The sequence below is a fragment of the Vigna umbellata genome, chromosome 2 (genome assembly GCF_029865625.1).
Source record: "Vigna umbellata cultivar VRB3 chromosome 2, Vumbellata_1.0, whole genome shotgun sequence".
Taxonomy (NCBI): Eukaryota; Viridiplantae; Streptophyta; class Magnoliopsida; order Fabales; family Fabaceae; genus Vigna; species Vigna umbellata.
The window spans coordinates 39,076,914-39,149,002 of record NC_142166.1 but is presented as its reverse complement, the minus strand read 5'-3'; the positions used below and the strand labels follow the sequence as shown (position 1 = coordinate 39,149,002).

Below are 72,089 nucleotides of genomic sequence, written 5' to 3'. Positions count from 1 at the left end.
AGGTAAAAAGTTGGAGGATTTCGCCTCGGTTCATAGGAAACCGATATAGTACATTTTTCGTTTTTTTATTTATTTTTTTTCGCAAAACTTTATGCCTCGATTTCTTCCGAACCGAGGCAGTATACTGTTGTTCTCAAAATAAGTGTATCATATTATCATCATTTTTCACTATCATCATATCCGATAGTATTCGTGCATCACAGCTTGAAACCCATGACAAAATTTCAAAGTAAAAAAGAAATTAAAGCATCATATGCAGGAGACCATAATCGACTTTCTTCCATGAACACTTTCTTCCATTCTTCTTTTCTTCTTTCTTTTCCATTAACAAGACATGAGGAACTTTAGTCAAATAAGTCTCTGCTCATCTTGCCCTTCGTTTATCACATTTTCTATCACAATTACTTTTCCTCTTTTGCCTTTAACAAAAATAGCTTCTTTGCAATTTTCTAATATCTTCTTACAATTTTTGTCACTCCAATCATGCAGAATCCACTTCAAAAAGATTTATAAATTTGTTAATAACATGAATCGAATAGTAAATTCATATTCTATTTTATAAAAAAAAAGTTCCAGTAAAGAAAGAAGTTTAGGAAACATTCGTTTATAGATGCCTACCTTGAGTAGAACTACATCAGCCTTGGGAATAGATTCGAACATGTCACCACCAACATATCTCAAACTGTTGGTTCCCGACAACTTCACAACCTTAGAGCAAACATTGAATCTTTAAGCGAATTTTGTTCAACTTTAAACCTGGAATTAAAGCAGAGAAACATCACAATCGAGACTTCAAGCATGTTGAGACAAAAAGGAAACTTGTTCTTGGACTCCATAAATACAAGGTATAAAGATATAGATTAAGCTCTCCAGATATTCCACAACCATAATCGGCAAAAAGAGAAAAACTAAAAAGTAAAGACACCAACTTTCCCACAATTTCGCAGCATCCAAAGCAGAAGAAGCTTCAATATAATCCATCTAACAAAGAGCAATGATAGTGACTATCATAAAGAGACCAAATTGAAAAACCCCTTTTAGCAACATCAGAACCGAAACCCCCACACTGTAGAGAAATCATAACCACCATACTGTAGAGAAATCATAACCATCACAATGCAGAGAAACCCACAAAATACCTGAAAAGGGGTCAGAAAACCCTAGAGACGTGGCAAAGGGCGGTGGGGCGGAGGGCAATTTGGGGACAACAATTCGGTCCTTCAGCACCTAAAACCAAATGGGTAGGCAAAGGGCGGAGGGCGGTGGTGACGCAACAGCAAGGGCAGTGGAGGCGCGGCGAGAAATGAGTGAATGAGTAGTGGTGGAGGCACAGCAAGGGCGGGGAGCAGTGGTAGAGAACGCGAGCAGTGGTGGAGAATGTACGCAAGCAGCGACCACGACGATGAAGGCGCGACGAACGTGGCGGTGGAGACGCGATGAAGGAGGCGCGAGCAGTGGTGGAGGCTGAGCAGTGGTGGTGGAGAGAAAAGTGCAAAGAAGAAGAAAACTGGTCGCAAAATGTTAAAAATCCTAGAAAGAAGTACTACTTCGGTTCTTTGTGAACCCGATGCCTAAAGGTTTAGTATTTAAAATATTTGTCAGGAAGATGGGTATATGTCTCGGTTCCCCAGGCAAACCGAGGCAGTAGCACCCTGACAAAAAAGGTTTGATATAAAAGATCAAAATTAAGTCAAATCTGGAGGGTTATACGTTTCGGGTGGTTATTTAACCGAGGTAATAAAGCTGTTATGCCTCGGTTCCACTTGAACCGAGGCCTATAAGTTTGCTAAAATTGCAAAAATGCCACCGCGTTTTCATATGTTTCGGTTTTCTACAAACCGAAGCGTATTAGCCGCATTAGTATCCCAATGGATGGGCAAGCTTCTATTATAATATGAATATATTAACCTTTAATTAAAATTGTAAGGAATGATCATAATAGTTAATTATAAAATGTTAATAAATTCTTAAAATTGTTGAAATTTGATAGCCCTTGATATTGTAATTGTGAATTTGCAACAGATCATGACAATATATATATATATATGGCTTAATACCTTTTTTGGTCCCTCTTTAGGGGGACAATGTTCAAGTCCTTCCTACCTTTTTTTAAAAGTTCAATATGGTCCCAAGTTGTGAAAAAAGTGTACAATTAAATTCTTTTTGGTCACGGCGTTAAATATTTAACGATCCAGCTGACAACGTAGAGTGATGTGTGCAACGTGGCTGTTTAGGTTCACAACGTGGCTGCATAAGGGGTAAACATGTAATTTTCATTAAAGTTGACGTGGCAGTGGTAAAAAAAATTGTGAGTTAGGATTTGGGTTACAGAAATCGCGATTTGAGATTAAACATTTTGGAAGAGCTATCTTCCAAATTGGGTGATCTTGAAGCTGAAATCTGCACAGCAAATTGAAGTCCTCAAATCACTGGCTCGAAAGCCACGTCTCTGATTTCCGACACCCACAAGCGAACTCAGGCGCTGCCTTCTTGTTTGGCAGCTGCATCCCTGAGAAAGCTCTGCATCCACCTCAATTCGTTCTTCAAATTTTCCACCTGCCCTCTTACCCCTGCTAGCTGTGAAACCGCCACCGCTGCTTGCTCCACCAATAGCTCCGTCAACTTTACTTTATTGAAATTCAATCTACCATATTATTATGCAGTATGCATTTTTCAAAAATAAATATCAGAAGAATATATAGTTTTACAGGAATAAAATTGATTTTTTAGATAAATCTTGTCAAATCTATGCCGGATAGAGAAGATGGAATTAACCTCCTGCAAATCCACTCCTTTTTTTTTTCTTTTTAAATGTCTTCAAGTGAACACAAATAAAATAAAAAATCTATTTATGCAAACAATCGTAAATAGTAAATTCTTTCAAAGTGAACACATAGTTGTTTAAGATATATGTATTAGGTATCACACTAATTGCATAAGAACTCATCATTTAAAGTAAAAATAAATATCATAATACAAAAGATCAATCTCTAGACTTATATATATATATATATATATATATATATATATATATATATATATATATATATATATATATATATATATATTTCACCTAACATATTTCTCACAGAATCATCTTAGATTTTTATTTATTTATTATTTTTGTCATTAAATGCATACAAATTGCAATTGTAATACAAATCTCAATGACCACCTCGGAATCAACAGTTTCAGTTATTGGGAGAATGGAAGAGTTGTGGTCAGCTCTAGGAACCAAAAGCAGCAGCCAAAGTGGAGTGATCCTTAAGATGTTCCTGATCAAAATAGCCAACCAAATATTATCAAACCTGGTTCTTGTGATCCTCAGAATGTGGAGAACAAAGCCACCACCCCATGCTGCAGAGAGAAGTCCAACATTATCAATTGACATCAAGAGAGCAAAAAAGGTTCCTTCAATGCCTGAGGGACACAGCTTTGAGCTAAGCACAAGCATAGGCATCCACTTTAGCCTGTTAGTCATTTGGGCTATGCTTTCAAAAATCACGACAAACACATAATCTGCTATGCCAAACTTCAGGTTCCATCTCAATACCAGAACCAGATCAAGCATCCCTGACAGACCATATATCAACTGAGTCCAGAACAACAAGTTCCTGAATGCATATTCCTTCAGAGCATATTGATATAGGATTGCACCTAAAAGTGACCCCATTGAACTAATTGAAAATATAAAACCAACACTCTCCTGTGTAACATAAATATTAATTCATCACATTTAGTTTCTTCAAAAACTTCACTGACAAAAACAGCTTCTATCAGATTTGTTTTTTATCCAACCACAACATTGATGAATGAGGAAGGAAAGGAACAATGTATTTGCGAAAGAGAAGGAGAATGATGTTGGGATTAAGGTGGAGTATGTTCGTAACGGTGACGTTCACTGTTTTTGTGTTGTGGTTTGGAACATTGCACGTCCAAGCCTCTAATTTTGTTTTGGCCTTCGTTCAAAACGCCATCTTCTCCGACAGAATCACCGTTTTCTCCAAATCCTATTGCCCGTGCGTTCCTTCTAATATCTCCCTTTTCCTTTTATCCCATATCACTCCCCTTTTCCTTCATTCCGTTTGATGCAATATTGTCTCAATAATTAGGGTTTGCTACTCTGTTTTTTGTTTGTACCTATTGCTTGCGCGCCAAACGCATACTTGCTGAATTAAATGAGAAACCGTGTCGGAAATCAGAGACGTGGCTTTCGAGCGAGTGATTTGCGGAATTTAATTTGATGTGCAGATTTCAGCTTCAAGATCACCCAATTTGAAAGACAGCTCGTCCAAAATGTTTAACCCCAAATCGCGATTTCTGCAACCCAAACCCTAACTCACAATTTTTTTACACTGCCAAGTCAATTTTAATGAAAATCACATGTTTACCCCTTATGCAACCACGTTGTGAACCAAAACAGCCACATTGCACACATCACTCCACGATGTAAGCTGGATCGTTAAATATTTATGACAAAAAAGGATTTAATTGTACACTTTTTTCACAACTTGGGACCACATTTAACTTTTTAAGAAGGTTTAATAGCCAATTTAGTCCCCACTTTGGTTGAAAAATCTCAATTTAGTCCCTCGTTATAAAAATGTTTTAAATTAGTCCTAACTTTTAAAATAGTGGGTCAGATGGGTCCCTTTCGTTAAATATAAGTTAACGAAATTAATGGATGATGATGTGACACAGCTTAAAGCTGATGTGTTAGATTGGTCCCTCGTTAGCTTTAAGTTGTGTCACATCATCATCCATTAATTTTGTTAACTTATATTTAACAGAAAGGACCAATCTGACCCACTATTTTAAAAGTTAGGACTAATTCAAAACACTTTTATAAGGAGGGACTAAATTGAGATTTTTCAACCAAAGTGAGGACTAAATTGGCTATTAAACCTTTTAAGAAAGATAGGACGGACTTGAACATTGTCCCCCTAAAGAGGGACCAAAAGAGGTATTAAGCCTATATATATATATATATATATATATATATATTTTATTTTTTTTATGCCTTCAAAGCTGGCCGTATGAAAATAAATAAATAAATGAAGTGTGTTTTCTATCCTCTTTTATTATTAACACCAAATCGTTTTCATGTTCCGAATTGATTTGTTCCTTTCTTGACCATTCTCTCTATTTATTTCTTTGCTATTTAATTAGGTAATTGAATAATGATGATCTCTCTTATTTATTTTGATAAACTTGTGCTGGCTGGCAATGAAGGAAGCTTCAGATTAAAATTTTACACCAAACATATTCAAAGCTCTATCTGTGTAATACATGCGACGACTTTAACACAAGTCTTTCCTTCCACCTCTCTGCACGCCACGCTCACGTGGAGACAAATTAATTATTATCACACATCCTTACAACTTGTCATAAATGATATATCGGACTACTATTTTCCCTTCTATAATAAATACTTTGATATCTTCATACAATATATTAACCATTAGTATGTACTGATTAAAAAAAGTAAATTAAAAATAAAAACTATATCTACAAGCACCTAAAAAGAATGGCAATGCCCGATCATACTAAGCAAAAGCAAGTCAACGCTTGTTTTCTATAATTAAACCAAGATTTAAAAATGAAGAATTCAAAATGCAGTTTAGACCAAGTCATACTTTTCAGAATACACACACGTTGATTATAAAAATCAAGATCACAGATTGACAAATTAACCGCCACCAAATTTTATTAACAGACATCGGAAAATGAAATTAATTAAGGCACTGGCTGGAGATAATTAATCCTGTGGATTCAGCAATCTCACATAAGTGCTTGATATAATTTCACAACGGGAAAAAGTTTCTTATGGCACCAGAAATTAAACTACATATATGGCAGATAATAGAACATAGTAATGTAGCTATCAGACATGGCTCTCTTCCATTTGAACATCTTTGGCCTTCAAAGGCTCATACTCTCCGTGGTACACTTCAAGGTGATCAGACAAAGCGGATTTATCGATATTCTGATGGTGGTAGGACTTGCAAACGAAATAGAGCACCGTTTGGATCACGAGTTGGAACAGATACAACTGAGAGAACAGCACCAGACACACTATCCCATAAAGTGTTCTGTCCACCGACCCTAACCTCCACCCATGCACCACCGTTTTCTTGAACAGAAATTGTATCAACCCAAAGGAAACCAACAGCTTCAAGAATATGAGTACCGATAAACCCGTCTTCCCCCTTATCAACGCGTTGCTCTTCAACATGGCTCCAATCCCACACGAGTCTTCCAACACAGTAACAACAGTGGCAAGATTCCAAACCACGGTTAAGTAGACAAACCCTGCGAAATAGAAGACCGCCAACACCACAAAAAGCCCAACTCCGCCGCTCCTTCCCCCAGTTGTAAGTGCCCATATGACGATGACAAGCACTGCCATGACGTTGTAGGCGAAAAAGGCTGCGAAGGTGCACAGAAAGGTTACCATGAGTCTCTTCCAAACCTTGGGAACGACGGTCATGACCTTGGAGAAAGTGACCTCTCTTGCGGTGTAGATTGAGGCGATGGTGTATACCACTGCAGAGGTGGAGAGGAGGGAGAAGATGAGGAGGAAAGTGAAGTAGATGAGCTTGAAGAGCATGAAGGTGGTCCATTCCGAAGAGAGCATGTTGGAGAGGGTGTGGTATTGGGGTGTGTCTTGTGGGGTTTCCATCATTTGTTGTGTATTTTTGACGATCTTGCCGAAGAGGATGTTGGAGACTTCGATGTGGATGAGGAAGATGAAGGAGAGAGGGAGGATTAGAGTTAGGGTGATCTTGCTGAAGATCTTTCTCCATGCAAATATGATTTTGTAGGATTCTCTGTAGACGCCAGAGAACCCCAGGAACTGCATCTCTTCTTGTTCTCTGTCCATAGCTCTCTCTCTGTATTCTCCAATGGAGTTTTGGTTTTGGTTTGGTGGGGGTGATATGGGTTCAGAATATATGAGGAAACGCTTTGCAAGAATCTGACTAAGGCTGGAATTTGACTCGTTGCTCTTCACCCACATTATCGTTCTATGTGCTATTATTTGAAAGCAATCAAGTCAACGATTAATTTGTGTTTTCTTTTATCGGTACAATGATCGGTCAGATGCATATTCAATTTAAAAAAATAAAAAATAAAAATCCAACGAATGAAAAACCCAATAAATAATAAAATATTATTAGATTGCATCATATTTTGAAAACAATTCAATCCATTGAAAGAAAATATATAAATATGAATTTAATGAATGTGTGTGTGTATATATTCGAAATGATCTTTATTTTAAAAGTTTTATTACTTACTATTGACATAAATTATATTCTAATATTTATATAAATAAAATCAGGAGCACTTTGGATATTAGTAGTTATTCATGTGTTGTATAGTATGATTTTTCTATGGGTTCAACATTATAATATTACTTTTTTGCAAGATTTTTGCAAATGACATTTCTTTTTATTAGTGATAAGAAAGTATTTGATTTTACTTTTTCTCGTAACATTAATTCGATAAGAAAGAAAAAATTCTATTTTTTTATGTAGTTCAGATTTAAATTCGATTTATGCGAATTGAACGTGGTCGGTTGGTTCATCAATCCACTTATCTAATTTTATTTTAATTTTATAAAAAAATATTTATTATATTTTTGTTTGAAAAAATTATTTTAATTCTTTATTTTAAAAATTAATTAAACATTTAAAATTTGTAAATTTTTTTTATTTTAAAAAAATTATAATTAAGTGGTAGATCGGTTGGACCAGTTAACCTATTTTCACAACTCTCATTTTACACGTACTTTTAAAATTGTTTAATAAAATATATTAATATCTTTAGGTGAGTGTCCTACCAAGGCACGTCAAAAGATTTATCTACAAACACAACAAAAAAAAATGAATCTAATAAATACTTTTGTTTTTATTTTCATAGCTAATAACCTTAAGCAGCCAAAAAAGCGAAAGCAACTTCAGACAGAGGAATGGCATGTTTGTAATTGTAGTGAAAATGGAGGGGGTTTCCACTTGATCGTTGTATTTTGGCCATAATGGATTAAATAATTATTTTATAATCGTTAACGTTACGGCCAAGCCGTGACGAAAACTACGAATGAGAATTTAATAAATAAAAATTCTTTGTTAATAATAAATATTGCTTTTGTTTTTGTCCTTCTTCATCAAGCTTCTTTTTCTTGGACAATTAGGGTCTCGACAAAGAATCGAGAGCATTTGCCACAATTTTTACGCTTCGATAACAGTGTTCTTTGTTTGTACCAAAACTATTTTTTCCAATATAAATATATAATATCTTATTATCACTAGTTTAACATTTTTTAAAAGTTTGAGTGTAAAATAATTTTTTTTTTAACGTTTGATTGCACTTTTCAAAACACAAAATCATAATGAAATTTCAGTTTCTAAAACGTACTATACTTTAAAAATACAATAAATAACTTTACTATATTATTGAACAGATTTAAAATCAAAACATTGCCACCAGATGAATTTAAGATCAAAACTACTTATAATATAATTAAAATTTATTTGGTTAAATTCTTTTAACAATAACTTTTTGGGGTTTTTCCGTTAATTGAAAGAATAAAAATTCATCAAAAATTAACTTTATTACTTATGCTTGAATGAATTTACACCACTAGTGAGTGCGCTTAGCAATTGATAAGGGAATATGGTAACTTAATCAATACTATTTTTTTTTCTGTTTGATTAGTAGATATACATAGTGCGTCAAATATTTAGATATTTATTCTGAGAGAGTTCTAACATTCAATTATAATAAGGATGTGAGAGAAAGAAAACTCATAGGTAGTGTAAACGATCTTTCGTCCAAGAAATTTCTCCTGTAAAAAGTTTGACTAAGACAATCTTGGAAATGTTCTATAACTTGTAAAGTCTTGTGAAACTTGCTTATGGATGTTGAGAAGGAGACATGAATAAATGTTTAATGGTGAGAAAGGGTCATAACAATCTTAATTTTATTTTCTGAGTATGATCGAGATGTTGTATCTACTTTTCTTTCAAACGTAAGAATTTATGACATCTTATTTAGTTATATATTATTTATATTTGAACCTAAAAAACATTTAGTAAAATGCAAATATGTATTTATATTTTTTTTATAATTAATTATATCTTAATTATAATCATTTGTAATTAAAACTTAAATCTTAATCATTCATAATCAATTATATCTTAACTATGATCATAAAAAATAGATAGATACCTTTTAATTATATCTTAATTATAATTAATTGTAATTAAAACTTAAATCATAATTAATTATATCTTAATTTATCCATTTTTTTTATTGTTGGAATCAATTACAATGTTCTGCAATCCAAATTACATGTAATGGTAATCGATTATGATAAATATGTAATTAATTATATTAAACTGTACACCTTAATTATTTTAGCATGTAATTGGTTATAGCTTTTTCTAATCGATTATATATGAAAAAAAAAATGTGCGAAGAGTATATGTGAGATGGACAACTTATCTATAAATGTGGATTCAAATTTTTTTGTTATAAATGTATAAAAAAACCCCTCCTATTACACCATGGGCTACTTCATTTGAGTCTGCAGTTATGTTAACCCAAAATATGAGGCCCTGTCGTCTAATTTCATTTTGTGGCCTTAGCCCATTCCAGTATTAAATCATAGAATATTTCTTCCTGCAACTCCATAATTACTACCTGTTCTCCCAATTACTTTTGAAATGCTCATCTTACTTATTGTAGAAGTTTTCCAAACACACATTTCGAAAGTGGAATGCACATTCTGGAACAGTAATATTATAATTATGGAAGGATTATCTAAAAAAACTTTTAAAGCAACCTTTCGGAAAAATTCTTTTCAAAGTTTTTCGGAATAGTCAGTTCAGAATACTAATATTACCGATCCAGAATGTGTTTCCAGAATGTGTTTTCTGAAAGTCAAAACTAACCATATAAGTATTCTAACTTGGAATCAATACCTTTATGATAAATATTTTCGGAATGTGTGTTCTGAAAACCTCTAACAAAAATATGATGGTATTGGAAAAGTTAGCTTGGTGGAAGGAAAAATTTAGGGAGGTACAAAAAGCACAAGCCCACATGACTTTGCAAAGGTAAACCATGAAAAAACCGAGGGTGTTGCTCCCTCCACCACCACCCCTTACTCCCTCACCTTCCTAATTTATATGATTTTCAAAACTATCCTTCTGTTAAAATTTATTTACTTTTACCATTTAGGATTTTTTAATATATTTCAAAACCCTAATTTTATCTCATTTATTCACACACACCGCACCCCACCACCACATCTCTCACGGATTCTCTCTTTTCTTTTCATATCCGTTTTGAGTTTTTGTTCTTCCTTCTCTCCCTTTTCCATTCATTATTCTCTTCTCTCCCTTTTTCGTTCATTCTCTTTTCATTTTAAATTCTCTCTTCTCAACACCTAATCAAAACTCTAACACCCTTCTAATGAATGTCTCTCTATTCTCCTCTCCCTTCCTTTCATCTCCACAAACAATCCAGCCAACGCCCTTCTCATTTTGTGTTCCCATAACACTCTTGGGTTACTCCCTCACACCTCCACTTAAACACTAAAATTCCTCCTCTTCTTTTCAACTCCAGAAACATAAACTTCCTTTGTTTTCTTTTTCCTAATTCTCGAAATCCTGCAAACCTCCTCTCCTCTCCTTTCACGACCCACCTTCTCCCATCTTTTCTTTTCACAACCGTAACCAATAATCCTATTTTGTCTCTCCCTCTTTCTATTCCTATTACATATTTATTTCTTTAATACTAAACTCTTCCACACTTATACATTACTCTTTACTCCTTCCCCTCAACTCATCAACCCAATGTAAAATATTTCCCTGCATGCTACTTCCATAATGAAACCTACGCGTTCTTTTTAATTAAATCTATATATTCAAATTATATTACGGTTTAAAAAAAATTAAGAAAATATATATAAAATAAATAAATATATTCGAATTATAAATTAAACAAAATAAAATAGAAAAGAAAAAAAAATCAGAATCGGAACTGTGGGATATCCGTTAAATGGATATCTACTTCTGTCCACGCTCCTCCTCTACACTCCTCCACATCAGGAATCAACACCAATGAAAGTAATGAACGGACAAGAAAGAGAAGAAAAGAATGAACAGAAAAGGGAGGGAAGGAAGAACAGAAAAGGGAGAGAAGGAAGAACAAAAACTCAAAACGGAAATGAAAAGAGAAGAGAGAATCCGTGAGAAATGTGGTGGTGCGTGAGTGAATAAGTGAGGTAAAATTAGGATTTTGAAATATATTAAAAAAATCCCTAAATGGTAAAAGTAAATAAATTTTAACAGAAGAATAGTTTTGAAAATCAAATAAATTGGAGAGGTGAAAGGAGAAGGGGTGGTGATGGAAGGAGCAACGGCCAAAAAGTGAAAGACTCAATTAAAATATCAAATATTCATTAATTTTTACTGTTTTAGTGCAAAAATCACATAATACAACGTGTGTACGTATAATAGTTTTGGCTGATTAGCTTCAAACTTGCCATCAGTCGATTATTCATATTAATGTGACTATTTATTGGTAAGTCCAAAGTTATAGTTTATAATTAAGAAATTAATGGATTTAATTAGTAAGTATTCAATCGAAGATTGGGATCCCATCTAGAACATGCTAAGGAAAATACTAATTTACCAGCAACAATTCGCCATGCTTAATGATAATTTCTTTCAAAACAAGGAACTCTTAGTAAGTAAAGAAGAATATTATATTTGGACTAATTCATGGTATCTGATGTCATTCAACGATAGGATTCATGAATATGGTTCATGCCTCTTGCACAAATTCAAACCATGTTATGTCACACTCCATCGATACTTTGAGTAAAGGATAGATAGATATCACTCATAACAAAAGCTTAATTAAACACCTCAAAGCTAGTTCTAATAAACAACTATTGGCGTCACGTAGCAAATTTAATTTATTGAGGCAACAAATTTGTTTGTTAATACAACCAAACACTGTGACACCGACACACAAACACAACAGACAATTGGCTCTCTCAGACTTGAATAACATCAAAATATGCAGATCCAATGTCTCATAAGAAGAGCCCGTGACTAATGCACCATTATCATACTCCCACCACACAAACATTCCAAACTGAACCATCAACACAGCCAGCTCACACTTACTTTCTTCACAAAATTATTGCCACTAATATATACAAACATCACACACTAACATTTAGTAATGCTAGCTATAGTTTATAATTAACTACTTCAAGTCCACAAGTCTTCAACAGCATCAAACTGCATTAATGGAAATCTTCATCCCAGATTCACAGTGACCAGGATAGTTGCATATGAAGTAGTTCTGTCCTCTTGCCAGCTTGATTTGATCGTTCCCTGAACGGAACACTCTTGCACCTGCTGTACTTCTGCAGTTGCTGTATCCACTCTTATCCACAGCAACCACATTGTGGCTCGTTGAGTCATACTTGAAGACTGCAGCAGTTACCACATTGAGCATGCAGTTACATGGTGAGACTAAGCATAACACAATTTCTATATATTACAGTCTTCACTATTTTGTAAAAATCTTGTTAAAAGCTAAGAGTTGATAAACAAGTTAAAACTAGCATTTTGCAGTGTGTGGAGTTATTAAATTCACTTACCTAAGATATCACCAGCTCTGAACCTTTTTCCATTGGGCCAAGTATCAGTGTTGAAGCTCCATCCTGCAGGTCCTCCAACAGTGTAAGTTGCTGCATTAGCACCTTTCGAAAGAACCAACAGGCACAGTAGACAAATCACAGAGACCAAAACCAAAGATTTTGCACTGTCTCTTCCCTGAGACATTCTTGTATAGTGCAGACCTTAACAACAACTAGTGAAATAAGCGAACTTTACTTGTGTTGGCTTGCAAGGTTGGGTTGAGGCTTATCCCTTTAATAATGGAATGGATTGTGTGACATTATGGGCCATTAAAATTGTTTTGTTTATACATGGGGACATGTAACTGACTTTTCTTTAATAATTACAGTCAATTCAATAATTTGTTGATTAAAGTAGATGCAACTAAGAGGTACACCATGATAACTGTCACCGTGGACATTTTTTAACTGTTCAATTGTATGATGAAGTGGGGTCTAACGATTAACTAATAACCGTGTCCTTCCAATTCTGACACGTCAATGCAACATTGAAAATTTAATGATTGATGGATAGCCTCTACTAACTACATTAAAATAAATACTCAATTCATCTCGATGTAAATAGAATTGGTCAAGTTAATTAATTATAATTAATATATAGTTTTCTTTTTATTTTTAAAATAAACGTCTAAAATGAATTACAACTCACGGGTCAACCCGGCCCACCATGGGTTCAGACGAAGTTGAGTTTGAAAAAAATGTATTTTTTTATATGGGTCAATTTTGAACACGACTCATTTAAATCCGACTCATCCGGATTGAATCCGTTAACTCACCAACCTACCTAATTTTATTTTATTAATTTATTATCTTATAAAATCTTAAAAAATACTCTCTTCATTCACCAAGAAAGATTATTTTGTACTTTTTATTATTATTTTAAATTGTCTTAGTTTAACATCATTTGAAAGTAAAATTTATTTATATCTGAATTACAAAAAGTTTTAATTCTTTTTATTTAAAAAAATTGTAATTAAATGAGTGAGTTCCATTTAACCTATCAATTTGTGGTGGGTCGGATCGAGTTAAAATTTTTATGACTCGTTATAAATGAGTCGGATTAAGTTAGTTTTCTAAGTGATGAACTTATGATGAACAGTTAGATGATTCGGATATCCGTTTTCAGACTACTAAAGAAAAGTAACCGAAGGTTATGACTCTTAACCGGAGAAATCATTCTTATAACTGATGATTTAGTGAACAGATTCTCTTTCATCAAAAGTGAAGAAATATCTTATTTTGTAGATAAGGAAGTGATGAATAATTGGTAGGAAAGAGAGAAAATAACAGTGGGTTTGGAGAATGAGCAGTGGCCCTAAAGAAAAGGAGATAAATTTAGTTGGAAAAGTGGTGGCGTGATTTTTGGAGGCTGAACGGAGGAGATTATGCGAAGGTTTTAGATAAGAAGAAATGATTAAAAGAATTAAAGTAGGAATGGGAATATTGACTGCATAATTTGGCTGACAGTTGGTGTAGCCCAAAGATTTGATTGGACACCACTTCTTCCAACCGCTAATATATCTTTCTCCATCTTCCTCACTTCTTTCACAAACGATAAATCATAAATAACATAACTTTCCATCCAACTTTGAGAAAATAAACTTATAAATTATTCTCCTTTATGAACTTTGGAGAATATCTCTTTGTATATTATTCATTTTAATGATTTTCTTGATATGATATCATCAAGTTCGTTCTTTATAAATTATTTAATATGACTTTGACACATTACTTGAGATAGAGAGGTAAATATCATTTAAATTTATTAGAATTATAATTATGTCCCTAAAAATTTTAAATTAGTAAACTCATCTTGTTTCACTTTACTTTAACGAGGATAATTTTTGTAAGTGAAGAGAATATTAGTTTTTTAGTTAGTTTTTTAAAAAAGAAAAAATTATTTGTCTAATCATAAATGACTTGTATATTTATTGAGTCATTCTAATTATTATGGTTCTAACATATTAGAAGTTTATGGTTAAACATTCTTTGGTTGATGAGTTATAAGCACTGATCTTATATTCATATTTTATCTTAATAAAACTTAATTAACTTGTTTGTGTAGGTAAGCTTTTACTTCATTAAATATTTCCATATATTAAAAATATTTGTGTCTTCATTTTATAATTATTACTATTATTCTCTATTATTATTCTAAGGCAAGTTTGAAAATATTTTAACAATATGTTCAGATATTTTTTATTCTTATATATATATATATATATCTGTGTGTGTGTGTGTGGTTTTCCTGCCCCTTGGGACGTCCAGAAGAACATTAAGAAATTATTTAAGCATTTTTTATATTTGAATATTCACTAGTTTACCACGGTTAAATCCAATCAAAGGCTTAATAATAATAATCTAGAATATGACATAAAGCATACTTTACAAATATAATACAAGAAACACTGTGAGAGCAACTACGAAACCATCCTTTTAATTTCAATTGATACCTGTAATTACTGATCCCCCAAGCTTACAAACAGTATTTATTTATTTAGATACATAAACTAAGTTTAAATGAAAAATATATAGTATGTTAGGTTATGTTGCTATCCTAAAATTTGGTTCTAAACTTGATTTTGTAATAAATAGGATTAATTCCTTGAAAAAAGTTTTTTTTTTATTTTAAGAACAAACAATAATATTTAATTATGAGAACTGTTTGCAAGTAGTAATTATATCACATGTTTTTAAGATATTTATAAAATTTATTTAAGATATTTATATTAGTTTATTTTAAAAAACTCATTTGTATATTATTATTATTACAATTATTATTTATTATTACCAAAACACATTAACTATTTTGACATCGATATTTTTAAAGTAATTTAAGTAATCTTTAAAATAAGTGAACCCTTATAGTAGACACGGCACATTCACCTAAACTCTATTGGCACCTAGCATTCGAAAATTCAACATCACGATATAGGACCTCACCTCTAGTCCCATCTTAACAAAAAAATAGATTTTGAATTATGATTTAATCCAATTTAACTCTATTTACACATAATATATATTTCACTCATTTTAACTTTATTTAAATTAGTTTAAAAATAAATGGTTTATATAATATTAATGTTAATATTGAAAGTTTCACATTTACTAAAAATATGATCAATTCACAATATATATTAGATGCAAACCTTACTTTACAAATTAATTTGTGATGTTAAGTTAGACTTAAAATCTATCTTTTAACATAGCATTTGAGTCATGAGTTAAAATTTATCTTAATAAAATTTGTTTGTTAAGTCTATTATTTTATCTGCTATCATATAATCTATTAAAGTTTAGTACCACACAAAATATATATATATATATATATATATATATATATATATATATATATATATATATATATATATATATATTTAAACGTATTAATGTGTATATTGAATATCCCACGTTATCTAAAGTTACAATCAGTTTACAATTGACATAAAATTTACAAAATATATAAAAGTGTCAAAAGATTTTTATGATGAAAAATTATCACAAAATTTAATGTATGTTAAGCTCATTGTTGTATAAATGTTATCTGATTAATTGGAAACTGAATTTGTAACTTTTTTATCTTAAAAGGATATAAAAACATATTTCAATAAATATTTTAAAAAATTGGTGGATGAGGTTCCCAAAATCAATCGTTTTAACGAAAAGTTAAATAAACAAATAATTCTAACTGACTGGGTTATATTATATGTTTGATTGATAAATTTCATTAATAAAAAAACATTGAAGTTCCCGTACTTAACGGTCATGATTTCAATGTAATTAGTGCATCTAATCTTTGGAAAGAAAAAATGAAAAAAGAAAGTTTGGAAGAAAGAAAAAGAGATCCCATGAGAGAGAAATTAAAAGAAAGTGTGGAGGAAGAGGATTGGAGATATTGGTGCTGTGTTGGTTGAGAGAGACCACTTATTCTGTATTGGCCTCTTATTCTTTCTTTCATCTGTGCTGTTCTTCTCTTTCTTTGCTTTGCCCATGTGTCTGATTATGATGAGCCATCTAAATGGAAATCAGAGATGGGTAGCCGAGTGCTTTCGGTTAATTAGGTCCACAATTTCGTTACTTAGTGTTAAAATCTTTGTGTTCATTACTTCCTTTAACTATGTCAAAAAGCAACACATATACATCAAATGAAACATATGAGATCATGCTTTATAAAGAGAGATGCAGGCCGGTGGCCAAAAAGATTGACACGCCCTGCTTTTGCTTAATTAAGTCAAGAGATGCATCAATAGTAATAAATAATTTAAGGTTATATCAAACACGAAATACCATTACAATCTTATTTGTCTCTAAAACTTTGTCTCAGCTTGTCGACTGAATTTGTTGTTTGTTATCATGGATGTCATTGGAAGTTGAAACAGTTGGTGGTTTGTTTAAAACTTCCTAGATAATGTCAATAGATTTGAAATTTAAGAATGAGTTTATACCATCATACTAAGCATATGAAATCTTGCCATAATAAATATGGATTTTAAATTTAATTTAATTTTAAAAAAAACACTAAAAAGTAAATTTTACATAACGAGATGTAAATCTAACAAAAAAATTTATCATCAAAAAAGGTTTAGTTAACTTAAATACTATTTTAAAAAGTAAACCAGCAAAATATTGTCATCATTGTCATATTTCATAAGGGATCATTTGTTTGAAATCAGTTACATAGAAACAAAAACATTATTACGAGTGGTGAGTTGTTGCACATAAATTAAAATTTTTATAATATGTTGTGTGTCCAAGATGTGGTTAAGGTTGAGAGGTATTTGGTGATTTGATATAGGAAGGATTGTGTGACTAGAATTTTGAATCGGAATATCTTGACCACTACCAACAATTAGTATCTAATTTAAATGACTTAAATTAGAATAAGACATCAAATTACCTTATGATGTCGTTGAGTGATACGAGACTCTAGTGTCCATATACCACGTGCTGTTAGGAGGTGCTAGGGACATGGTGTGCATAGCAGCAATAATGTTGGTAGGTACTAAGGAAGTTGCGGCAGTGTAGGCTTGAGAACACTAATCTAAAATGTCGGCTTACTTTGAAGGTTTTGCGGGGTGAGTCTAACGAGATATGGGATAAGGACAAGGAGGAAGAGTCCAATTCCAAGGATTCCAATAAATAGAATGAGATGACTACCATGATGAAGAATGAACTATATCAGGAGAAGTAGACAAACCAAATAAATCATTTGAGCAAGATCCACTATGTTGATTATGTTTACCAAAACAACCCTGATTGTTGTGATTGTAGCATGACCTAGAACGATTATTTGAGTGACAGTTGGAGTGTTGTGGCAAGGAGTGATGAAGGTCCCGTAGGGCTAAAGTGTATATGGCGGTGTGAGAAGCAATTGTTTGCATCTTCACTAGACCAAATCCCTTGAGAGTCAACATAGAACATGCCTGGAGGAAGGAAGGGAAATAATTTCTCTAACAGATCAGGGTGGCTACACAACAAAAGGGATTGAACAAATTAGAGACTAGTTAGAGAACCAAATAATGGCTACTAACAGGAGAGCCAACATTCATAAACTAATTAGAGATTTGTTTGAATCCCTGACAATTTGCAAAAACATTTGGAAAGTTATCCATGTGAGTGGAAAAGAAATCCTGCTTGAGAGCAAAACCACGAGAATTTTGGTTGTCTTGAAAAATGGAAACTAAACGATTACAGGTAATCATATCTGTGAAGCCTTTCTCCATGATAGTGGTGAATAGATAAAAAAAGATAAAGTAGATCCACTAAAGTACAGTAGAATCAAGAGTGGTTCACTATTCATGATTAACATCAGTTGGAGTCAAACGTTTATTCTCAAGTTGAGGGATGATATGGTGAAGAACTCTGGTAGCCCGATCATGAGTTTCAAAAAGTCCAATCCACATAACATGATGGTCATTCTTCATGTCCCACATAAAAGGGATGTTATTTTGATATTAATGAACATGAGTGTTGGGTGAAATTCAAGTTTACTTGTGTTACCAATGAGGAGCATTGGTATCTTGAAGCTACAGTGAAATTTTGATGATGATAAAAGCTGAAGAATTGAAGACTCTAAATGCATCTTTGTTAAACGCATTTTGTAGAAACAAATGTATAGGATAAAATGTAATGATGTAAAAACTCTTAGAAGTTTTCATATTTAGTGAGTCATTGCACAAATAATCGATTATCAAGAGTAATAATCGATTATCACAAGCCAGTTTAGAAGAGAGTTGCTTGCGCAAATAATCGATTATTACACAAAATAATCGATTATCACTGTTTTATTTAATTCTGTCCAAGTCTCTGGAATAATCGATTATTGCTCAGGATAATCGATTATCACCATTTTGAAAACCCCATAACGGACACAAATAATCGATTATCACTTATGATAATCGATTATCAATGGCAGTTGGGAGATGTTTTTTTAGTTTTTGACCTTGCACGAAACTAGGCTTATAAATAGAGGTCTTCACAGCTCTTAGAAATAACTTTTCAATTGAGAGTATTAGAGCTTTGTGCCTAAGGGAAGCTCTCTGTGAGTGAAAAGGATCTATGCCATTTTGAGAATACAGTTTGTCTGAGGAAGTTCTCAAAGTGATAGAAGTGCTCTTGCCTGGTCTTGTGAATAGGAGAAGCTCGCGTTTTGTGTGTCAAAGGTCGGAGCGGTTCTCTTCAAGTTGGCTGAGCAGGTTCTTCCGTTCGTGTGTCGAAGGAAGGTGTTTTCTATTCCTTGCTTATTTTGATTATCTGATTGTAATCTGCAAACCATATTTTTAGTGAAAAAGGTTAATCACTATTTATAGTGATTAACGACTGGACGTAGAATCTTTTGATTCGAACCAGGATAAAAATTCTGTGTTGATTTTCTTGATCCCTAAACTCTTAGCACATATTTTAACTTGTGTTGTGATCGTTACACGCTTTCCGCTATCTATATTTTATTCCGCTGCGCGACTCTATAACGGTACCGATTGTTCCGACAACTTGAAGAGGATGAGCCAAGATCGAAGTTGATTGAAGACATGACGTCAACGATGGGACATGAGTGAATAACAAAAAGAAGAGGCGACAATTAGGTTAGTAGGTGGTGGCGCACATGTTCTAGGACCAGGGGACAACATGCGAGTGAGAAGGGATGAGTGACTCACAACCACTAAAAGAGAAAGGACAATACACGAGTTAAAGAAGAAAGTGAAGGTGTGAAAACATGTTGTTGGTGGATGAAAGGAGTGACGACAACACAAGAGAGAGCCTTGAAATGTGAAGCGTTGCAAAAAAGAACACACTACATCAATCACAGATAGGTGAAGCATGGATCATAGAAACTCGTGATACCATAAATGTAATTATGTATAACATAATTATAATATTTAATAATCTAATTACATAAATTTGATTAGCTTAATAAAATATCAATTTTAATAAAAATAATTGTATAACATTGATATTTTAATAAATAATTATAAAAAGTATAAAAAATATTATAATTTTTTAGACTACTTAATTTAAAATAAAAATAAATACGAGAACAGGGAATTAAGACAAACTGTAAACAAAAAATCAAAAATAAATTTGAAATGATTATATACATACTTATTCATATTTTTCATTTATTTAAAAAGAAAACAAATATTATTAATACTTACATAAGAAAAAAAAGCATTTTTATTGAGATAGACTCAAACAGTAAAATAGATTCTAACAATACCCGAGAATGGGATGATTGGCACTACTATTTCCCTCTTAAACAAACCTCAAAACCACCACATCTTCTTTATCCGTCCGTCAATTATAACTTTTGCAGAATTCTCGAAACGCTAAGGCTATTTCGAAAACGTAATTCCTTTCAAAGTAAAGAATAAGTGTGTATACAATTTGTGTGTGCTAAAATTAGTTTAAAAAACTAATTTCTGTAAGAGTAGTAAGATTGAAGATTGGGTATGTTTCGAAATTGACAAATTCTTAGCGCGATTCAACGATATAATTTTCTATCCCAAGACCTCCATAGGTAAATATGTCTAAGATAGTGGCTATGACTAGAAGCTATGATGTAATCAATTTACAGAAAAAACGTTTATACTATATAAAACCTATTTATACATAAATTATGGGTTAAAGCAGAAAGGAAAGCTATGACATGAGTGTACACGTGTGACAAACCAACCTTTCTCTATTTAATTCTCTACTTCCCAACTACCGCCACTACCTATTTTAACTTTTAACTCCAATTCACCATCTCTTCTACTCTTCTAGAACAATCATACAAAAGTAAAATCAAATATATATATATTTAAGGGCTTAAAAATATATTTGATCTAATAATAATAATATACATTTGTTGGACTCATTATACAGAAAAAATGTATTATGCCACATTTTCTCTCTCGACTTCTTTTCAAATTTTTTGAAAAATTTAATGTGAGAAGGATTTTGTTGGGCATAAGAACAACAAAAATTAGGTTTAATAATGTTTTGCAATTATAGATGTGAGTGACGAACTAACTAAATTTGTACCGGTCTTTCTCGTAGTTGGTTAATAATGGACACATGTTCAATTTCTCACATTTTAAATGAGTTAATATTAGGAGTGTTACTTCCAACTTCAACCCTGCCTTCATCCCAAAAAATAGTGTGATTTTTCTTTTATTTTTTTTTCTCTTTAAGATTTGTCAATAATATTAACGACTTTTTTAAACGTTATTTTCTTGGTTTACTGGAATGATATATGGATTCAGAATTTTACGCAAAATTACCTATAAATAATTTTCATCGCTAAATGTTTTATCTTTTAAACAATGTTTTACCTTTTGGGTGACATAGTGGTTTTTCATTTGAGCTAGAGAATGTATTGTTGCTCGTATTTTAGCTTTTATACACACATATGATACAAAAAAAAAATTAATTTCAAAATAAAAAAACTAAAAGAGATAAAGGCTAAGAAAATCAGGAATATAAATAAAAAGCAACCGTGAGTAATTTGAGATGGTAAAAAGATATTTTTTTTGTAATGGCTGTATTAGTTTATATATGAAATATTCTACCTAAAAAGAAAGGAAAATAAAATATTCATTGAAATATTTATGGAGAGAGTGAGAACCAATAATCTCTCTTTCAAGTTATGTATTTTTTTTTCTTTTATTATGAAGAAATGTTTTTAGATAAGTTGGGTTCACAAATTCATCAAAGTTAACTAGTATCCTCAATGCTATCAAAATACTTATAGTGTTAATGTTCATTTAAAACAAAAAAATTGGGTAAAATGTAGAGATTAAATAAAAGCATCAAAATTGATAGTGAGTCTCTCTCTATCTATCTATTATATATATAATTAATTAATTAAAATGATCGTTTATATCACTTTTAAGTAACTAAGAAAAACCGACACTCATCATATGATATTTATAATTAAATTACAATATACATGTATATTTTTTTTATATTTATAAACCATGCGAAATATATCCATTTATGCATTAAATATTTTAGTTTTGTTATTGTCCAATTAACCCATGGCGCAACAAGGGGATGAAAAATAACAATTATTATCATTTAAAGAAGTAACATTAATTATAACGTATATGATTAATGTTGAAATTGACTGAAGTGATTAAGTTTGCTATGTTTTTTTTTCTTCTGAAAGCTGTCTCATTGTAATTGACCTGCCCTACAGATCTTTTTAGTTTCCAAACCTTAATTTATGTTTTCTTATCTTTCCATATTTTGATTTTATTGTGGATTACCTGAAAGCTTTAACATCAATAAGGATGCTTACTTTTCTGATGGAGTACACTTTCACATTCAATAAATTTTTACATTTATTATCTTACTTTCCATCCACTTTTTATATCTGTAAATATAAAATTCGTTGTTTTGATACCATATATTTTTAAAAGTAAATTGTCAAGCGATTAGTGGATGTCCAAATGTGATTTCCCCTTACTGATATATATTAATTTTGTTAAATTTTTAAGACTGCTGTTGAAAAGTAAATCAACAATCACAAAAGAATATATATATATATATATATATATATATATATATATATATATATATATATATATATATATATATATATATATATATATATATATATATATATATATATATATATATGCGAAGATTAAAAAAAAAGATTAAGTAAAAATGAAAGTCAGAAATTACTTTTAGGAAATTCAAATCACATATGAAAGTAGGAAGTAAGTACCACCAAATAAATTTTGAATTATAAATCAAAACTAGGTTAACAATTTGTTTGTCCAAGAATTTCTACAAAGATATGTAAGAAACGAAAGAACATATTCTCCCACACACACCATTTACATATTTTGCACAAATTTAGTTGTGAAATAGATATCATCAATATTGCTTGCACGTTTTGCAATAAAGCAAAAGCTTATTGACATCTTGAAACATGGTTTTAATTTAAACCTCTTAACAATACACCCACTATAAAAACATATTGCATAAATTATTCATGCCCTATTACACATCATTTATACTCCTCCTCTGCCTTATATTTTATTGGCACGTGTCCAAATTGATAGTTGTGACGTCATTGTTTAATTTCAGTCACCATTTTACGTCAGAATAAGTATGTCAAGAATAGGAAAAGAATATTTCGGTTGTTGCATGTTCCAAGGACACATACTATCTATAACCAAGCTATTGCCTGTCCACCAAATTACAGAACCATTTACAATTATAATATTATTTTTCTAAGTGATATAAAATAATATTGCAATAAATAACAATACGATGGATCCAGCCTACAAAACAAACGAATTTGATAACTGCGCTTAGGATAGTTATCTAGGTAGAAGTCGTGCAAGAATATCAATAAAACAATATATCTAGCAGTTTCTTAATCCTATTATGAATTAATTTTCAACTATTGCGTGTTTATACATACCAAAAATAGTCTCATGAAAAATAGAATAATAATTTTGAAAGCACTCCGGGTGTTTTAACATACTGATAAAACAACTAAAGCGATATCATTAAAATCATTAATTCAGTGTAGTTATAATTAACCTAACTATTATCAGTGGTTGTCATACACAAAAATAATGATAACAGAAATTACAAAAAAAAACCATAAAAAGTCAGCTTCGCTATACCAAATTTAATTTCATTGACCTACTTACTTTCCTATAAGAGATTCTACAATAAACACAAAGCATCAATGACTAAGATTCAGGCATCATCATCAATAATCTCGTGAATTGTTGAGCAAGGAAGAGTTAATGCATGCATTGCATTCATTAAGAAGATACACCTACATTTGATCACAATCTCGCTATTAGTATGTGTGTGTATATATATGGGCATAAAAGATACCTGCATCTGCCACTACTTTTATTCTTAGTGAGCTTTGAATCGAAGTTGCCATTGCAAAAATAGAGACAAGACATTTTAGTGATCAATGTCTGCAATTTTGAATACCATATTCACTTACTGGGTATATTTACCCCAAGCCTCGCGCAGCAAACGTGCGTCTCACACTAATCACTACCCTTAATCAGATCATCAACACTCAAAGCTTTATTCTTCAGACGGGGAAAAGGAAATAACATTAAAGTTATAAACAAAAAAAAAAAGTTGGAAAATTTTCACTCTAAACACAACCTGATGATGAAAGGCCTCATCATAATTACGATGGCCTTTTGCAAAACTATAAACTAGAATTGCTATTTGCTAAATGCTAGAATTCATTATGGAGGGTGAATACTAGAAATCTAATTAAACTACAATCATAGATGTATCATACGAGGTTAAATAATTAAACCATCGAATGGTCATTATGATGAAGAGACACCCACACCAAGAAAATCAATGAAAGGAACTTCTTTGGGTTCGATATTGGTCTCATCTTCAGGTGTTTGTTGTTGGTGATCTTTCTCTGTGGAAGCCTTCAACTTGGTGAATGTGGATGAGTTGTTGTCGCAAAAACTCATCAAAAAGTTTCTCTTTATCCTTCCATCATTATCAGAATCAAGGAAACTAAAAGGACTTGTTGGAACGACCCTCTTGTAGTTGGGAAGAGAGAATGCAGGATTTGGATAAATTCTGTAAAGAAACGATCTATCTGAGTTTCTGGAACATTCTGAGAGATAAACACTAGAAGAGCAAGAAGAACTGTTGAAATATTCTCTCCCTCCTTTTCTATCCACTACAGTAGAGCCGTTTATGGTGGTTGGCACAGAAGCAAAATTCCAAGACGCCAGAGAACCAGAGGGAGTAGCATCCGCAACTATCCTATTATTAGCAGTCGTATTATTGTTATTATCCTTATTATTATCGAGGCTCCGAAAGTCAAAGAATCTTCCATTCTCAAACCCAAATCTCGTACCAAACAAAAGGTCTTGATGAGAGTGTGGTGTTCTCTTCTCGAGGAACGTGTTGGAATCGTTGTAAACATCTTGGAAACTTCTTTTCCCACATAACTTGGACTGTTCCCTTTGCTTTCTCGCCATTATAACGTGCCAGTGGTTCTTCACAGCATTATCAGTTCGGCCAGGGAAAAGCCTCGCTATGAGAGCCCACTTGTTCCCGTGAATTCGATGAGCTGCGAGTAACCTCTCTTCTTCCTCTTCCGTGAACGGTCTTCTGTTAATTCTTGGATCAAGCTGATTGAACCACCTTAATCTGCAACTTTTCCCTAAGGAACCAAAACATGATCATATGATTAAGGTTTATTATGAATCACAGACACAGAGACATGGACAACTTTTATGAAGATAATTAACAGCTTTATCTATATATGTATACAGATATTAAACATAAAGTGCTTAAGGAATGAATCAAGTTGGCTTTAGCCAGGTGCAGTAGTATTAATTAAAGGTAATCAATAGTAAACCCTTGAATTAGATCTTCCAGTGTTAACTATAAGATTTTTAATTAAATTGATGATAAATCAATCAGACTTATGAGAGATTGAGATATATATATAAATATATACATGAATGATATGATATATGATATGATATATACCTGATCTTCCTTGGAGCTTCTCAGCAATTGAATTCCAGTTTTGAGCACCGTATTGTTCAACAAGTTGTCTAAGCTTTTCATCCTCAGCAGGTCTCCAGTGGCCTCGGGGACAAGTCTTAGGGTCTTCACCTGCTGAAGAATCCTCCATGGAATGAGGAAGGGAGACGGCTACTGTGGATGGAGGTTGAGGGTGGAGATATTATGGTGAAGGTAGCGGCGAGAAATCTTGAACATCAAGCACAGAAAAGAGAAGTGAGGAAGAAGATATATAAGTGGAGGAAGGAGGGGTTGGTTTAGGGTTGTGGATGGTAAGTCACTTTTGTTGTCTTCACACGACAGATTGTGCCCTGTGTACATGTACTTAAATAGAGACCTTATCAAAATCCTCTTTGCTTTTAACAAGAAAAACAAAAAAAAAAACAAAAAACAAAAAAAAATTGAAATTCCTATTGCCGTTCCTTTTCAAATTCCCTCAATTATTATAAAAACCATTTCACCACGTTAATAATCAAATCCACTTGTTTGGTTACCGTATAGTTCTTACTAAAGGGACGTCTCTCCTTGATCGAAGACTGTGGTTGATTTCCCACATCATTCATAAAATGAAGCAGTTTCTAAGCAATATCGATAGACTAAGTTGTTGGACATTTTATCATTCTTACATCAAATATTATTATATATGCAAAATAAAATCCTTCCAAAATATTTCTATCTATAATAAATGCTCATACAGAAAACATCTGCGCACCTTTTTCTGTGTCTTGTATTCTACATGATGAGTTGCATATTTCTGTGTATCCTAAAATATTATTAGTTACCAACTTATTGATTTTGTACTTCATTAAAAAAATAAATAAAATAAAGAGTATTCATATCTCTTAAATTTGGTATAAATAGATATGTTAAACTTATCTTTATTTTAAAATTTTATCACATTCATTAGATTTATGAACTTCAAATTCATTTTAACCGATCCTTACATTTCATATTTTTCCATAAATAAATACCTTGAACTTAAACTGCATTCAAATTCTTTTTTCTTTCCTATAGGTATTCTTTTATTGTGTTACAGCTAAATTATTTGTATTAAATACCTATCACTCATTAATCCTTTTGGTACAGTTTATTTTTCTCATATGTTGAATATACAAAAAATATGAATTTATAAAAAATAAAAAAGTCTGTTTTATTTATTTCTGAATCTATTATATTCTAATGCTTGGAAAAGTGATCTCATATAAATATAAAATAAATAAATTATTGGGATTTAAATAAATAAACGATTGAAAATTTTCCTTTTGTTACTTTATATGGTTTAATAAAAAAAATATTAAATTTGTAAATGATAAATTTTAAGGATTACATGAGATAAAATTATAACTAATGTCTTTATTAGTAAAAGGAGATTAAATGTAAAACTAATTGAAAAAATATATAGTTTAAGGTATATATTTATAAAAGAAGTAAAGTTTAACTATCAATCAAGACTTACTGAATTTTAAACTATCTAATTGAAAAGAAAAAGAATTCCTTTCTGATTAATATATTTTTACCTCTTGTTTATATTTTAAGTTTTAATTTAGTATTTTTAGTTAAAAATACTTTAATACCTTTAAATTTCTATGTTAGACTAAAGTTATATGTCTGTTAGACTAAAGTTAATGATATATGATAAGAAATACCATGTCCATTGATTGATAATTATATTTTTAAAAGTAACAGAAGAACTAATTTTCTACGAGTTGTTTCTAGAAGACTCAAATAGGACTTAAAACTAAAAATATAAACAAGGCCCAAAATTAGTCTACAAATTAACATTGAAAATTATACACACATATTATACTTGCAGCATGTATACAGTAATAATATGTTGAATTAAACACTTTGAAATACTTGCCTCATATTGGTAGGTAAGCAATTTTCTTTTAACACTTTATTAATTTTGAGGGATAAAACACACATTATAAAAAAAATCAGATGAATTACCAAGCATATGTTGTCTATAAACCCCTAAAAAATTTTTTAACATAATTGTTCCTCTATAGTATTTAAATTACCAAGCATATAATATTAAATTCATTCTGCTTATAATAAGTCATTTTTATACATGTAGAAAAAAGAGACAAACATGACGTTAGAAAGCAAAAATCTCACCATTCAAGCAAAGTTTAATTAATGAAAGAAAATAAAAAATAACTTAAAATGAGTCTATATGTTATTATAAGTTCCAATAAACTCATTAAAATACCTCTTTCGTCATATTGGTAAGTGGACAACTTTCTTGAAGCCAAGATGATCAATTTTTGTAGAATAAAACACACAAGTATTAATATTTCAATTCGTTGCCATTATATACATAAAGTAAAAAAGGGAAATTATTACAAACTTGAGTTAATGTGAACGACGAAGAACTCACAAATTTTGGACTTTGATTCTTGGATTTTTGTTTTAATTTTTTACTTTTTATTTTTGTAAATGCAGAAAATTTAATTTGGAAAGTGATCACTCAATATTCATTAAATCTTTATCGGAGTTTAATTCTGGTGTTTGAAGAAGAGATACTCTAGATAATGAATTAAGAAAAAATCGACCAGACAAGAAAATACTTATTTTCTTATGCAAGTCCTGAACATTTTAAGTCATCTAAGGTCGTTGTTATAATCCAATGAAAACCCTAGACTGTAAATTAAGATAACTGCCCCTTAATTAGCATTGATTAATAGTTGTACATTATAATCGAAAATTTCATTTTCCTCGTCTTTCTTCGCGATTAATTGTTCAAAGGGTCTCTTACTAAACTTCGTAATCTGAATTCTGCACACGTCGTGTCGTATAAGAACATTAAAAAGATTTGGATCGAAATATTGAAGAAAGAAAGATGAAAGAGCTGTCACAGCAACCATTTTGGGAGAGGAGCGTTGCTTATGCCCATTTATAGTATTGCAGCAATTTTACATTAAAAGTCTATATTGAATAGGTTTCTTTTTGAGTTGGTTCAAGTTTTTCACCGTTAGGTTTCAGAAACTGATCTTAAGTTCTTGAAACCTCAATAAATCTGACCTTGGAAATTTTGAAAACCATTTTTATGTGTACACGAGAACAACCAAGTTGACAGATTAAAACCTATTTTGATGCGTCCATTAATTCTCTTTTTGCATCGTTTAAAGTACAGCCATAAATGGAAAGAATATGTTTCCATTTTTTCGAGTTGAAGAGAGGACTTATCAATAAAGCAGTCCCAGAAATTAAAAACGCACGTGAAGGCCAACGGACAAGAAGAAGAGAGAAATGGAGAGGAATGAATTTGCGTAGTTGATTTAAATCCGCACATTTTATTCCTTATTATCTGCTAAATACTCAGCTTAAGACAGTCTAATAAACGTTTCAAATCCAAATATCTCCCTTTGATGTAAGATTGTTTGAAAAATTGTTTTGAAAGCAAACACACACGAAGTTAACTGGTTTAACGATGCTCTAATTAATTAAAATTGATTGATTATAAGAAGAAGATAGAGCAAAAGCTGGTGAAGACGACCAGAATTTTGTGAATTGGTAGTGATTTTAAGGGCATTAGAGAGTGAGAGAGGTGTCAAAATCAGTTTTTAATCTTAAGGATTAATTCAAATGGCGTGTAAGTATAGCATCAAGAAAAGTACTTCCAAACCGTCTGCCTTTGTTTTTCATTCTTCAATTCCATGCAGATGGCAAGTCAAATGAAACATTGAAACATATAGTGAAGTAACTATTATTCTAATGTGTTTCTTAACCGATTGAGATTTCATACCCCACGAAATCAAACACTTATCTTCCCATCAAAATATGAATACAGTTTGTCCATAAACATCAATATATATATATATATATATATATATATATATATATATATATATATATATATATTTATTTGTGTGTGTGTTTTGAAGATAAAATTACCTCACAGTTGTAATTGTTAGGTCTATCCATCCAACAGATGAATTGTATCTTAACCAAATTGTCTTCTTTCTAATAATTCAACTATAGCGTATACATAAATATAAACAATGGAACACTTCGATAGCAACACATTTCATCTGAAAAACCTAGGGATTAGTTCAACCCTCAAAGGATGAAATAGAGCTCAATAAATTCACTGAATCCTAAACCCTAAATAGTTCTGTCTTAACTTAATCATATCAGGTTTGAGTTTTGGAAAGGCTATTGACTATTTTCCCCCAACATATTATTTTTTATTATCAGTTAAATTAACATATTCTTTAATGATAAAATTACTGAGTTGAGCACAAGGTGTACTCAATTGAAGACACTCATTCAATTGCTTCTTAGGGTTTACTACGTGTTGGAATTGAAGATTTTTATTGTATAAATCGAAATCTCATTGGATGTTTTCGTTATCTCATGTTTGTATATAGTTTACATAAATTTTCAACCAAACTCTCGTATTTTTAAATTATGGTTTGTGTAAATTTATTTTTAAAAAATAAAACATATATAAAAGCTGTATTTTCACCAACCAAAACATTAAAAACTGAGATGGGAAAGCATATGCAGTAGTGGTAAATAAATGTTAGATCTCTGAAGGATCGATATATTACTAATATTGTTTTACTTGAAACAGTTTTTGTTTTTTCAGATTGATTTATAAATTGCAAAATTGTTATATATCTACCCTTGATACCACACATCTCCCAAAACAATAAAGCTTATAGCGTAAACCATGGATATGGATTGCTGAGAAGTTTTACTCATCACTTTTTTTTTATTACTGTTTTTATAACTAAGAGGGAGAAAAAAAGAAAATGGCGAAAATTATGAGATAGAATAGATACCAAAATAAAATGAGGTATAATAGAAAAATAAATTATAAAAATGCTTCAAGTAATTGTACATGCGAAAAAATATATAATTAACTCATTATAAAAACTATTTTTAGACTGTGGTATGGAAATTACCGGTTGATTTTGACGAAGAAAAATGGTAACCGTAAAGGGAGAATAAATTATTTAATAGAAATCCTAGCTACAAGCAATTATTTTCAATAAAAATCTTAGAAAAATGATTTTGGTCTTCCTCTGTCATTATTACGAATTGAAACGCTGCACATAACTAACTAGTAATAGCTTTTGCCTGGTCACAAGTAAGAACAAGTCCAGTAACAATGTATTAATAATACCAGTCATAATGTAATAATCCTGCAAACTTTTAACATATAATAATTATAAATTAATCCTTTTTGTAGCCTAACGCGACTTTTCATGAAGATCAGACTGTCAAAGCAAAAAAATTGACCCTTTCACCAATAGGATTCTTGCATATATATACCTGAAGACTCTTCAACTCAAACATTTCTTGGTGCATGCAATCTTGAATGAGTAGTTTATTTATTCTTTTTCTTTTACAGTTGAAGACGTCTTAATAATAGTCTATATTTTGCTGCTCAACAAAGATAATAAAATCAAACCTAATGGCATATTTAAAGATGACCCATCTAAATTAAAGGGGTGTGGTAATGTTAGCTAAGCAAAGTTTTAAGAAAGAAGAAAGTGGAAATTAAGTTGAGGTGGTCTCTCAAATTTGAAAGTGACTACAACAGAACCCTTGAAGGTTGAACCCTCACGAATGAAATGCATTCTTAAACCACCATAAAAAGGGGATGGAGTTAATTAAAGGTGGTTACACGACAAACCTTGGTTTCCCAAAATAATCTTAATTAATATTTACTCATGTTGTGTGTTTGTTCTACTTCGCATTGATGATTTAACAGATATAGTAGTATAGGAGGATTTTTAGTAATACTTTTGTTAGCTGTCATCGACAGTATATATATCAACTTCAGAACAAGGGGGAGCCAACTTTGAGAATTGGCTTCATTTCAATTTACACTGTAAAACTATTTATTAAATAATTAATCCGACAAGCATTCAATCAAATAAACTTTGTGGTTGAATGTTGTAAATGTCATGTTAATAAGGTAGAACGTACTATCGTGCAACATGTTGTAAAAGTTAACTTTAATCTGTGCACCAGGTCTTTCAGAGAAGCTGTTTGTTAAAAGAATCATAAGAAGGTAACATTGTTTTCATGAATTGTTTTGTCACTATATATATATATATATTGTTGCTTGATTCAAAGCAAAATATGTGGCACAACAAGAGAGAAATAGACCGTTAAAAATGATGGTAGCAGTTCTACATCTATCTCTTTTCTCCATGCGTGGTGGGAGTGTGGGGAGAAGCAGGAATAGAAGGGTTTGAAATAGCTTTCAAACAGTGAATGCAAACTTGCATAGGCAAACATCCATTTCCTTCAACTGTCTCTGTATGAAAACCATAACACCTTTTCTTTCTCACTCACCTTCCCACGTAACCTAAGCAACCCACCATTTTCATAATCATAACCCACACCCTAAATTTCACATCAACACTACCTCAAAATCCTCAACAAACTACTTTGACTCTTCCCATCCAACTCTTTTTTCTACTCATTTATCAATATAGATACCACATACCTCTCTCTCTCTCTCTCTCTCTCTCTCTCTCTCTGTATAATAATAGCATATATCATCATATACATATATAGAGATAGACTCATTTTTCTGCAGCTTGCAGACCCTAACCTTCCTCAGCTTCCCCTTTTTGTCATTCTCATTAAATATATTCTGTTACAACCACGCTGGCTTCATTAATTCAAATGTTGCAGAAATAGTATGCCAAAGTTCAGCACACCCCCCATTGGACTTTTTATAAACTCAAGAAGGTAGGGTTAAAAAATAAATAACATAAAGTATATATAGAAATAAAATGAAATCATACCCTTAAATAACCATACCAAACTCCAATATATTTTTTCTCTCCCCTTCTCTTGGACCTATCTATTTGTTTTTACATGTTTTCTTGCATGAAGAAATAGCTGGTTCAATCTGAATTCACTCCTGCAGCCATACATCAACAGGTTCATGGAACACTTTGCCGTGTAATCCGACATGAGTGAAGTAACCCACAAGAATGTACTTTTGTCATAGACTTCAGTTTCTTGCTCTCATAGGCATACAATATATGTATATATATTATACCAGTCTGAATTAATTATTGTACATATATTATTTATTATTATTATTATTATTATAAGTATTGAGTGTGGAATTTTATTTTATTATTATTATAGGCCCACTGAGGTACGGTTCGTTGGCAAATTAGTGGTGTTGTTTCTTGAATGTCTCGCAGTTTCAGCCAAAAGCGACGTCCCCATTCTGCGCTGTGATAAACCTCCAAAATGTATAATTAGTGGCATCAGACAATGACACTTCACCTACCTACACAGCTACCCTGTTCGTTGTCCGTTTTTACTTTATCAACGCTTAAATTCCCTAAACTAATTATGAACTAATGTTAGTCCAACATATGCTTAGAGTCAATTCCTCAAACAATATATGTGCAACCCATGGGCTTTCATTAGCAACCACAAGCCCATAAACATTAGGGTTTTCCGGTCCCGTTCCTACACGAACCCTTCACCCTGCTTCATAACGTTTTAATTATTTTTGCTCATTTTTTCATGTATTTTATCTCTTTATTAATTAAATAAAATATCTTGTCTTGTAATTATATGATAAAGTTATGTGAAATTTAGTAAGAGATATTACTCTTTTTGTTTTAGTTATCCGTTCTCTGTAGGGAACCTAATCCAGATACAGTGGTGTGTGCTTTAGAACGTGATGGGATGTTCAAATCAAAGTCGGTGAAGACTTGTACTGTTTGCCGTCATTGTGTAGAACTAAGGATACTACTTTATCATTTGATTGAACAATTTTTTAGTATTGGTTGGTTACTAGAAACACCAGGCATGCTTAATGCCTTTTCTTGCTGTCAACTTGGCACAGAAAAATTAAATCACTAATTATTCTTCCACTCATCTTTTTGTTTTTTCTCAAAATCAGGGCAAACAGAAATAGTATTGTAATAAAAATATTGAGAAAAAAAATATATATTTATACATTCACAGTATCCTTTTTCACTGAATAATAGACTGCTATGTGTAATATTAACAGTTAAATAGATTAGTATTATGATGTTATGTTATTGTGTTGAATAGAGTGACATCTTACCAACCGATTCTGAGAACCACCCTTTTAAGAACGCAAATCAAAACATAGTTCTCTTCTGACATCATTAATGTATGCAGAGTGAGCTTTGATATATATATATATATATATATATATATATATATATAGTGATAAATATTGTATGTATGTGTTCATAAAACTCTTTAATCAACCTCCCACTTGCTCAATGGATATCGGTTAATCTCATATTTGATTATTTCTGCTGAGTCATATGTCTGTCTAATCATTTTCGGTAAATTGGCAGATGGAGCAATTAAGAACTAGTTGTTCTGGGAATTTATTTTCAGTTTTAAGGTCCTTACAGTATTTATCAATAGCTGTCACTATTTCATGTTAAATTTCATAATTTTTATTTGCTTCAAAACCTTGAAAGCGATACTTTAAGAACATCAGCTTTGTATATGTGCCAAAATTGAAGAGGACACGAAGAGCATAATCATAACAATAGATGCATAGACTTTGACAATTCATGATATTATAAAGTGAACTAGTGATCTTTTTCGAAAAAAGTTACAGTGGTTCGATGGCGAAACTATCCCCAGGAGAGGAACACAGAAAAAAATTACTTGAGATTGATGATATAGATAATTAAAATATTTAATTAAGTATCAAAATTATTCTGTTAATTGAATTCTTAAATTTATATTTGTTTTTCAATTCGTCTGTGGCTACATTCCTTAATTAAAAATAAATATAAGTGCATCGACTTAGTTAAAATTAAATAGTTCAGAGACTTAATTAAAAAGAAATTCAATAGTTCAGCACCTACTAAAATAATTTTAAAAAATAAAATTCATAAAAAAGAAAACATATTTTTGTCATTTTTATCAAATTATACAGTATAATCTTTATCAACTATTATGACATTATATCTCTATCAATAAATAATTTTTATCAATTCAATCACTAAATTATAAATTTATATTATCTTTACTTTTTCTGTTAGATTGTTAGACTTAAACATCTAAGTGTATTTCAAAGAAATTATATTACTTTAATTTTAATCTATGGCAATAAATTACGTATTAAATACTCTTTGATCAATATAAACTTAATATGCATAGTTTATATTATAATGTAATTATTTTATAAACTAATTTATTCACATACGGTTCTAATCATATTATTATAAATATGTTAAAATTTTAGATGAAATTCAAAATAATTTTTTATTTTTAAAAGTAAAATTTATGTAAAAAGAATTAAAAATGTATTTAATATTTTAGGAATTTGGGAAGATGTACTTAACCCTTGCTTTATAATTTGTATTTTTTCATGAGTTTTAAACCCAAGTCTATTCCTTTTGGATTAACCTCGTCAAAAGTTTGGGTTTCATTATATCAAAGATATCTGGGCCTTACTTAGGGCCCACTTTTATTAAAAAGAATAAAAATGTCTTGGTGTTACAGTACTACGGAATTGAAGTTTTGTCATATTTATAGCATATGTTTTGCTACACATAATAAGGATTCTAGATTTTACTTAGCACAATTACAAATTCTAATCAAAATTTAGGGTTTATAATTTAATTAAAATTGGAGGTCTGGAAAAATAAAGGTTTGAGTAAGAAGTAATATTAAGTATTTAATTTATATTATTTTTAAAAATTGATAAGTAAGATATTTATTTATAAAAGAAAATCGCTTGAATATAAATGAAAAAAATGGGACAAACACCAATTTTTGAAATACATTGCATACTTTAAAATAGATTCAAGTAAACTTATTTTGAAATATAATAAACATTTAAGTAAACTTTAAATTATAACTATGGTTGTCTTACTTTCTACCATTTTTAGTAAACTACACTAACTGTTTTACAAGTTGCATATAATTACTCAATATTTTTCCACTTTTACAACAACTTTTCCGAAAGGATAATTTAGCGTAATATTTCTCAAACAACAAGGAGATGAGTATAATGAATAAACGAAATGTTTATGAAATATTTTTAAGGTGTGTTGAAATAGATTTATTTAGTATCACAAAAGCTCAATAACAATACACTTACTTTTTACTTTTTTTTTCCTAATCGACACACTTTACTTTATTACAAACTAATGAAACTTTTTGTTGAAAAGTTTGAAGGAAATACTTTAGCTTTGTTAAATTGCATCACATACTAGTGCAGCGAGGGGATTTTACCGCGGTTATTTTTCACTATACGTCGCGGTTTACGAACCGCGGCATATTCAGCCGCGGTAGTAAGTCAGAGACTTTAGGCCGCGGTTCTGACCGCGGTATATAGGTTGCAGAATATGCCGCGGTTGTCTACGTAACCGCTGCCTAAATTCAATTTTTTTAAAAAAGAAAACAATTTATCCACTATATGCCGCGGTTCAACCGCGACAATATACTCTAGTATATGCCGCGGTTAGTGCTAAAACCGCGGTCATATGTCTCATTTTAAAAAAAAAATGAAACACTATATGCCGCGGTTATGGTTAGAACCGCGGCATATTCCCCTGCAGTTTTTTAAAATTGCAGGTCTGTTTTTGTGATATCCACTACCACAAAAACAGACCTGCATATAAAAACATGTACACAAATTCAATTTGAACATAACAAACACATGTTCAAATGTATTTCAACATCAAATAAACTACAAAGTCTAAGAAAATTCAATCTAATCAAATGCAATGTTTAAATCTAAGAGCTATTGTATAATCTAATTATATACTTCGCAGCAGCGTTCCTAATGAATAATAGTGACTTCTCAGGAACTGGTGTAGTAGTCTTGAATCTCTGCAAAAGACAATTCATATTAATTAGGGTATATGAATTCAACATTTGGGAAAAAATCAAAATTTGTTAAAGTTAAATATTACCGTTTCCCAGCGACTTGTGATGTGAGAACGAACAATATGGGTCATCCAATACATTACATAGTATCCGCACTCATATGACCCATTTTGTCTGTTACACTACAATATATCATCACAGTTGATAATAGTTAGTGAATAACATTAAAATAAAACAATTATAACAAAGTATGACTTTAGCATATGTCAAACCTTGAGAGAAATCCAAGCAATCTTTCTACTATTAACAATTGATCTCCCACCCATCATCATACTTGCTGGAATAGAACTGTATATAAAAAAAGGTTTTAGCATTCATTTATATAACAAAGAAAGTCCAAACATTGAGGTTCTTACCAATCAATTGCTTGTTTGAGTTGTGTGGGAGGAGGCCTGTGCAATGAGCAGAACCACAAAGCATAGTTGTCTTGCATAGACATAACAAGAAGTTGCCAATGGCGCCTGAAATTCATAATAACGTAACTATTAAATATTAAAATCACATATGGAACATTATTATGTTAACAAAGTTCACTTACCCGGATATATAAGGCAAAAAGTATATTTTCTTGCCCCTTCCAAAACTTCTTATCAGACTCATGTTGATCTGCTCAAAATCATTTGATTCATGAATTGATTGGGGATCAATGAATCCATAATCATCAGAATGCCCCAACTTATTACTGACCCCAGACATATACCTGAAATCAAAAATTAACTTTGATATAAGGATACTTGATATATAAATCAATTTTATATATAAATAATTGGTCATAGACTTACATCGTCCATAGTTGAATAATTGAAATATTCAACTCTTGTGTTCCCGACGCAAGCTCACAGACATCTTGGCTATTAAGGTATATTGGGACCTCAGAGCCTGCCCCAAATACATTAGCATCATACTCAACCTCCAAAGGCTTATCATCAAGGATGTCAGCAAGTAGATGCAATAATTTGAAAGTTAGATGCATCAAGTTATGATAAACTTTAAATTTTAGTGAAAAAAATGTTGAGGAAAATGTTATTGTAAGTGATATTAAAGTCTAATATTCTTGATATCCTTATTTAGGTCGGAAATCTTAAATAGGTCTTAGTTTTTTTCCGTCTCAATTAAGATTTTATTTTTGTAAATTTTCTTCAATTAGACCTTGGTTGTTAAATCGATTATGATATTTATATAATCGATTATTTTATCACTTAACCTTTTTAGTTATCCATTTGTCTTTCTTAACTGATTATGTTATCTGTATAACAAATTATGTCTTTTTATTTGTTTAATTAGACCTTGGTTGTTAAATCGATTATGATATTTATATAATCGATTATTTTGTCACTTAACCTTTTTAGTTATCCATTTGTCTTTCTTAACTGATTATGTTATCTGTATAACAAATTCTGTCTTTTTATTTGTTTTAATCGATTATATAACTAATGTAATCGATTATAATAGAGTGTTTTGTCCCTGTTTTTCCTTTTAAGTGTTCTGGCTTAGTCTAACAGATTATATCACTTATTATTATGAGAAACCTAGATTTTCAATATGTTTAGGCATATTTAACTAATCAAGAAAGGATTAATACTTCTAGCACTAACATGTTAATGATTTAAACATTTGTTATGTCATTTTGTTGTGCAAGAAAGATTAAAACCATTTCTAATCATTTAAAACTATTCATTATCAAAAACAAATATATCTAGGCTCCCCCTATCAACAAATGTCATTAGGTTAAAATGACTATATTCATTCACTTTAAAGTTTAAGGACTATTAATGTTTCTGTTTCGTAGTTATTGCTCCTAAGAGCAACATTAAATGTTTTAGGTTTTTATCTTTAGGCCTTTATGTTTCTGTTATGGGTTGTAACTAACCCTCTTTTCTGTTTCACTGGAACCCTATATAAATAGGGATTCCAGCACTTTGTTCATATGATGAAGATAACTACATATATATGCTGAATACAAAAACGCTTTTACTTACCTCCATTTACAAGCTTTTCTCCTCTTCTTCTTTAATCTTCTTCTTCTCCCCCACCGGACAGCCATTGGAGTAAGCTTCATTGTCATCCCGCGTGTGTACTGCATCAGAGAAGTTCTCGGTCTTTCTTTCCTCACGTGCACATCCACTCTCAGACTCATTATGTCTTCTGACCAAAGGAAGCTTCTAGGAGAAGCTGATATTTTTAGTTTGAAGGCCAGAGAACGTTGGGCCTCAGCCTTTCTTGGTTTGGGCCTATTTTAATATGGTACCAGAGCAGGTCCTGTGCCTGTTCTGCCTCTGTTTCCGATGCATCTGCCCTTTATTACTTTGTTAGTACTTCTGTTCTTGCCATCATAGAAATCATGGATCAGTCCAACAATCCTTCAAGCCCATTTTATCTCCACCCAGGAGAAAACCCAGGCATTTCTCTTATTTCTCAGATTCTTGATGAATCCAATTACACTTCTTGGAGTAGAAATATGAGAAGAGCTCTTCTCTCCAAGAACAAGTTAAAATTCATAGATGGAGGGATCAAGAAACCCCAAAGAGAAGATCCAATTTTTGATTCTTGGGAAAGAAGTAACATGATGGTGTTGTCTTGGATTATCAAGACTCTTTCACCCCAAATTGCAGAAAGTGTCATATATGTAGAAGATGCTCAAGAATTATGGGAAGAACTAAAGGAAAGATTTTCCAAAGGAGACTATTTTAAATTCTCTGACTTGCTCCAAGAAATTCATTCAATTAAGCAAGGAGAAAGGAGCGTAAGTCAGTATTTCACTGACTTGAAGGTCCTATGGGAGGAATTGGAATTCCTTAGACCCATCCCACGGTGTAGCTGCAAGATTCCTTGCAGCTGTGATCTTTCTAAAGTCTCTTATAAGTACAGGGAAATGGAACATGTTATATGCTTCCTAAAGGGCCTGAACGAGCACTACAGTACTATAAGAACGCAAATTTTGCTAATGGAACCTTTACCCAACATTAACCGTGCTTTTTCTCTCATAATGCAACAGGAAAGATAGGAGAAACATGCCTCTGGACTCATCAACCAAAATGAAATCAAAATTCTGGCGAACAGCACTGAAAAACAGAATCATTGGAAGAATGATCAAGGTTGGAAGAGTCAGGGACGTGGATTCACACCTCGTGGACAAGGAAGAGGGAAAGGAAGAAATCCTAACTATGGAAAACAATGTTCTCACTGCCATAAAATGAATCACACAGTAGATGAATGCTACTCTAAACATGGATACCCACCATGGTACAAGAAAAATGACAGCAACAACCAAAACGGTATGGGACAGAATGAATTGGGGTCTGTGAGTGCCTGCACTATTTCTGCTGAAAGATCACAGACCAACCAGCAAAATAACACTAACGTTGCTCAAAGCTTCACACCAGAACAAATGTAGAAAATACTGCAGATGCTCGAGAAAAGTGACAGCCCTTCTCACACTGTCAGTCAAATGCACAAAGACACTGCAGAGGACAGACAAGGTATGTCCTCATGGATTATAGACACAGGGGCCACAGATCATGTGACCCATGACAAAAATTTGTTCATGACATTCAGTAAAATCAAACCCATATCTATTAAATTGCCTAATAACTCTACTGTTACAGCCCACTATGCAGGAACTGTACAATTTTCAGAAAATTTCACAATTTTCAATGTTTTATACATACCAGAATTTAGTTTCAACCTTATATCTGTACAAAGTTTAACTAGAGATATGGACTGCACACTAACTTTTTCCTCTAAGATGTGTCAAATCCAGGACAGCTCTACATTGAAGATGATTGGATGTGCTAAGGTGTATAGAGGGCTTTACTACCTACAGGCTGTTGGAAGAAATCTGGCACCTAATTTTGTCTTTTCTTATGAGCATGTAAATATAAATCTATGGCATTATAGGCTGGGCCATCCTGGACATAAAATTGTTGAAAGAATGTGCAAGACTTTCCCTTATATTCAAACTGTTTCTGATAGTGTTTGTGACATTTGTCATTATGCAAAGCAACATAGATTACCTTTTCCTAAATCCAATTCTTTATCAGAAAACTGTTTTGATATTATACATTGTGACATATGGGGTCCTATCTCTATTTCATCTATACATGGGCATAAATACTTCCTCACTATTGTTGATGATTGCAGTAGACACACCTGGGCTTTTCTTATGCACAATAAGGGTCAAACTAGAGAGCTTCTACAGTCCTTTGTCATGAAAATTAAAACTCAGTTCAATAAAACTGTTAAAATCATTAGGACTGATAACGGTCCTGAGTTCAATTGTTCCAACATGTACAGTTCCTATGGAATTGAACATCAAACTAGCTGTGTTGAAACTCCACAACAGAATTCTGTTGTAGAGCGCAAACATCAACACATATTAAATGTCACCCGTAGTCTTATTTTTCAATCTAGTGTCCCTTATGCTTACTGGTCTTATGCTCTATCCCATGCTATATACCTGATTAATAGACTGCCTTCCCCTGTTATCAATAATAAAACCCCTTATGATGTTCTATATAATGATCCTCCCACTTATCTTGACCTAAAAGTTGTTGGGTGCTTGTGTTTTGCTTCTACTTTAGAAAGTAATAGAAATAAATTAGACTCTAGAGCTAGAAAATGTATATTTTTGGGATATAAGAATGGTGTAAAAGGTTACATTGTCCTAGACATCAACACCAGGGAAATATCTATTAGCAGAAATGTCATTTTTTATGAAGATATCTTTCCTTACAAGAATGAGCAAGGAAATAGGGATGACCTCAGTAACAGTGAAGGCAACACATCCTTTCTTGATAGTTTACCTTGCAACTATGAAGAGGTTTTGGTTGAGGATAGAAGGGGAGACCAAAGACCTGCTAATAACAATGATATTAGTGCCGACAATATCAATATCACTGAAGAGCAAAGAAACAATCAAAGGAAGTCCAACAGAGTCAAGAGAACCCCTGAATATCTAAAGGACTACATACACCAAGCTGATCAATCCTCATCTACCTCTTTGTGCCTCAAAAACAGTATGAAAACTCCTTATCCTATCACTGATGTTTTATCTTATAAGTCCCTATCTGATAGACATTTGAGATACACTCTAGCCATAACTGCTAGCAAAGAGCCTAATTCTTATAATGAGGCCAGAGTCAGCCCTGAATGGGTTGAAGCTATGCAAAAGGAAATTAAGGCGTTGCAAGATAATGGCACTTGGTTTTTAACCCAACTTCCTCCTGGAAAGAAATCCATTGGATGTAGGTGGGTCTACAAAATAAAACACAAAGCTGATGGGAGTGTGGAAAGGTATAAAGTTCGTCTTGTTGCCAAGGGCTATACCCAACAGGAAGGAATAGACTTTTTGGATACTTTCTCTCCGGTTGCTAAGCTCACTTCTGTTAGACTATTACTTGCTCTCGCTGCCACAAAGAATTGGTTTCTACATCAACTTGATGTAGATAATGCTTTCCTACATGGGGACCTAAATGAAGATGTCTACATGGATCCTCCACCTGGTTTAAATACTAACACACAGGGACAGGTCTGTAAGCTCACAAAATCACTGTATGGACTAAAACAGGCCAGCAGACAATGGTTTGACAAACTCTCCACTTTTCTTATTTCTGCAAATTATACTCAGTCCAAATCTGATCACTCCCTGTTTATAAAGAAAACCCCCACTGATTTCACAGCCTTACTTGTGTATGTTGATGATATTGTTTTAGCAGGAAATTCCATGAATGAAATAACCAATATGAAGGCTCTCTTACATCAACAATTTCACATAAAAGACCTTGGGGAACTTAAATATTTTCTGGGTTTTGAGGTTGCTAGATCTAAGAAAGGGATACATCTTTGTCAAAGAAAGTATGCTCTTGATATCCTTAAAGAAACAGGAATGCTTGGAAGCAAACCATGCACTACACCTTTTCTTAGTAGCACCAATTCCTTATACAAGACAGAGAATTATATGGATGACCCCAGCGTTTATCGTAGACTAATAGGGAAACTTTTTTATCTCACTAATACTAGACCTGATTTATGTTTCACTGTTAATCTTTTAAGCCAGTTTATGCAGGAGCCCACTAACTACCATTATCAAGCCTTACAACATATCATTAGATATGTCAAGTCCAGCCCTTCTGAAGGACTTTTCTTTGCTGCTGATTCTGACACAAATCAAAGGATTCAGTGACTCGGACTGGGCCACTTGTCCTAACACGAGGAGATCCACTACTGGTTATTGCATTTTCTTAGGAAAATCTTTAATTTCATGGAGGTCGAAGAAACAGAGCACTGTTTCAAGGTCCTCTACTGAAGCAGAGTATCGTGCCCTGGCTGCCACTGTTTGTGAAATGCAATGGCTTCACTACCTTCTTGAAGATCTCCAAATTCAACCCACTGCTACTGCCGTCCTCTACTGTGACAACGATTCTGCAAGGCATATTGCTCACAATCAAAGCTTTCACGAGCGGACCAAACATATCGAGTTGGATTGTCACGTTGTACGTGAAAAGGTTCAAGCCAAATTTCTACGACTTCTTCCCATTAGATCGGAAGAACAACTTGCCGATGTTTTCATCAAGTTTCCTCACCGCACTCACTTCAAATCCATCATCCCCAAGCTTGGATTAGTGAATATTCACCATCCAGCTTGAAGGGAGGCTATTAATGTTTCTGTTTCGTAGTTATTGCTCCTACGAGCAACATTAAATGTTTTAGGTTTTTATCTTTAGGCCTTTATGTTTCTGTTATGGGTTGTAACTAACCCTCTTTTATGTTTCACTGGAACCCTATATAAATAGGGATTCCAGCACTTTGTTCATATGATGAAGATAACTACACATATATGCTGAATACAAAAACGCTTTTACTTACCTCCATTTACAAGCTTTTCTCCTCTTCTTCTTTAATCTTCTTCTTCTCCCCACCGGACAGCCATTGGAGTAAGCTTCATTGTCATCCCGCGTGTGTACTGCATCAGAGAAGTTCTCGGTCTTTCTTTCCTCACGTGCACATCCACTCTCAGACTCATTATGTCTTCTGACCAAAGGAAGCTTCTAGGAGAAGCTGATATTTTTAGTTTGAAGGCCAGAGAACGTTGGGCCTCAGCCTTTCTTGGTTTGGGCCTATTTTAATAAGGACCAAAATGTATCAAAATTTTAAAGATGTATTACTCGCAATTAATAAATAATAAATAAAAACAAAAATTACTCACCAATGATATTGTTCCTCCGTGGTTTCCCAAGCTTTAGTACTCATGACACCACCAAATTTTGGGTCTCAGTTCCTATAGATATCACATTGTTGCACCTAATTAATTTACGTGGCTACGGTGACTAGAAGGACCAAGATCAATCAATAGGTACACAAGCTTTCCAACAAGATGTCAATGTATGCGAAACATGTAGACCTCAACCAAAAACCAAAAACGAAAAAAAAGAACCACTTACTAGTGACATTGAGCAGAGGCGAGAACAGAGGTGTTCAACAAAGTTGGCTTTAATGACAAAAATGGAGGTCCTTGAGAACTCCTTCAATTATGACAGCGGATAGTAGGGACCTCTTCAATGTCACGATAGAGCATAGACGGAGGCGAAGGAATCTTCAGTGGAAGCTATGGCGTTTGCGAAAGTGCAGTGAGTTTCGTTGAAGAAGTTCAAGAAATGAAATGCATTAAGTGACTATAAAGGGTGCACAATTGGTTTGTTGTGGAGGAAAGAAGGAGAAAATTGCAAAATTAAAGTTGGCGCCTTTACAATTTTCCAAAGCTAATATGCTTTAGTTTTACTAATAATTGAAGCCTAAAAGGTTGGGTTTAATGACAATTTTGAAATTTGGGAAACCATTAGGATTTGGTTCCTTTACAACCAAAACATGAATGATGTACGTTTCAATTTCCCAACAACCCTAAGGCTTAAAATTACAAAAAATTTATTGTGTTTTTATATGCTTTGTTTGCTATAAAATTAAAGTATGTCCTAAGGCCTAAAATTACAAAAATTTTATTGTGTTTTTATATGCTTTGTTTGCTATAAAATTAAAGTATATAAGGTGATTTCAAAAGTCAAATTTGTACTAGTGAAAGGTTATATTAATGGTGTCATTTGAATAGTATTGAACAAACAATAGACCAATGAAATCAAACAAACCAAAGACAAAAGCTATAAAGATTGAACCATCCAAAAATTACAAGCATCCATCCGGTTCTCTAGAAATATGAATAATTGTGCTTCAAGGTTTATAATCTTACATAAAAAAATATTGAATCTAACATTTCAACGTATTCAATATTTTTACTGACGAATTTTATGCATTACTAACAAATTTTGGTTGTTGATAATATCAATTTTTCATGTAGTGATAAAGATCTTACAATCATGATTCATTCCTGGAAGTAAAATTTGTTGCAAACCTTAATTTGTTTTTATTTTATTTTATTAAAATGTCCTTTAAACTAAATATAAATATAGAATGCTATTTAGTTAGGTTCAATTTAAATTTAATGTAAATTTTATATCAAACCAAACGACATGTTTCAATAGATTTTCGCATGTGCAATCATAAAAATGTTAAATATTTCATATTACAAAATGGTCCAACAGAAAAACATTTATATTTTTTTTATGATTGTCCTTGCTATAATCATAGTTTCAATTTTTTCTCATATATTTAAACAAATTACTTAATCTCATAGATTAAAATTAAAATAAATTTTGTTTTAATAGGTGTAAACATATTGTAAGTAAACTATACAATTATAAAATAATCTCCAAGATACATACGTACCGATGTTTATTAAATTTTAATTCATCCTGAACATATAATAATATATTAAAATGCAATAAATAGTTTTGTTTAGTTTGATTCGATTCTTGATTTTTCAATCTAAAATTCAAGCTAATAGTTCAATTTAAGAAAAAATAAATTCAAAGAAAATTAATTTTTTTATTTTTTTCATATATCTATTTTTAAATACCCCTAAATTTTATACGATACTTTAGGTTTTATTTATTTATTTCTAACTATAAGAGATAAATATGTAGTAAATATTTTTGTAAAATAGTTGCGATTGCATTGTAATTTATATTTACCTTTTCATCATAAATTAATTAATTTTATAAAATGTATATTATGTTATTGAATGGATTTTTATGCACTGAAATGTTATCTTAAATTTTATTAATTGTGATTTATTAGAATGATAAATTGGGCTTTAAAGTCATCCTGTAGACATCGGACCACAAAATAACCAACGTAAATTATTCATTGGTGACATTTTCGTAAATAAGTGGGCATATAGATGTTTGTTGGGAGGGGTCCCGACGTCTATAATATTATAGACGTCGGGGTCCCTCCTAACAGACGTCTTAATGCCTGACAGGTAGGTGAAAAATCATTTTTTTTCGCCTTAAAGACGTCTGATCCCGTCACCCCGACGTCTATATTCGATTATAGAAGTCGGTACCCCTCCTAACCGACATGTATATGTCTGACAGGTAGATGAAAATTTATTTTTTTTTTGTCGTACAGATGTCGGATCCCGCCATCCGACATCTAAATGGCCTAACAGGGTAGGTGGAAAGTTATTTTGGACGTCATATTAGTGAGAGCCCCGACGTCTAGGCCAGAATAGACGTCGGTTCACCTGGGAAGCCGACGTTTAGTTTGCTGTTAAATCAGACATCAAACCCGCAGTTACGAGCATTTCGTCGTCTTCCTTCTCGCCTTTTCTCTCCGCGACATTGCTTTTCCAGGTGCGTTTTTGTGTCTTTTGAACTGTTTAAACATACTTTTATTCCGATGATATTAGTCTTTGGTTGATTATCTTTCATTTGAACCGATTAAAATGAGTTTTTGTTGTGTTTTGGTGCAGTTTTTCTCGTGTCTTTGGTAGCGTAGTACCACATTCTCCCTTTGCTAGTTTCCTCGTAAGAAAAGCTTGCGTCTTTTGGATGTCTTATAGCGTTTCAACCCAAAACCGAACTTCGGTCCTTGCCTAGTTCTATTGTCACCGTTCGTTTTCATTGGCAGTTTTAATGGAACTAGGCAAGGACCCAAATTCGGTTTTCGGTTGAAATGTCATAAGAGATCCAAAAGACGCAACATTTTCTATGACGAAACTAACAAAGGAAGAAGGTGCTACTACGCTACCCAAAGACACGAGCTGCAGTAGACGTCGGTTAATGCAATGGCCGACGTCTATAGAGCCCTTTAGACGTTAGATAATGCAATGTTCGACGTCTATGGAGCCCTTTAAACGTCGGGGTCATGCAGTAGCCGATGTCTATAAAGACGTCGGACCTGTTTTGAGTCCGACGTTTGATTAACGTCATCACAAAGACGTCGGTTCTGGAGCTAACGTTAAATGGCCAAAATAACAGACGTTAAATTAAATGTCCTTTCTACACTAGTGTGATAATTATTTAGGTAATAATAAAGCTGGAAGAGATATACAGTGAATGTTAATAATATCCACTAGTCAATATTCAGCAGTGGATATATAAGTTTTTAATTGTAAGTCTCACATTCTAAGTGATATTTTCCCTTTTTGTTTTTTGTGAATTATATTGATCACTGTGTACTAGTGATGGTGTGATTGTAATAATAGGTAATTGAGTGCTTTTATTAGATTTGTATATATTCTTAAAAGATTTTTCGTGATTTGTATATTTCTTGTTTAATTACATAAGAGTTAATTCAAGATTTTTAGTGAAAAACCTAGCTAAGATTGTTTAAATTAATTAGATGTAAATTCAAATAGAATTGATCCAATATAAAATGTTGTATGTCTCTTTTTCTTTTCATCTTCAATTCTTTTAGTTATTGGTAATCCTTAATCACTCCATTAGATTTACCTTTTTAAAGGAATCTATTAAAGATTATGAGATATATTGGTTTTGAAAACCAATTTTCAGTCCTTAGTCGTGGTTTTAGCCTTTCTTTATTTTATAATGATGAGTTTGGTTTTAATTAATTCAATTTCGTTGGTAGACTTATTTGTGACTTTGTGTTGAGATACAAAATGACTTTGAATGTAACAGGAAAGTTACATGTTTGGATAAATATATTCAATTTAATACAACAACTACATATTTTGTTTTTATCACAATAACAAAGAAAAAAAACCTTTAGTTTTAATACAACATCTTTAATTCAATAGTTTTCTTTGAATAGTATTGATGGTCAATATGATTATACACATGTTTAAAAGACTCCCTTCTTAATTAATTATATATTAACATTAATTTTTTTAATAAATATACGTTATAATTACTAAATACCAAATATATGTTCAATTACTTTAATCACTAATAAAATTCGAACAAAAATTAATAATTAAAATTGTTGTACTATTGTTATAAATTTTTTTCTTATTATACTAAAAAGTAAAATATAATAATACTTGTTGTACTAAATCAATTATTTATTTTACATATACTTTTGTAAGGTAATTCAATTCAATTAACTTATATATTTTAAAGAATTTTTTTACATATTTGCATCATCTCCTCGTACAATTATAAAATGAATATTTGTTGAGTTGTTAATCTTAAAACAACAAAATACAAAAGTATTTTTCTAGTGTATATAAGCATTTTAACATAATATAAATGTACTTTTACTTTACAATAGACATAATTAATGAAAACATGTTATTATTGTATTAGAAGATGCATTTTACATAGTGAATGGTAGATGTAAACGGGTGAGCTGCATGGACAGGTTTGTAAGCCCACAATAAAAATTGCAGAATGGATTGGGATTTTGAGCCCGTTGATGACATCATGGAATTCATTAGAGATACATGGCTTGCTGTATTGGTTGTTTGGCATTGTAATTGTGTGTAATCTAATTTATACATAACATTGGTGAAAAGAAACAGTTAAAAAGGAAAATTCGAGTAATCAAGTTTCACTGACATAATTATAAATTTTCAATTAGCACATAAAAAAGCATATCAAGATCAATGCTGGATGAACCAAAATATGGAGTGACATAGTGGGACGAGCCAGTCTGATTCATCTTTTGTAGGTCAATAAAAAACCTATACAGGTCGAGTTAGTTCTCATTGTCATCTCTAAAAGAAAATGTTGGATAACTCTTTAAGATTACGAAAAAAAAAACATATTTGGTGTCTAAGCTGAAAATATCTTAGTTCAATTTTCATCTTATAAAAGCTTAGAATCTTCCTCTTGGAGTTTTACAGGATCAATAGGTGGGTAATTTAAAATCTGTTGACAAATCTATTGGTAATAAAGATTTCTATTATCAACAAATATTTATGTTGATAATTTAAAATTTTTATTGTTGATAAATTTATTTATTGATAAATTTGTCGATAAAAAGAATAACAAATTTTTTGTCCAATATCTTCATTCCTCAAAATTTAGAATTAATTTTTTTTTAATCTTGATTTTTTTTCATGGATAACGCTTCCCTCAAAATGGGATTCACGAGTGCGAAACATGAACACAACAATCAAAACAAAAAATTAGGAATGATAAAATATTACAAAGTAAACATAACAATTCCACTAGCTTCATCAAATACAAACACAATAATAGAGAATCCTAAGCAGGTTGAATCAAGAGAAATAAAGCAAACCAAATACATCTCTTTTACAAAAGTCAAAACAAAAGTACAAGTGAGTTTCCAAATTACTAGAATAAGGTTTTGGGAAGTGTCGAAGGACGAGATGCAATGGAATGGTTTCTAGAAGTTGAAGGTTTCTGGAAGTTATGCGTGACACTTTATTAAGGGAAGTCGAAAGGAGAAACAATTAGGCTAACCTGAGAGTGGTACACAATGATTTATTTCGGTGAGGTAGTGAACACCAACAACAACGAGATCAATCATAACAAATCATGGTGAGCTTAGAGACACTTGTAGTGACAACTACAACAAATAAGGTTATATCCAGCTTGGTAAGGGTCTAGCACGAGAGGTTCTCATGGCGGTTGGTAATGTAGAGGGTAAGTGAACAAGGTGGTTGCATATCAAAGTCGTTGCCTTTATTTATGATTCATACTCAATGAAAACTTGCTAATGTTTGATATATCGTGGCTTTTTTAGAGTAAAGGGTTTGCTTAGGTCAATAATCGCACTCATGATCCTGATCTTACTTAATTGAGTGTATTAAGTAAAGAAGAACAAAAACGTGAGAAAAGAATAAAAGAATTGAAAAAACTGAAAAGAAAATAAAAGAAAAAAAAATAAAAAATAACCAAATAATAATATTTATCAACATATTTTTTGTCAATAATTATTAACGAATTTTATTGACAAATTTATCATATATGATTATTAACGAAATATTTTATTTCATCAATAAAATTTACATAAGAACTTTATTGATAGATTTTAAATATTATTAACAAATTTTGTTCATTTTAATATCAATTTTTTAGAGGAATTTAAAAATTAAAAATAGTTTATTTGAAAGTTATTTTTTATGAAAGTGATTTCATATTAACAAAATATTTTTCTTCTAAATACGGGAAGAAACTAACTGCTAAAAGACATTGCATGTCACACGAAGAATAATTAGGCTACAATTGTTGAACTTTAAACCTGTACAACTTTGAAATTTTTCCCCTATTAATAACAAAAAAAAAAAAATAGGGAAACGGCAAAACCATACATGTATTTTGCCTATTCTTTATTTTGTTTGTCCATCGTGTTGTTTAATTCTACGAAGCTTTCTAAGATATATTAATAATCGAACACTGTTCAAAATATACAACTTTTGACGCGTTCACTTTTGACTTTGTTGAACTTTTTTTTTGACAAAAATGATATATTTTGGATCAGTGCTTATCATTGTCACTAACTCACCAATGTGTGCAAAATATACAGCGGTTGATGGTCAGAGACAACCTAATTTCTATGTGCTTTCTTTCTTTGTCGCGAAGACTTTTTATTATAAACAGTGTGAAAAGAAAGGAAACATATTAGACATTATCTGCTATGTATTAATTATCATCATCATTATTAATTATTATTACTGTTGTAATTATTTTTATTATTAGTTATTATTATTAAGTTTGGATCTGGCTTGTTTATTTATTTATTACATAGTTTGACTTTAACCAGTTTACAAGTGTGATTTGACCAGAAAAAAAGTTAGTAGCTTGTTTTTATAAGAAAAAAAAGTTATAGATAAACAAATAAATTTAACTAAGTTAACAAATCTAAAAGGATAATAGATATTAATTATTATATAAATTATTTTTATTTTCAATTACTAATATTAAATGAGAAAAAAAGAAGAAGTCATTATATTAAAAGTTAACAGATCCATAAAATATCGCTAACTACTTATCTTGTCATAGAATAAAAAATAAGAAAAAGTTGTATAAGCTAAAATAATTAAACAATAAACTATGTCAATTAATATCGTTAAACATTTGTAGCTTTATAGCTATTAACATGTATGTTTTCTCCTAAAATTAAAAAATTAATATTAAAAAATAATTTTATTATTTAATAAAAAAATATAACAACTAAAAAATTTCAAATAAACTTGCGTTTGAATTTATTACCTATAATGAAATTCAAATTTTATAAATTAAAAAATATGATGTAATTAACTTGACTTGAAGTAGCCAGCTTTATATTTATCATAATTATCTTAAAATTTATACTAATAATAATTTATAATTAAATAATATTATTAAAAAAATGTATGTATTATTTCAACTTAAATTTTTTATTTCACTTTTCTTAATTCTCTAAATATGTATTTTTCTTTTCTTGTGACATGCATGTGTACAATTGATCAATCAGAAATTCATATGTCCAGCACTTTTAAATTTTAAATTTATAATATTTTTTAATGTAAAGTTAATATTAGTAGTTAAAGATATATGTTATATTTACAAAATATGTACTATTACATTAAATATATATTACTATTATTGCGTAAACATGATTGTTGTCTGCTCTAACATGCTTTCCCTAAACCTATAAAACATAATCTTCTAAGTTAAAAGGATTTAAAAAAATTAAATAAGTTATTTCTTATAAACGAGTTAGACTAGAGCTTTAGTTATTGAAGCCATAGGTCCTGAAAGTTGGCCCGATCGATTTCAATTCCTAAAAAAATGCCAATGCTTGGTTTAAGTTCAAATATATGGTTGGTTTGGTACAACCCAAATCTTGAATTTTGATGAAGACTAAGGTTTTGAATGATTATTTTGTTGTTAATAGCTGCTTATGCTGAATACTGCTAAAATTCTCTGTTCCCACCTCAATTTTCTAAAATTAAAATACAGAAAAAACACTGAATTACTGATAGAAATTTCAGTATCATCAACCTTGCATAACCAAAACCACCCAGACCAATGAACCAGAAACTCTCCTTAAACACATTAAATGAACAACATATGTGTATGTTTGATGATGGATCCCTTTGATAATGATGATGGAAAGAGAAAATGATGAATGAGTATTTAATTTTAGTGAGTTATTGCTATTTGCTTATCCCACAATCCAAGTCCCCAGATTTGGTTTATTTGGATAAGATGGGGCCGAATGATTAGGACTTCATATTATTAAAAGTAAAGCTAGTGGGTACTACTCGTTGGAGCCATTCTGCAATTTCAACTATATAATGATTCTCAGTTAATTATATTAACTTCTCCATTGATGCCTCATTTGATTCTTTTCATACAAGAGCTTACTAACATTTTCTTCATTTTTCATTTTTAAAATATTAAAATACAAGTTTAAAAATTTAGTAAAAATAAGAAATATCTTTCAAAAGGTAAACTTATATTCTAACCATTTTATTTAGTTATATATTCTCACCCAGTACCCTTTTCCCACCAATATGTAATTTTCATTTAATTGTAACCATTATAACTAAACAGCACTTTAAGATTGGTCTTCTCTTCTAAAAAATGTATTTAAGGAAAATCAAAGTCTTGCTATATGCAGGAAGTAAAGTCCAAAGTTGGGAAAGAAGAGGACCCTCCTAACTCTGACTCTGTCAACAAGTACAAAATCTTGCTCATTTCACGTTACTATTTTCAATGTTTTAGCTATTATAAAAATGAAAGTTGCAACATTCCCTTCCATCACATTCCACGCCTGAAAATGGAGCAGTGACGTTGTATGACGTGAGACCCTACGTCAATACGCACAGTAAAATAAATGAATCTCTTCCGAGAGACTTATTTGTACCATATACTTGATGATTGAGTGAGAATTTCATCTATTGTTTATGTATGGAAGATTTGAAGTCAGTATTAACATTAAGACTAGACATATTTAGAATGAAAGAAACGTAGGGGTAAAGGAGAAGCAACATTGTGCAAAATGCATCCAAGTCTTGTTACTTTTTAATGGAAGTCTTTGATGAGTTTTCCACTTGCTTGCCACTACCAAATTCCAGAAGCTCGGCTTTTCTTAAAGTAAATTACATATCAGAGTTCTGTTCATAAAGAGACTGGTCAAAGAATCAAGAAATAATCTTTTAAAAAAAATACTCATAAAAATATTTGCTATATCAAAAGAATATCTTTATTACCCGTTTTTACTTATGTTAAAATATTCAGCAAACCATGAAGAAAGAAACAGTATTTAGAGAATAACTTTCAGATGAAAAAGTGAAAAGAAAAAAATAACTTATCTGTGTTAATTTGTAAAAAAAAAATCTTTTATTTTTGGTTTAATGTCTCAATAGGTCCCTATTTTTGTTCAGAATTTGAAATAGGTCCCTTTATTTTTTGGCGTCTCAATTGGGTCCTTATTTTTGTTAATTTGATGCAAATAAATCATTTCCGTCAATTTCATTAAACGGCGTTAATGAATGTGTGACGTGGCCTTACACGTGTCAATACTGTCCTCAGGCCACGTCACACATTTATTAACGCCGTTTGATGAAATTGACGGAAAGGATTTATTTGCATCAAATTAACAAAAATAAGGACCCAATTGAGATGCCAAAAAATAAATGGATCTATTTCAAATTTTGAACAAAAATAGAGACCTATTAAGACATTAAACCTTTATTTTTTAATTTGTGAATAAATTAATTTAAATTCGCAGAGAATTTTATTCTATTTCTCTTTCTTCTAAATCTTTTTGAGGAGTTCCCCGAATGCAGAAAGAGAATAAATAAAAGTATAAGAATGATAAATAATACAACGTAGTAAGAGAAAAATATAAAATAAAAAAAATTAGAGATGTTATTACTGTAAGAGTGTTGCAGAAACAGGTGTCGTAGTGACAGAAGTGGTTCCAGGTCTGTCAAGATAACCTGTTACCTCTTAATTAATTAGTGTGAATGAATATGACTAATTTCTCTTCCCAAGATTTTCCTGTGTTATTATCTATGTTATAACTTCAAAATTGAAATAAAAAGTTTAGATAAAGTCTCCAAAGGTGTATGTTAAACTTTGTTCAGCTTTTTAAAGTCTATATTAATCGCGGAGATCAACAACGAATAAATGAATAGTAATTCTAATTAAGTGATTTCAGTAGCATTTATCTTTCTAAAGAGAAGTTTTCTTTTTTTTCATTTTGAAATTATTTGAACGCATCCTTAAAGAAACATGTAATGTAATTTCCACTGTTTTTCTATTAAGGTTGTTGAATTCCTTCCATATTTTGGTCCAATCATTATGAGTTTCAAAGGTTTTTCCTTCAGTTCTAAACAGTTACTTAACAGTATATATAGGTTCTCAAAGCTCCCACTTGTTAATCTTGGCATTTGTCTTATTTGTTGCGATTCCACCAACCTGAAGTCCTAATCCACCAACTTTCTTCTGTAGAAAACTGTTAAACTGTGTTATTGCTATTTGGCTTGGCTATATCTCTATGACACTAGTCAAAGACCTATTCTAACCTCTCTACTCTCTCTAAACACAGTTCTGAGATTCATACTCATCTGTCTCTGTACACAGTGGCAGGGTAGGAAGACTGCTATGGTCTGTCTGCTTCTTTCTTTCTAATTCCACAGGTACCCTTCCTCCCTGTGGTCATTCATCTTAATTTCCATCAACAAAATCTATATCATGTGTTTTAAATACTGAAACTTATTGCTCCTTCTGATGAATGGTACTATCTGTTGCAGTCCTAGTAAACTGATTTCAATCTGCAGCAGCAGATGATACGTGTTATATAGAGTGATGCATGCATGTGATTGCAAAAAAAAAATGTGAAAGAAGGCTTTAGTCCTTCCTCTTAGATGATATTTGTTAAAATTCAATCTTCTAAGAAAGTTTTTAACTTTTCCTTGTACATGTCTCTGGTCCCATGTTTTGTTAATTCTTTTCTGTTACTGTCACTTGATCTATCTACTCGTATACTGGGCTACAATTTCAAACGAGTTGTCTTACAAAATATGCTGTGGATCCTCACTGGATACAGTGGATTTTGAGGCCGGTGATTCTCCCAGCTAAAGACAAATAAAGATATAGATGCTATCAAGAGAGTTAGTATTTGCAGTAGGAATTTCATTTCAATTTGATTTCTGGCTTGAGTCAACATATATCATGTTGCGTATCTCTTCAATTTGAACGTGTAAAGAATCATCGAACAATTTTGTTGTTTTTCCTTTTGGTTTCCGGAGCATGTGATTTGATTTCAAGAGTGTGTTTTTATTTTTATGGGATCGGATTCTAGAATCTGGAGATTGCAGATAGAAGATCATAGTTTAAATGATAAAGCAAAGAAGAGGTTTTTAATATTAATTTTACTTTTCCAAATACAGAGGAGACCAATATGATAGGTATAATGGTATTTGCTATGTTAAGGTGGAATTTTACCTGTCATGTCAACTCATCAACTCATGTAACTCATGTATGACTGGATCCAGTAACTTTTATTTTTAAAAACACATTTGAAATCTCGTGGTTGGCCGAGTAGGATAATATTCAGTACTTGAACAATTTCAACCATGGTGATTCATCCGAGAATCAAGTAGCACCAAATCCTCTTTTCATTGCCACACTGATATGACTGATTCAATTTTACAGATGAGAAAATATACTTGCACAAGTTATGTGAGAGATATTCTTAATCTGGAACACGATTTTTTTCATGTAAAAAACTTATGTGAATTTGAACAGGATGAATCATCCAACTGATTTATGATGGCTTTACTGTATTTGTTGACTGAGGCAACAAAACTCACCAGTGTTTCTAGTATTTTTTTTCTTTTTCCTATTCACATAGATTAATAGTTCTGCCTGAAAGTTCACCTGCTTTTTTTTTCTTATTCTTTTGTTTCTCTTACCAGATTATAGTCATCCTAGAAGGTTCAACAAGATTACATCACTGAGCAACTCTGCCTGCTGTACTATTTCTCAAGGTGTGTAAGGAAAAATATATATTTATAGTTCTTATTTACTACAGATTTCAAAGAATTTTACAGGCTCATTATTTATGTTTCTATAAGCCTAAAATTCTGCTTGAATTGTATAACAGGCGAATCATGTCATTAGTTAGGTCTGCTGATGTTAGACCAGGCTTGTCCTCTCAAATTTTTGGTCCTGATAAGCATAGGAGCATGTACATGACAGATTCTTACTCCAGCGAGAGTTATGAGAAGTACTTCAATGACTCTCCAACAGAAGAACTGATAGAACCATCTAACTCCAGCATCTCTGAAAGTTCAATCCCCCCTGATGTGGCCTCTTCTTACCAGCTTACGGCCAGTTCAGAAGCTTCTGTGGTTGCCAATAACCCATTTGATTGTTCTTTCATGTCCACAGTGACACACGATGTTTATGAGGCAAACTATGGATCAGATTTGATGGAGAATGGAAGCCTCGATTCCCGTGAAAATGATGGTCTAATGAGTTTAAAACTACAAGCATTGGAGAGGGCATTGCTTGATGACAGTGAGGCTGAGGAGGAGGAGCTTGAAGAGGAAGACATATTTGAGGCTGTTCAAAGCATGGAAATTGATCCAGACATTGCAGAGTGGTCTGATTCCATGCAGAATATGGTCCTCCATGATTCACCAAAGGAGTACTCTTCTTCAGATTCCAGCATCAGCAGCATCGTCAGCAGCACCAAAGAAATATCACAAATTTCTCAGACCCCAAAGCAGCTGCTTTATGAATGTGCTATTGCACTTTCAGAAGGAAACGAAGAGGAAGGATCATCCATGATAAACAATCTCAGACAGATGGTGTCAATTCAAGGAGAGCCTTCTCAAAGAATTGCAGCCTATATGGTTGAGGGGCTAGCAGCTCGCCTAGCGGAATCCGGCAAAAGTATTTACAAAGCTCTGAGATGCAAGGAACCACCTTCTTCAGATCGTCTAGCAGCCATGCAGATACTGTTTGAGGTTTGCCCATGTTTCAAATTTGGATTTATTGCTGCTAACAATGCAATTACAGAAGCAGTGAAAGATGACATGAACATTCATATCATAGACTTTGACATCAACCAAGGAAGTCAGTACATTAATCTAATCCAAACACTGGCTTCAAGGTCAAGTAAGCCACCCTATGTTAGATTGACTGGGGTTGATGATCCTGAGTCTGTGCAGCGATCTGTTGGAGGCCTAAAGAACATAGGACAAAGACTAGAAAAACTGGCAGAGGCACTTGGTCTGCCATTTGAGTTCCGAGCAGTGGCATCAAGGACTTCCATTGTCACCCCATCAATGCTCAACTGTAGTCCTGGGGAAGCACTTGTGGTGAACTTTGCATTCCAGCTTCACCACATGCCTGATGAGAGTGTTTCAACAGTAAACGAACGGGACCAACTTCTTCGTTTGGTGAAGAGCTTGAATCCAAAGCTTGTGACAGTTGTGGAGCAAGATGTGAACACAAACACTACCCCCTTCTTGCCTAGATTTGTTGAAGCCTACAATTACTACTCTGCTGTGTTTGAGTCACTTGATGTTACCCTTCCAAGAGAAAGCCAGGACAGGATGAATGTTGAAAGGCAATGCTTGGCCAGAGACATTGTCAATGTTGTTGCATGTGAGGGTGAGGATAGGATAGAACGATATGAAGTGGCAGGAAAATGGAGAGCAAGGATCACAATGGCTGGCTTCACTTCATCTCCAATGAGCACAAATGTGACTGATGAAATCAGAAACCTCATTAAGGTGATGTATTGTGACAGGTACAAGATTAAGGAGGAAATGGGTGCACTTCACTTTGGTTGGGAAGACAAAAACTTGATCGTTGCTTCGGCATGGAAGTTACCAAGATAATGAACTATGTTAGTAGACACACTTATTGTAGTACTGGTAATGTAGTGTTTGCTTGCTTGTTTAGTGTGTAGAATACTTCTGATATTTCTATTCTAGTCTTTGCTTGCTTCTCCACATGTACACACTAACTTACAATCTTAATCTAATAACGACATTTTCATTTTATCTAACATGGGTGGAGGAAGACAAAGGCACAAAGTAATGGTGATCTTTATGTTTAAGCTAGCAAATATTTTTTAATTTCAAAATTTTCAGAAAAAAAAAAGGGACAAATATAACATGTAGAGATGTCACTTTAGTCAATGCCCTATGCATAATCATAAGTTTCCTTTTAGGGGTTCTAAAATGAGAGCCCAAAAATGACCCCACCCTCTGGTCTCTTTTCAAACGGTTAAGGTCAAGACTAAGGTGCACTTGATTTCATTAAAAAAAAACTTTAATTAACTCCTAAAAACAATATATTGAGTTTGAGGTAAGGGGTCTCTTAGCCTTTGACAGGGTACACTAAACCGAAGGTTAAAAGGGACCATTTTGAACGGAAATTTGAAATGGACCATCATGAAGATGAGTTATCTTGGATCGAGGATCGAAATGGGTCGGTCAGAGTCAAAGGTTGAGACAAGCTAACAATTGAGACACGTCGAACTAGGCTGAAGGTCAAGAAGAGTTGGCTTAGGTTGAAAGTTAAGATGTGTCGGCTAGGGCCAAAGGTCGAGTCGGGCAGGCCAGGCCGAAAGTTGAGACATGTCGGCCCAAGCAAAGGTCGAGACAGGTTAGTTTGGCATGGGTCGAAGGTCGAGATTGGTTAGTACAGACTGAAGGTTAAGATGGATCGACCAGAGTGAAAGGTTGACACAGACTTACCCAAGTCAAAAGGTGTGATGGGCTGGCTTGAGCCACGATATAAATTGGCCTAATTTGGCCACAATCAAAATTTGCTTGAATTCAATCGAGTCAACCACAACTAGAATTTGATTGAGTTGGCCTTGAGAGAAATTTGGCTAAATTCGATCTTGTCGGCCCTTGTAGAAATTTCATTGAATTCCAAGTCAAAATTAGAGTGAATTTGACCTTGTTGGTCCTAGCCGAAATTTGACTGAATTCAACCTAGTCAACCATTACCAAAATTTGGTCGAATTCGGCGAAGTCGATCTCGAGCAAATTTCAGCCGAGTAAGCCATGGCTGAAATTAGGCTGAATTTGGTTGAGTAGCCACGACCGAAATTTGGTCGAATTTAACTAAGTCAGCCTCAACCTAAATTCGATCGAATTCGACTAATTTGGCTCTGGTCGAATTCTTCTAAGTCGGCCACGATTGAAATTTGGTTGAATTCGATCAAATCGTCCCTAACCAAAATTTGACCTAATTCTACAAAGGGTCACAATTGATATTCGACTGAATTGGCCTAGTCGAATTCCACTAAGTGGGCCTCGACTAAAATTTGGCCAAATTTAACCGATTCATTCTCGACTAAAATTTGACCAAATTCAGCTTAGTTAGATTCCGATCAAAATTTGGTCAAATTCGGTTAAATCTATCTCAACTCAGATAGAAGATCGAGATAGATGATCCTCCATTGAAGGTCAATGCTAATTAGTTTGACTGAAGGTTGAAACAAACCTATTTGTATTGGTCTTAGCACATAAGGCGGACATTTTTATCCTAGACTTTTTTTTAATGAAAAAGTCTTGTAGACTTTTTTTTTTTTTTTTTCAGAGGGGGCGTTTTTTACTTTTGTAGACATTTCTTCCGTGTGAACTTTTGTGGGCATTCTCCCTTATATTCTCAATTACTTCAAAACCCCAGTTTTTAAAGCTATTTTATGTAGGGTGGACAATCAAACTACTTAACTATTCTATTAGATATGCCCTGCTACTGTAGATGCTTGAAGAGTTATAACATCTTAAGGTTCACATTCACCAATGATTCAAATGATAAGCATTTAAGCTCTTGAAGAGTCCTCTCTTTAAAGTTAGCTGTGATGGAAGAAAAGTCATATCATTTAAATGTTTCACCAAATGTCACGATCCATACTTAAATTATGAGTGGCGCATATAACTATAATTTATTTGGCCTTATCAACCTAATACAATATCAAAACACAAATTTAAAAAATCAATGTGAGCTACCGAAAATTTGGTACAATGTCCCTACTAAATACAATAGTCGATATATTGATTCTGTTAAACCATGCAAATACACATGTATATATACATAAATCCAAATCCAATGATAAAGTTCCAAAACCACACGTCACCACTTTACTAAATAACAAATGTGATGAAATAAGGATAAATTGGAGATTTTAGTCCAATATAAAAAGAGAATTAATTTCTTAGTTTTCATGAGGGTTGAAATCAAAATCTGAGTAGGAAGTTGTATTTTCATGTGTTAAAAGTCCCACATCGATTAGAGATAAGACCAAATTATAATATATAAGTGGATACGAATCTTATCTTATAAATTGGTTTTGTGGGGTTGAACTAAGCTTAAACTTCACTTCTTAACATCATGTGATATATTCATTTGATGATATTTTGATCGAAGTTAACAATGTCCTAGTAAAAGTCAACTAAAAACTATTTGATTTAATTGAAAGATACTTTATTTTGTAATTTTTAAAAAATCATAGTTATAAATTTTAAAAGCTCTAGAAAGGTTTTTACTACCTATTAACAGTGATATAATTAATATGCATTTATATGTGAATAGAAGAATTTTTGTAATTAAAAATGATTTTTTTAGTAAACCCAAGTTATCATTTGGATTTTGTTAGGAGTCGAAAAATAAAATGTGTCAGGAATTACAGCTTGTCCCGTTCGTGGATTCACCTTTTCTAATTTTTTAATTTTTTTTAAAAAAATCAATTTTTATTTATATATATACTTATAAATAAATATTTAAAATATATTTAATCATATAAATATTTTCTAAGCTTTCAATTTATTAATTAATATTTTTTATAAAATAAATTAAAATAGTTATTACATTTACATTTTATATTACTCTATTATAACTAATAATTTGAATTCAATTGGTAAATGTTAATAATTTAAATTATAGTAGTATTGCATATTTATATTTTAATATAGAAAAATTAATCTTTTTAATTTAATTTTTATGTTAAAAATATTAAAAAACAAAACAGACTAATGAATTAGGAGTGGACTGACCTGTCTTTGGCTCGCCAATTTAGCGGGCTAGGTGAGCTGTGTCAAAATGGGTTGGTGAGTTGGCCCGCGAGGCACAACCCATTTTGACATCCTAGAGTCTGTAAAAGACTTTTAGAATTTAAATTACCAATGAATAGTTGGGTAGGGTGTTGCTCTCTCCACCACCCCAAGTGCTCCTGCACCTCTTTACTATTTTCTTTTATTCCAAAAATACCCTACACCTCTCCACTATATTCAACAATCTTTTTCTTTCTCTCTCCACATTAATGGAGCATTCACATGGCTCAAATTTAAACTTGTGATATATTACAAAATTTTATTTGCACTTTCTCTTAAATAAGTTTGATTCAATCTTATTTTCACTGTTCAATATATTTTTTTCTCTTCAAATTAGTTAATAAATGATAAAATTTTGTTCTAAATTTCTAGAAAAATGTTTATATATATGTGTGTTTTTAATTTTTAACATTATATTATGTTTTAACTTACCGACATGTTTGACTCAAATAACTTGAATAAAATATTTAATTTATTAGATAAATAATATAAAAATATTATTAAATACTTAAAATATAAAAGAAAAGTTATTTGTTAAAGATTTGGAATTTATTTGGTTCTTTCGTCATTATAAAGTTCGTATATAATAATAATAATATATTATTTACTATTAATATTATTATGTTTATTATTTTGTATTTGCACTAATATTGAAGTTTCCTCTGAATTTTATATTTTGCAATATATCACAAGTTTAAATCTAAGCCATATGAATACTCCATTAATGTAGAGAGAGAAAGAGAAAGATTCTTGAGGATAGTGGGGAGGTGTAGGGTAGTTTTGGAATAAAAAAAATAGTGGGGAGATGTAGAATATTTTTGGAATAAAAGAAAATAGTGGGGAGGTGCAGAAGCACTTGGGGTGGTGGAGGGAGCAACACCCTAAATATTTTCATCGATAATTATCCATCATTAAAATTAGTTTGTAAGATCCATAAATAAATTATACTTTAATTACCAACAAATATTTTATTTGATAATGTATTTGATGCTTTATTCCGTCAATAAATTTCAATATTAATTTGTAATTTCTATTATCGTCAAACTTTTTGGTCAATAAAATGAGTGGTTAATTTCCTATTAAGTTTAATGAGACTTTTTTATATATTAAGGAGTGATGGATGAAAAGAAAAAAAAAAGAGAATGAGGAGGGAAGGAGAAGGAAGAAAGGCATCAATGATAGTGGTGCAATGACAACAATGGTGGTCGGAGTTGGAGAAGGAGGAAAATGAGAAGGAAGAAGAAGAAGAGAAAAAATAAGAGAAAAAGTAGGAGAGGGAAGGGTCTGGGTGGTGGCAACAAACACGATGGCAATGACGATGATGGTAGCAATTGAGGCACGACAAAGAGAGGAGGAGGATGAGATGCAAAAGAAGAAGAGGAAAAAGAGGAAAAAGGAAGATGAATATGAAAGGGAAGAAAAAACCCTAATCGAGATATCTATTGACAGTAAAAAAATGTGTCAAATCAAGAGCAACTGATCATAAATTTGATAGGAAAGTCTCGTCTTTTAACAAGGATTGTATCATTTTTTGAAGTTTATCTTGAAATGAGAGAGTGTCTTGTATAACTAGTTACTTGTATTACTAGTTGCTTGTATTGAAATTCAAAATATCCTATGTACAGTTACATGCATCACAAATTTCTTTTTATGTGATACGTGACATGATTCACGATATTTAAGTTAGTTACTTTTAAGCTCTATATATAGGCATCTTATGTAAAGTATGATTTTATGTATGCACGTGAGTGAAACCGGTGAAATCTAAACCCAACAGTGTCCATCCATACCATTTGTAACCTTTTTTCACTCCTAAGTGTCTCCAACTACTAAAGTTCACCCTTTATTCTTTGTAAATTTATCTTCTTGCACATAGTTGTAAATTAATGTATTATTCCTTAGTCTAGATGAGTTGTTAAGCATACAATTATTTAGTATTGCACGAGTCTCTTGGAAAACGATACTTGATCTTACCATTTTATATTACTTGAACGATTTGGTACGTTTGTCAAAGAGTTGACAAGTTTTTGGCGTCATTTTCGGGGACTCATGGTAAATACTAGACTATTGTACAATTTCTAACCTATTAAGACTTTATTCTTTTTGTACATAGCTTACTCTTTTTCTTGTACATAGATATTCACATTTTGGGCTGACTTGTGGCTTTAGCCTTATTGTTCTCTAAGTGTATACAGGGTAATATCCACACAAGAAGGATTGTGTCCTCAAATTTTTTTTTGTAGATCCTGAGAGAAGGACACAAGGAGACAAAAAGCTTGAGCACAAGAAGTTGTCCCTATTTCTCCCTTCTATGGCTAATGCTCCTGGTGTGCTTTGAAAAAGTTAGTGGAGAGGGAGAAGCAATTGAGAATGTCTAGTCACCACCACTCTTTAATGGGAAGCAACAAACTCATGCCTTGCAAGTCAATGTTGATTTATTATAGGTTGTGGGCGTCTAAAGACATCAAAGCTAGTGTAAGAGTTGAAATGGAGACTCTTTATTCTAGGAGAGCTAAGTTGGTGACTAAAGGTGGTTCAAGATGTGTTGGTGGGAAGTAAGGAGCATAATAAGAACTACAATCATGCTTCATTGCCTCATTCATCAGGCTCGTGACGTTAAACAAGCGCTTTCTAGAAGGGAACCCAATTCTAAACCCTTCTTTTTCTTTATTTTAGTTATTCTTTGATGTTTGTGTTTGTATGTGCATTTGTGACTTGTATAATAAGTGTTTGTAATTTTGTTTGTATTCATGTATTGCATGATTTTGTGGTCTTGTAATTGTGGTTTTATGTGTGTTTTATGTTAGTTTTTGCTTGCTTTTAGTTTGAGTGCATGTGTCTAGTGTTGTGTTCCTTTGGTCATAGTTTGAGAGGCCAAAACTTTGAAAATCACACACTCTGAAGGACGCTCGTTCAGTCGCACCCTGTTTCGCCTTGTGTCAGGCACAAAAATTGGCCTCTAGAGCTCCATCACCCTACGGTGGGTACCTGATGTTGAGTGTCAAACCAAAAACTTGTGTTTTTGTTTGTTTTTTCTGATATATTGTGCAGTGGTAGTATGAGCGCCAGCATTGTAGAGGAAAATTTGGCTTGACACACTTTTGTTGTCTGTTTTGAGTTTTTCTTTGCTCTGCACTCTTGTACATACTCCTTTTAGTGTCTTAGTTGGCCTTCCTCTAATTACTAACCATGGGATGTTGCTTTTACTTTGAGCTTACTATTTGCAGGATTACATCTTTCTTAGTGTTTAAAAGATTCAAAACCATTGTTGGTCGGCCATTAAGTCATGCCAGAGCTGAGCACCCTATCACATGAAGAATTTATTGCTCAGGTCCATGGCCTAGGGTCCAAGCCCCTACTGATAAGGGAGGTAGAGCAGTGGTTGCTGTAAAGAGAAGGATGCCTCAGATGGAAGTGAAGATAATGTTCCATGAGCACTAGAGCTGCAAAGTGTCAATCTTTTGCAAGACTCCTTTTGTGGATAGTCCTGAGTTTAAAAGTCATGATTTATTTGCTTTTAGTCTCCCAATTCTAGTTTTAGTTCTAGTTTTAAATTTTAAACTTGTCTAGTTAGATAGTTCTTTTGCAAATAATTTGGCGATTTGAGTGAATCATTTTTGTGATTGACTTGAATGAATCATTTTTGTTCTTGACTTGAATGAAAATCTCTTGTGTTTGCTCTTTGTCTATGTGAATTAATTTGAAAATCTAATTGAGATTATGTTGGTTGAGCTTGTTGAGCATAAATTATGGTTGCTCTCATTTGTTTAGATAGATGGTTGGTTTTAATTGTGGTCAATATTTTTGGCATTGTGTTTAACAAATTTTTGAACCCTGAGTAAACCTGTGAGATGTTGTGCCTCTGAATTTTTATTGAATGCTACCACTTTAGAGTCACAATTGATTTTGTTTGAGTTTCTGTTTTTGAATCATTCACTTGTTTGCTACATATGATCAAGGTCATCTTTTTCTTCTACATTTTCTTCACTTTGAGCCAAATAAGTCAATGCAAACTCTTTGAACCTTAAAGTAAAGCTTTCTCATTCTTAGAACCTTAAGTTTAATGAAATATTTTTTACCTCCTTACCTTGAGTTGAGAAGAACATACATTTCAGGTTCATAATAATGGTTTAAAGTTTGGGGGAATTCACCTCATAAGGGAGTATTGAGAATTATAATAAAACGAAACAAAAAAGAAAGAAGAAGAAGAGAAAGAAAAATGAGTTCAATGAATGAAAGTTGGGAAATAAGTTGAGAAGTGGTTTATCAAATTTTGAAGTAAAAGAGAGACTTACGTTATACCTTATTTTAATATATTTGCTCTATTAACTCAAGGTGCTTTTATGATCTAGAAAAACCAATTTTTCTTCTTAGCCTAGCCACAATACAAGTCATAAAACTCCTTATGATGTTAACTTGCTTGTGAATATGTTTATTATGGTCGAAACAAAGGGCAAAGTTGATTTGTGTGACATTGTAATGGTAGAGAGAATGACATACATCCTTATACACTAGTGACCTTAAGTGAAACACTTCTTTGATGATGAATGGTTCCATGGGATTAAGAAAAGAATTTTTCAATGTAAGTTCCCTCAAAAAATTCTTGCATCTATCTTATAATCTTTTATTTGTGAGCATTATAGTTGAAGTTTGACTTGCTAAGGCCACACAATCTCTTTAGTGTTCTTTCTGAGATGAGCAAGCATGATTGATTTATAGTTGTTTTTTATTGAAATTGCCTTCTTGAGTTACTAGACCATTCCAGTGGAGTTGTTTTTTCTAGGCAAAATTACCTTTTGCTTGAGGACAAACAAAGTTCTAAGTTTGTGGGAGTTTGATAATGCTAATTGTTACTGTTATCTGTGGCTCATTTTATTGACAAAATAAGTTTTTTTATAGCTTATAACTTACTTAATTATCATTTTTATCTTGTTTTTTGTATATATTTGTATTTTTGGCTACACTTATTAAATATTATGTTAATTCATTCTTTTTGTAGCTAATTTTGTGTTAAGAATACCCTCTACCAAATTGAAGAAGCTCGATAACCCAAATAAGTAAGACGAACATAAAAAAGGGAGTCTTAAAGTTTGGGTGGCGTTGGGTGCCACCTCCTTACCGTTGGACACCACCTCCTTACAGTTAGGTGAGCTCATTCCAAAGAGCCCACTACTGAGCTTCTAAACCTAACCACTGAGCAAGCACATTCCAGAGAGCAACTCTGGTGTTTACGAAGAGGTACATTGTGCGACAAGCCCCGTGTGTTAAGCGGCGTGTGTGTTAATGTGGCAAGTGAAGCCCCGTATCTTCTTGTAACTTGAAGGAAATTATGTCTTTGGTGATTTAGAGGCACGACTTCATTGTTTGGAGCTCATATAGGTTGTTTGAGGCTTGTGGGAACAACCTCTTCTTCCTCCTTGTGTTTCCTTCTTCTTCCACCTTCTATTATGTAAGCTTAGGCTCTCCATAGAAATAAAGAGTCAAATTCATCTTGTTGGGGTAGATGTAGCCTCTAATCTCTTGTGTATTTGTGTAAATGATTTGAATATATATGTTTCTTCCAAAAAATGTTAGTTTTCTTGTTTCTTCTCTTAATGCCTGTTGAAATGGGGACGTGGACAGATTGAGTGTGGTTCATTAGCTCATAACTCACCATAACAGATTTACCTAAAACATTCAAATGAGCATCCTTTTACAAGTGTGGGGGCGCCTTTTCACCTAGCATCGTTTCATCTTCAACCATTGGATCTTCTCTTATCCTACGATCCTAGCTCTTGGTCGTTGTCCTTCTCGAGTGACAACTCCCTCTAACGTCGTGCATACCTCTCCATTAAGTTTCTTCGTTATTATGTTTCTCGAGATTATGAGGCTATTATATAACTATGGAAGGATGACGAAATGGCCAAAGAACATAAATTTTCATTGCATATTGAGACTCTCACCTAGATCATATATTGAATTTAAGGGCTTGATAATCTCAAACTATATAAAGCAACATCATGTCAACTAGAACATCTCAATCAAAGCTAATAAGGATCAAACATAACTAGAAGAGATTAAGGCATAAGACATATTAGCATAACCCTAAACAAATTAACAAAGGTAATAACCAAGCTAGCCTACGCCCAACCAAGTAAAAGCCCATAAACATACTATAAATAACATTGTTCACGAGGTAAATAATTACGTATTCGTTACGATATTTATTACCATCTAATGCACATACCTAACTTGTGTTGAGTTATTAAACTCCCTTCCTATGTAGAGAATAGGCCTAAATAATGTGGATCATTATGTCTCACTTTGATTTAATGGAGAGGTCAAATTGATAGGACACATAAGAGTCATTTGAAGAGAGAGAAAAACCAAGTGAGATAGAAAGGAAGAGAGAAAGTCTTTCCCACATAACACAAAGTCTACACTGGTGTTTTCGTTGTTGTGAAGTCATTCACCGTTGGATTGAGCTGATTTTTGGACAGTGTTGGGAACAATCGGTATCATCAAGTCGCGCAGCGGAATAAAATAGCGAAAAGCGTGTTATGGTCAAAAGTCAAGTTAAAATAGCCGGTTTCAAAAATTGATTTTCTTAGTGAATTTTTATCGAACAATTAATGTACAGAAAATGTAAAGAGTGTAGGGAGTAGAAAAAATCACACAAAAGATTTTTATCCTGGTTCGAATCAAAAGATTTTATGTCCAGTTGTTAATCACTATAAAAAGTGATTAACAATTTCACTAAAAACAATTTTACAAATTACAATAAAGTGAATGAAATAAGAATGATAAAACATTCCTTCAACGAACGAACTGGAAGGAAACTTCCTTGGACAAACGAACCAGAAGCAAGCAGCGAGGATTTTCCTTCGATAGGTGAACCGGAACAGTGCAGGAGAAAATCTTCCTTCGATAAACGAACCGGAAGAAAAACACCTCTGCCAACTTGAAGAGAATCGCTCCGACCTTTGACACACAAAGCGCGAGCTTCCTATTCACAACACTTGACAAGAGCAATGAACTAGCACTTTGAGAACTTCCTCATATCACATTGTATTCTCAAGTGACTTAAATTCTCTTTTCACTCATTGAGAGCTTCCCTTAGGCACACAACTCTAATACTTTCAAAATGAAAAGTTACTTCCTAAGAGTTGTGGAAGACATTATTTATAACCCAAGGTTCGAAAAATGAAAAGACAACTCCCAACTGCCAAATATAATCTATTATCATAAGTGGTAATCGATTATTTGTGTCCGTTATGGGGTTTTCAAAAAGTGATAATTGATTATCCTGAATGATAATCGATTATTTGCGCGACTTGGACAATACTGACTCAGACTGAAATAATTGATTATTCTAAGCAATAATCGATTATTTACGCGAGGAACTCTTTTCCAAACAGGTTCGTAATAATCGATTATTATACCAAATAATCGATTATCTGCACAAAGACTCTCTAAACGAGAAAACTTCTAAAAGTTCTTACATCAACAAAGTAATTCCTATACAATTAATTCTACAAAATGCTTTTAAATAAATACAACAAAAGTCTTCACATTCTTCATCTTGTAGCATCATCAAAACCATAATATCTTCAGGACATCAATGTTCCTCATTGGTAACAGACAGTGGGTTCCAGACGTATGGTTCTTCATTCTGACCGATCAAATCATCAATCGGAGGTCTAGTTTGGGAGAAAAAAGCTTTGCATTAGCAATTCTCTATCTTGGAAAATTTTCATCTTCTTTATTCTCATTTGTAAGCATTTGTGCATAGTTAGCTTGGCTGATTGAAAACACCATTTGGTGTTTTTATTGGAGACTCTTTTATACCCTATAATTAATCATAGTGAATTTTTCTTTGGTCTGGACAACTCGTGATTTTTATCCTTGCATTGAGGGGTTTCCAAGTTAAAATGGTTAGTGTCTCTTTGTACTTTGGATTCTATTTTTGCTCAATTTATTTTTGGTGCTCCTCGTAGATTCTAGTAAGAAGAGGGATTGAATTTTCACTATGATATTACTCTTTGTTAAGTTATTATAATTTTTTGTCTTTTTTTCTATCAACTTAAGTGTTAGAGTTTATTTTGCATACACACTCCAATTTCAGATTGAGATGACATCCAAACTTGTACACATCTCAAAATACCTAGAAACGAAAGAAAGAACATCTTAAATTAAGAACTAAAAAGTGAAAAAATATGTTTATTATAAAGTCAGAAGGTTTTGACTCTATAAGAACAAAACTTATTCTCAATCAAGTTGATTAGTGAAAGTAAATTAAAATTACATTATCACTTTAATCAAACCACAAATTTTTTTCTAGTGTTTTAATTCTTTCTTTTTCTTCAATTACAATTATATTATTGTTTGTTTGTAATGTTTGTGCGATAAATGTATGAACTAGATTAACTCTAACAACTATTTTACCTAAAGACGTGTTACAAATTTATAGTTTGATGTGAAAACATAATATTTTATATATGAATCGTATTTGACAGCTGAATTTACTTATTTACATTGTTTTATAAAATATACTCACGTGAGCAAATTTAGAAGAAGAAAAAAACACTATTTTAATGTTTGACTTGAAGTGATAACATCCTGCTGATGCAATGTGTTATCACATAAAAAAGATAGTAATTAGCTTGAATTAATAAATCTAACAATGCATGTTAGTAGGTTGATATTAAACCAAGTTAAAGAATTTTTTTAACACTTGGTTAACTATTTTGCAACATACTATATACATCACTCTGCCTCCTATAATACAAATCAACAAAACTGTAATTGATGAATTTATCATCTTGGTCCATCATGGATAACAACTTGTGGAAAAGGCTTGGACATTTGTGGAAAAAGAAGTTCACTCATTGAAGAGTTAAGGTCCTTCAACCACCAATTTGTCTGCCCAGGAAGAGAGTTTTTCATAAACAGAAATCAGAAAAAGAGCCTTCCTTTCTTAAGATTGAAGAGGGCCAAATTATTGGCAAGTAATTTTATATTATGAGAAATTATTATTCACATGTTATGTGGACCATCAACATTATGTTTGTTTACTTGTTCAGAAGTTTGGTCACAATCATACTAAGAATTTGAATCAGATGAACATTTTTCTACATATCAGATATTTTCTTTTTGTATCCATCAAGACAACAATTCTGAGGTTGAAACTTATTATCTCATGTTGAAAACACCCTTAAGATCATACAGGAATACAAGTCCAAAAATCGATTAAGATAATCATTTATTCTCTATATACATGTTAATTTTGTTTTCCAGACTTACATTTTAAAGTTCTTTTAACATTTTCATCATTATGTCTCCAATTGTGTAGCAGTTTTCATATTGTCAGAAAACTAACAAGAATTAAAAGATATAAAAAGAGGTATTCTTACGATACTTAAAACGTAATTTTTTTTTAAATATAAAGATTAAAATTAATAGACTTCACTTTAATTTTATATTTGTGACTTTTTTTAATTTTGAAAATTAAACAATTACAATTTATATTAATATGTCGTCAACTATTAATAATAAAATATTAATATATCATCAATAACAACATTATCAATTATTTTAAAAATGAGATGGTATATATTACCGATGCAAAAACAATGTTCTTCCGTTGCATTTTCTTTTTCATCCCAAAACCACCATTAGAGAGGTTTGAAGAAAGTCTAGTTAGCAATAGCAGAGACGGTACGATGCATATGTGATTATGGAAGGTATATAAGTAGAACAAAGATTTTCTATTATGTTTTTTATTGTGTTATTTTTTATTATATTTTAAAAATACTGATTTTGATATATTAGAAAATATATTTTAAGATATATTAAATGGACAACACTCAACCTAGAGTCCAAATTTTAAGAATATAATGGAAAGATGGAGTATGATGTGGCTTGATAAGGATGCTTACTGTTTATGAATAATTTGAGAGTGGAAAAGTGGATTGGTTGATTCCGATCCTAACCAGTTATGACCTAGTATTCCTCCAATTCTTTTGATGACCACACGATCTCATGGAGCTCATATCTCATCAATTCTAGATTACTAATTTACCAAAAAAAAGTCCTAAAAATGTCTTATTTGCATTTGTGAGAGAAAATAAGTTTATCAATTCCTATAATTTTGATAAAAAAAAATGACATAATAGTTTCCTACCACTTAATTATATAAAGCAAAATAAGAATTAGAAAAGCCTATTAATAATAAGTTTACGTATATCTTCTAGACTAAAAAAAATTATAAGTTTACGTATATCTTCTAGACTAAAAAATTTAGGTGTTAATTACTGTTTACTGTCCTTTTGGGTAGGTTGATGGTAATGCAGTCCTGAGTTTCTGGTTGTGATAATTTTTTGGAGAATTTGTAGGTTTTAGTGGGAGAAAAAGGTTTATTGAAAACAAAAATGACATCCACATGAATTTGAGCCTTCTTAGAACCTCACAATCTTGTAATAATATCCACATACGGAGATAGATAATACATAATGAAACCGAAAAGTCGAAAAGCTTATCCAGAAGTTCAGGAGTGTATTTTCTAACAGAGCTTTAGAGAAAAGCACGTTGGTAGCTAGCATGGCTCTGGAGAAGTGTTTAGGAGTAACCACAGTGCGCACAGCCACACCCCACCTTTCTCCGTGCTTTCCAACTTCAAGGGAAAAGCTGCTTTTCCCAACTCACACAGGTTTCAAGAAATCCATGCCAAACACAAAACTCTCATTCCAATCTCTCTATTCAACCTACCGAAAATCCCGTTTTGTTTGTAATGCTCGTGAAGCAGTAAATGAAGGTAAGTGATTATCTCAGATGCAAGCTTTGAGCCTTTCTATTTATTGAATTGCAGAGTAACCATCTTTTTACATGCTTTTCCATTTTAATTCGTATTAGGAATTTCAGCATGTGTTAAATTCGATAGTCTACTTTCCAAAAGTACCTTAGAAGAGCTATGCTATATCCACCTACAAGTGCGAATTCTCCTAGCAGTACCTTGTTTTCAACGTTTTGAATATTTAAAATGCATTCAATATTTTATAACAAGGTGTTAGA

The 72,089-nt window shown here is 32.0% G+C and overlaps 6 protein-coding genes across 7 annotated transcripts in view; 3 read left to right on the top strand and 3 right to left on the bottom strand.

Annotated features, from left to right (window-relative positions):
* Window positions 1-5,681: 5,681 nt before the first annotated feature.
* LOC124842351 (uncharacterized) lies at window positions 5,682-7,020 on the bottom strand. The gene has a single exon (XM_047318814.2). It carries the CDS (start codon window positions 7,016-7,018, stop codon window positions 5,885-5,887), a length of 1,134 nt encoding a protein of 377 aa, XP_047174770.2. The 5' UTR covers window positions 7,019-7,020; the 3' UTR covers window positions 5,682-5,884.
* Window positions 7,021-11,965: 4,945 nt separating this feature from the next.
* Window positions 11,966-12,949, bottom strand: LOC124842353 (basic blue protein-like). The gene is made up of 2 exons (XM_047318816.2): window positions 12,686-12,949; window positions 11,966-12,515 (listed from the first exon to the last, which is right to left on the bottom strand). Exons 1-2 carry the CDS (start codon window positions 12,867-12,869, stop codon window positions 12,316-12,318), a joined length of 384 nt encoding a protein of 127 aa, XP_047174772.1. The 5' UTR covers window positions 12,870-12,949; the 3' UTR covers window positions 11,966-12,315.
* Window positions 12,950-24,244: 11,295 nt separating this feature from the next.
* LOC124842354 (uncharacterized) lies at window positions 24,245-26,169 on the bottom strand. The gene is made up of 2 exons (XM_047318818.2): window positions 25,721-26,169; window positions 24,245-25,388 (listed from the first exon to the last, which is right to left on the bottom strand). Exons 1-2 carry the CDS (start codon window positions 25,866-25,868, stop codon window positions 24,529-24,531), a joined length of 1,008 nt encoding a protein of 335 aa, XP_047174774.1. The 5' UTR covers window positions 25,869-26,169; the 3' UTR covers window positions 24,245-24,528.
* Window positions 26,170-38,981: 12,812 nt separating this feature from the next.
* Window positions 38,982-39,644, top strand: LOC148203960 (uncharacterized). Its single transcript, XM_088107818.1, has one exon. The coding sequence runs from the start codon at window positions 38,982-38,984 to the stop codon at window positions 39,642-39,644; it is 663 nt and encodes a 220-aa protein (XP_087963944.1).
* Window positions 39,645-54,341: 14,697 nt separating this feature from the next.
* On the top strand, window positions 54,342-57,979 carry LOC124837977 (scarecrow-like protein 1). 2 transcript variants are annotated; one of them, XM_047313471.2, is made up of 3 exons: window positions 54,342-54,593; window positions 55,875-55,946; window positions 56,063-57,979. In XM_047313471.2, the coding sequence occupies exon 3, from the start codon at window positions 56,070-56,072 to the stop codon at window positions 57,807-57,809; it is 1,740 nt and encodes a 579-aa protein (XP_047169427.1). In that variant the 5' UTR covers window positions 54,342-54,593; window positions 55,875-55,946; window positions 56,063-56,069; the 3' UTR covers window positions 57,810-57,979. The 2 variants fall into 2 exon arrangements, with proteins under 2 accessions (XP_047169427.1, XP_047169428.1); XM_047313472.2 differs by lacking the exon at window positions 54,342-54,593 and adding an exon at window positions 54,635-55,067.
* A 13,558-nt stretch (window positions 57,980-71,537) lies between these two features.
* LOC124837976 (thioredoxin-like) overlaps window positions 71,538-72,089 on the top strand; it is a 1,427-nt gene continuing 875 nt past the window's right edge. The window contains exon 1 of the mRNA XM_047313470.2: window positions 71,538-71,832. Coding sequence (XP_047169426.1) covers window positions 71,619-71,832 — 214 coding nt within the window. The 5' untranslated portion in view covers window positions 71,538-71,618. The remainder of the gene's footprint in view (window positions 71,833-72,089) is intronic.

Excerpts from the sequence above, each read along its gene's own strand:
- LOC124842351 (XM_047318814.2), bottom strand. The coding sequence starts at position 7,018 with ATGTGGGTGAAGAGCAACGAGTCAAATTCCAGCCTTAGTCAGATTCTT.
- LOC124842353 (XM_047318816.2), bottom strand. The coding sequence starts at position 12,869 with ATGTCTCAGGGAAGAGACAGTGCAAAATCTTTGGTTTTGGTCTCTGTG. Across the intron at positions 12,516-12,685 it reads CAGAGCTGGTGATATCTTAG|TCTTCAAGTATGACTCAACG; the intron begins GTAAGTGAATTT and ends TAACTGCTGCAG.
- LOC124842354 (XM_047318818.2), bottom strand. The coding sequence starts at position 25,868 with ATGGAGGATTCTTCAGCAGGTGAAGACCCTAAGACTTGTCCCCGAGGC. Across the intron at positions 25,389-25,720 it reads GAAGCTCCAAGGAAGATCAG|GGAAAAGTTGCAGATTAAGG; the intron begins GTATATATCATA and ends TTGGTTCCTTAG.
- LOC148203960 (XM_088107818.1), top strand. The coding sequence starts at position 38,982 with ATGGATCAGTCCAACAATCCTTCAAGCCCATTTTATCTCCACCCAGGA.
- LOC124837977 (XM_047313471.2), top strand. The coding sequence starts at position 56,070 with ATGTCATTAGTTAGGTCTGCTGATGTTAGACCAGGCTTGTCCTCTCAA.